Source organism: Lactuca serriola, chromosome 6, assembly GCF_051521515.1.
Source record: "Lactuca serriola cultivar US96UC23 chromosome 6, Lser_US96UC23_V15, whole genome shotgun sequence".
NCBI classification, from domain to species: Eukaryota; Viridiplantae; Streptophyta; class Magnoliopsida; order Asterales; family Asteraceae; genus Lactuca; species Lactuca serriola.
This window is the reverse complement of record NC_136413.1, coordinates 147,525,092-147,597,180: the sequence shown is the minus strand read 5'-3', so window position 1 is coordinate 147,597,180 and position 72,089 is coordinate 147,525,092. Positions and strand designations below refer to the sequence as shown.

Here is a 72,089-nt window from a genome sequence, read left to right as displayed (position 1 = left end):
GTTGTATGTGTTTGCGGTTTGTGTGTACGGCCGCACACCCTGTGTACGGCCGTACACAGGGTTTGCGGTTGTACACATGTGTATGGATGGAGGTCCATAAAAATTGAGGAGTGCATGTGGGAGTGTACGGTTAGAAGAGAGAAGGCTAAAGAAGAGAGAGAAAGTTAGAAAGAAGAAGTGTGTGTGAAAAGAGAATCTATTGTAAGGAGCATCATTCATATTGAATACATCATTAGATTCTTAATCTTCTTCTTCTCCTTCTCTTCTATATTGATCTGACATCATCCAATTGATTGGGATTCCGCACCATCAATTGGATCTGATTGATACACAAGAAATTTTGGGGACTTACAATTTGTGTATTAGGATGGCATAAGGACGAAGTTCTAGATCCCAAGGAATTAGGGTTTGGGCTAAACCCTTTAAGAAGAGGTATTAATGGGTAAAGTTAGAAACTTTACCCTTAAAAGGGCAATGTAAGGGTTTTTCTGAAGTGTGAAGCTTGGATCTGAAGTATAGGGGCTTAATCCATTAAGATAGCCTAAACATACAGGGGAACTCGACGAGTCTAGAAGGGACTCGACGAGTTGCGTCGGGTTATCCTGATTCTATGCTAGGTAGAACTCGACGAGTCTATAATGGGACTCGACAAGTTGACTTGGTTGATCACAAGTTTGAGTAGTAGATGAACTCGTAGAGTTAGGAGGTAAATCGACGAGTTGAGACGAGTGAGATTTGACCTTGACTTTGAATTTGACCAGGGGTAAAATAGTCATTTTACCCTAAGAAGGAATATCAGATTTTGATTAAGTATTATTGTGAAATTGATAGTGGGGGAGTCGTTGGAGCAGCTGTCGGGGATTCCTCACACGATATTTCACAGGTAGCATACGAGGTGAGCATCTGCCAGTAGAAACGGGTCTAAGGCACCAAGGTCGGCCCGTTTAGTTAGTAGTAGTTCCGAACCATGGTCCGATGTCGAGTGGGGCCCGATGTAGGTTTATATGCTTTTCTGGAATTTGATCTGATGTCCGGGCGATCCCGAGGAATGTTTGTAGGCTTGATGTCATTATGATTTTGCATGTGTTTGTACTTGTATGTTTCTGGACTTCGGTCCGATGCCAAGGCGATCCCGAGGAATGTTAGTATGTTTCCGGATTACATTCCGATGCCGGGTGGGGAATGAGGAATTTTTAAATGTTAATGATATATGCTTAGGTTATGTGTACAATTTGATTGTGTTCATATGCATTCTGAGATGTGCTCGATACTAGGCGAGGCCCGATGCCGAATAGGGTTAGATTCCAGGCGGGGTCCGATAACGGGTGGGGCCCGATACTGAGCCTAACTCAATGTAGCAAGGGCGGGGTCCAACATATGCTTATGTCATATATATGTATAGTATGTGGTAGTTGGGGAAACTCACTAAGCTTCGTGCTTATAGTTTTCAGCCTTGGTTTCAGGTACTTCCACTAGCAAGGGGAAGAGCATAGGATGATTGCATGGCACACACCACAGATTTTAGCCTCGGAGGATTCACTCTGATATTTCGCATATGATTTTGAGGCATTGATAGATGATATGAGATTTTTGAGATCCAGGATTTATGACATTTTGATACTTGTGGTTTTGTTATTATGATGTTTGACAAATATGGTTTACCTTAAATGATTTAAAACGAAATTTTTGAACCATAAATTTGGGACGTTTCATGTTGGTATCAGATCCTTGGTTTGAGGGATTTGGGCATACTCTCGGGTGTGTCTGAACTCAAACTAAGGAATTGGTATAGAAATTTTCAAAAGAAAAACCATTTTTAGAAAAATGACTTTAAGAAAAAGAAAAGAATTTTAGAAAACTGAAAGGAACTTTGAAAAAGAGAAAAGGGTATGGTGAATGCAATTAGCCGAGCTCAAGTAAGTACTCCTAAATTACCCATACAAGTTGATGTTATGATATGTTTATGAGAACTACATACTAGATTAGGGTTAAGGATCTAGGAAGGATGTCGTATGTACCTGCTATATGTGTATCAGCTTTATGAAGTGCATGTAGTACAGATTAGTCAATATGATGGCCTGATTAGTATATGCTTGATTATGTTACTCAATGCCCGAATGTTGCTTACTTTGTGCTTTTAGGAGTCCTAGTTATCTTTTACTAACTAGTAAACGAATATGTTAAGTTACATATTGCAAGGATTAAATAATTTCAAAAGGTTAGGTCTTTCTCTATTTTGCAGCTCTTGTTTGACTCCAACCGTTGTAGGGTGGGATCTCTCATTCGAAGAATTATGTAGTCTTAGTGATATGTAATGGTATTTGCGAGCTAGTTAGGGGAGATAGCAGGGACTTCTTATCCAGCTGATGGCGGAGAGTCGGATGGTGATTACCCTAGGGCAAGCCTAGGATGAGAGTATCACGTAAAGCAGTAGTAGTAGAAGGGACTTGGTGGAGTCAAGGCATTTCTTGAGGAAAGTACAGATTGATGTGTACTACTGAAAGCATAGGATCCGTACTCGAGTCAAGGAAGGCTAAGATGAATCCAAGGAACTTGTAGAATGTGATATCCCTCAGGTTATGAGGAGTATACTAATTTTTGTTATGGTGTAGTTTTCAGTATGGTGACGCTACACACTAGGCCTGTTGGCACTTCAGGAACTGGTGAGGGATCAGGCTCGGGCTCTGGAGTCGGGCAGCTGGATGAGCAGACGAGGGAGTTCATCTCATCTGAGGTTACGTGCAGTATTTTGGATCATATTCATGTGATCTTCGGCACGATCAAGGAAGGTATTATGGAGCTTTTAGATGAGAGGCTAAGTGCTTTCCGCACTGAGGTGGCAGCCATGATGGGGTCTTGCACACTGACTTTCTGGGAGTTCATGGCCTGTAGAGCTCCCGACTATCATAGGGCTCGAGACCCCATTGCTAGCAGCAGATGGTTGGCTGATGTCGCCAACGCGTTCTGTACGACCAGATGTCCTGAGGGGGGACAAGGTCTGACTTGCATCCTGTCTTCTGAAAGACAGTGCACGTGATTGGTGGGAGGAGAGCAGACGAGACATTGGGGGATGATACGATTCTAGATGCTATGACCTGGAGTGATTTCTCGGACAGGTTCAGGGCCAAGTTTGCACCTGTGATTGAGGTGCAACAGCTTGCGAGGGAGTTCCAGGATCTTGAGCAGACGACAGAGACAGTGGTGGGAATCACCGCCAAGTTTAGGGAGAGGGCCCTTCTTGTTCCGCAGTACATGGCGGATGTGGAGATTAAAAAGCCCCGGTACCATGATATGTTGCAGAGTGATATTCGCCAGTTTGTGAGCCGCTCCAGCTGCAAGACACTGGAGGACATGATTACTAGGGCTTGAGAGAGGGAGTTGGATTTGGAGATGGAAAGGAAGAGATAACCATATGGGGTTCAGACAGGAAGTTCGAGCAAGAAGCCCAAGTTATCAGACTACAGTTCGAGGAACCAGCAGGGCAGCAGCCGGTGTGGCAAGTACGGCAAGATGCACGAGGGGGAATGCAGGGCGGGGAGTTCGGGCTGCTTCAAGTGCATCAAAACTGGTCACATGAGAAGGGATTGCATAGCTACCATCACCACCATAGTAGTTTCAGATATGATTTGCTTTAAGTGCAATCAGAGGGGCCACAAGAAGGCCCAGTGTCCGAATCTATCAGCCGCAAGACAGGTGGTGGAACCCGCTCCTGCCACGTTGAGGATTACAGATGGTCGTTAGGGCGGGGCAGAGGCGCCTACTGCTTGACGCAGGGCTTTCCAGCTTACTGCAGAGGAGGCACGTGCGGCTCCCGATGTTGTGACACGTATGTATTCTCTCCATATCTATTTAATTATAGTGATTATTGCTTATGTTTACTTGTTTGCTTAAAGGATTGTTCTTAGTGAATGGTATGTCAGCTTTGGTACTGTTTGATTCAGGTGCAACCTGATCTTTTGTGTCTCTCGCGCTCAAAAAGCAATTCGTAGGTGCTCCAGGGGAGTTGGATTGCGCACTAGATGTGGAGATAGCAGATGAAAGGACCGTTAGGGTTGCGAGGGTTCATAGAGGATGTACACTACGGTTATTCGATGAGCAGTTTTCAGTGGAACTGGTTCCTATTCCCCTGCGTTGGAATAAGGTTATAGTGGGTATGGATTGGTTGAGCCCCAATGGGGCAGTGATTGACTGCGAGCAGCAGCTAGTGAGGGTTCGGATTCCTAGTGGGGGAGGGCTAGTGATCTAGGGTGAGAGGCCACAACACGAAACGGTTCTCTGTTCAGCAGCGAGGGTGAGGCGTCGCCTTCAACAAGGTTGTGAAGGATGTGTCACATATGTTATGGATACCTAGGATTAGAGCAAGACGACAATGGATGATGTACTAGTCGTGCGAGGGTACACAGATGTATTCCTGAAGGATTTGCCTGGGATACCTCCGGAGAGATAGGTTGAGTTTAAGATTGACCTAGTCCTTGGTGCGACTCCAATAGCCAAGGCACCATATCGATTGGCTCCTGCCAAGATACAGGAGTTCTCTCTGCGGCTACAAGAACTGCTAGACAAAGGGATTTATCAGGCCGGGTAGTTTGCCATGGGGAGCCCCGATCTTTTTTCTGAAGAAGAAGGACGGGTTACATCGCATGTGTATAGACTACCAAGAGTTGAATAAGGTAACAGTGAAGAACTTTTACCCCCTCCCGATTATTGATGATTTGTTTGATTAGCTATAGGGTGCATCTTGGTTCTCCAAGATTGATCTGAGATCAGGTTACCACTAGATGCGAGTCAGGGACGAGGATGCACGAAAGACGGCTTTTAGGACTCGCTATGGTCATTATGATTTTGTGGTGATGCCATTTGGGCTCACCAATGCTCCAGCCGCGTTCATGGACCTAATGAACTGCGTTTGCAAACCGATGCTAGATTGGTCTATAATAGTCTTCATTAATGAGATCTTGGTTTACTCCAAGACTCAGGAGCACCTGAGGGAGGTGCTGGAGACACTGAGGAGGGAGAGAATTTTTGCAAAGTTCTCCAAGTGTGATTTATGGTTACGCGAGGTGCAGTTTCTTGGGCATCTTGTCAACCAGAATAGTAATTTGGTCAATCTGGCCAAGATAGAGACCGTGATGTAGTGGGAGGTTCCGAGGTCTCCAACTGAGATTTGGAGTTTTCTCGGTCTAGTGGGTTATTACCGGAGATTCATCCAGGATTTATCCAAGATCGCCGTCCCTCTGACCCGACTGACCAAGAAGTCGGTAACATTCCGCTCGGGGCCTGAGCAGTAGGCAGCCTTCGAGACCCTCATACAACGGTTATGCAAGGCACCGATTCTGACTTTTCCAGAGGGAGTTGATGACTTTGTAGTTTACTATGATGCTTCGATCACAGGCATGGGAGCAGTTTTAATGCAGCAGGGTCATGTGATAGCTTATGCTTCGAGGCAGCTAAATCCTCACAAGGCTAACTATCCGACACACAATTTAGAGCTGGGGGCTGTGGTGTTCGCCCTCAAGATTTGGCGGCATTACCTCTACAGGGTCCATTGTACCATTTACATAGATCACAAGAGTCTGAGGTACCTCATGCATCAGCTGAATCTGAACATGAGGCAGTGTCGGTGGTTAGATGTGATGAAGGACTACGATTGTGAGATCCTTTACCACCTGGGCAAGGCCAACGTGGCGGCCGATGCCCTGAGCCGCAAGGCGGTAGCAGCCCCGATTCGAGACATCTGTCTGAGGATGTCAATGATTACTCCATTGTTGAAGCAGATCCTAGAGGTGCAAGTTGAGGGCCTGAAAGAGGAGTGTCGGAAGTGCGAACGGATCGTAGGCTAGGTGGCCTCCTTTGATTACGACAGTCGGGGCTGTTGACCCTGCATGGGAAGGTCTGGGTACCGTACTGCGGCGGAGCACGAAAGATTATGATGGATGATGCCCACAAGTCCAGGTTCTCCATCCATTCCGGGGCGAAGAAGATGTACAGAGATCTTCGTCCTGATTACTGGTGGCCCTGCATGAAGCTAGATGTAGCTTGGTACGTAGAGAGATGTCTGACCTACAGGAAGGTCAAGGTAGAGCACCAGAGGCCCCATGGCAAGATGCATCCATTAGATATCCCTGTGTTGAAATGGGAGGATATCGTTATGGATTTCATCACTAAGCTTCCAAGGACCACACGTGGGATTGATTCAATATGGGTCATCATGGATCGGTTGACCAAGAGTGCTCATTTTATCCCGATCCAGGAGCATATATCGGCCAAGAAGCTGGCCGAGATTTATATGTGGGAGATAGTGGCACGACATGGAGTTCCTGTCTCGGTGGTGTCAGACTGAGATGCTCGTTTCACTTCCAGATTCTGGAAGCGGTTTCATGACGAGATGGGTACTCGTCTCCACTTCAGCACCGCTTTCCACCCCCATACGTAAGAACAGAGCGAGAGGACGATACAGACTCTCGAGGACATGTTGTGGGCATTTGTTTTGGATTTCGGTGGCATTTGGGATAAGTGTCTTCCGTTAGCAGAATTTTCATATAACAACAGTTACCACGCCAGCATAGACCGGACTTCCTTCAAGATGCTCTATGGGAGGAAGTGTAGGACCCCAATCTATTGGGGTGAGGTCGATCAAAGATTCATGGGGAGTACTGAGGTAGTACTCAAGACTACAGAGTGGATCCAGTAGGTGCGAAGCAGGTTCCAGACTGCCCAGAGTCGGAAGAAGAGCTACGCCGACAAGCGATATTCAGACTTGGAGTTTTAGGTGGGTGATAAGGTCCTCCTGAAGGTGTCACCTTGGAAATGTGTCATCTGATTCCAAAAGTAGGGCAAACCAGGTCCCAAGTACATTGGTCCTTTTAGGGTTATATCCTGGTGGGCAAGGTGGCGTACCGATTGGATTTTCCAGCAGAGCTCAGCCAGATCCACAATACTTTCCATGTTTCCAAGTTACGGAAGAGCTTAGTGGACGATTCAGCAACTGTGCCCTTGGAGGATATTCGAGTTGACAGCACCCTGAACTACATTAAGATACCGGTGGCGATTTTGGATCACAAGATGAAAACCTTGAGGAACAAGGTTTTTCAGTTAGTAAAGGTGTAGTGGTAGCACCGCAAGGGTTCTGAGTAGACATGGGATCCCAAGGAGGAGATGAGGGAGCACTACTCGGAGTTGTTTTCAGACGCAACTGACTTCGAGGATGAAGTCAAAGACAAATGGGGGAGAATTGTGACGCCTGGTGCCTGGTATGCATTTAACTATTTAATGTAATTATTTTGAAAAAGGAAATCAACAACTTGGTGGATCTAACTCATCGAGTACAAGACAAATTATACGTGGGGTTTAAAGCCACCTACTTGACGAGTCAAGAGCCCTCGAATCAACGAGTTGATCGGCCAAAGTGAAACCATAATTTTGGGTTTTTGCACCCTATTTAAGCTCCTAAACCCCCACCCCTTGGCCTCATTTCCAACCTCCCTGTCCCAAACCCTAATCCACGAAACCCTAGAGTGTTATTTGATAGTGTGAGCCATTTTTAGTGACCTTTGTGTACTTTTGAAGCTTGTGGAAGAAGAAGAAGAAGATAGAGGATTAAAGAAGGGAAGAGTAGATCCAGAAACTACATGCCAATTACTACATTTTCTAGTAATCAAGTTTCTATCTTGGCTATTAGTCCATTAGATCTCTTTATGTCCATCTTTATGAGGGTTTTTGATCTAAGATTTATAGATTTTGGAGAATGAACAACCCAAGTGGGTATTCTTTCAGATCTAAGACCTAGAGGGGATGATATGACATAAAGGTGCAAACTTTATGCCATTGGAGCCCCATGCAAGCCTTAAAGTATCATATTGGCCTTTTTAGCCCCAAAAGGTCATGCATGTGGAAAACGTGGGAACTTTACATGTCTATTTGGTGTTAGGAGTGTATATTTGAGGTTGTAAACTTTATTAAGGTATAAGGATGGCATAAGGACCAAGTTCTAGATCCCAAGGAATTAGGGTTTGGGCTAAACCCTTTAAGAAGAGGTACTAATGGGTAAAGTTAGAAACTTTACCCTTAAAAGGTCATTGTAAGGTTTTTTCTGAAGTGTGAAGCTTGGATCTGAAGTGTAGGGGATTAATCCATTAAGATAGCCCAAACAGACAAGGGAACTCGGTGAGTCTAGAAAGGGACTCGACAAGTTGAGTCAGGTTATCCCGATTCTATGCCAAGTAGAACTCGATGAGTTTATAAAGGGACTCAATGAGTTGACTCGGTTGATCATGAGTCTGAGTAGTATAGGAACTCGTAGAGTTAGGAGGTAACTCGACGAGTTGAGTCGACTGAGATTTGACCTTGACTTTGACTTTGACTAGTGGTAAAATGGTCATTTCACCCTAAGAAGGAATATCATATTTTGATTAAGTATTATTGTGAAATTAATAGCCGGGGAGTCGTTCGAGCAGCCGTCAGGGATTCCTTACACGAGATTTTACAGCTAGCATACGAGGTGAGTTTTCGCCAGTAGGAACGATTCTATGGCACCAAGGCCGATCCATTTAGTTAGTCGTAGTTCCGGACCACGGTCCGTTGCTGGGGGGGGGGGGGGGGCGATGTACGTTTATATGCTTTTTTGGATTTCGATATGATGTTGGGGAGGTCCCAGGGAATGTTTGCATGGTTGATGTCTTTGTGATTCTTGCATGTGTTTGTACTTATATGTTACCGGACTTCGATCCGATGTCATGGCAATCCCGAGGAATGTTAGTATGTTTCCGGATTATAGTCTAATGTCGAGCGGGGCCGGAGGAATGTTTAAATGTTAATGATATTTGCTTATGTTATGTGTATTATTTTATTGTGTTCATATGTATTCCGAGATGTTCTTGATACCGAGCGGGGCCCGATGCCGAATAGGGTTCGATGTCGGGCCGGGTCTGATGCTGGGAAAGCCGATGCCGAGCCTAACTCGATGTGGCAGGGGCGGGGCCCAACATTTGTTTATGTGATATATGTATCATATGTGGTAGTTGGGGAGACTCACTAAGCTTCATGCTTGTAGTTTTCAGTTTTGGTTTCAGGTACTTCCACTAGCAAAGGGAAGAGCTCGGGATGACTGCATGGCACACACCACAACGTTTAGCCTGGGAGGATTCACTCTGATATTTGGGAAATGATTTTGATGCATTGATAGATGATATGAGATTTTTTAGATACACGATTTATGGTATTTTGATACTTGTGGTTTTGTTATTATGATGTTTGAAAAATATGGTTTTCCTTAAATTATTTAAAACGAAAATTTTGGACTGTAAATTTGGGATGTTTCAGAAACCACCTTTCTGCACCTTGCTTAGGTGAAACTATGTTACAATGTTAAATCGATTGATATTTCTGAAATGGTGAAAAATATATCCACGTCCACACATGAGTTACCTAGAACAACGATAATTGAGTTAATCAATAAGTCGCTATAATCAACATATGATGAACAGGATGAAGTTGCAGGTAACTTTATACTTATAGGTTGTTTTTTCTTGTATTATTATTTATAAATTAACATATATTGCAGGGAGAATTTTTGTTGGGGTGACCCCTTATTGAGAATAAGGTTCAAAAGCATGTGAACGAGTCTTATAATTAGGTGGCAAGATGTATGTATGGGGCTACATTTGAAGTCGATGACAATTTCGACACCAGGAAAGTACAACTTAAACGTAGGGTATGCAGTTGTGGGAAATGAAAAAAAAAAGTGGTATACCATGTGGGCACGCTATAGCATCTCTAAGAACCTGTATGTCTGAAGCCATTAACGAAATGGTTGATTATAAGTTGATTGTTGTCGTGTATTGAGTTTCATTCAGATCAGAGACGGTGAATCCTATACCATCACATGTGCACTGGGAAATACCAAATGAAAGGGTGGTCCTGTTACCTCCCAAATAGTAGTAGTTATTCACGTACCCCGTTTGCATTTTATGTCATATTATGTAGTAGGTATTCATGTACGCTGTTGCATTTTATGTCCTATTATGTATTAGTTATGGGTTAATGTTTTAATGAAATGACTATGGATGTGTTTTCTTAATTCATTTTTAATCGTCATTAAGGAAACAAAATACATTAAAAGTGTGGGACATTCATTAAGGAGTCACAAAACGCACATACAAAAACAAACAACATAACTAACGAAAACAAACAATGTAACTAACATGCATGTTAAAAGTAAGGGACGTTCTTTAAAAGATTCCATGCATCCGCATGCGTAAACTCCCTACCATCAGATTCGAAACGGTATAGTTCCATAGCCACCTGTATGATAATGTCCTCATCCACATTCGCATGTTCATTATCCAGCTAAATACGTTGAAAATGCTTGACCCTTTTTTCGAATGGAGAAACTTCTCTTTGACATATCTTCTTCTTCGATATTGAGTGTGCCCCATTTGATGGAGAAACAAATGAAAGACACGAGACCAAAATGATCTAGTGTGAACTTCTGGCGGACCTGGTGGAAAATCCTCCTCTACAGTTACGATCCAAGCTTCAACCAAGGCGACCTCCTCTTCGTTGCTCCATCTAAGTGGTACAGATGATTCCATAGTTGCAATGGAAAATTGTAATGTGATATAATTAAAATTCATATGAACAATTATTTATAGCAGCCCCTTATTGTACCTAAAATGATGTTGTCTAGGCAAACAATCTTCTTTTCCCAGTGCAATGGCTTGTCAACTCAAACAGTCATCTCTTCTGTTGTCAACTCAAACAACAGTGTATTGTGGTGTCATTCAATGCAATGGCTTGTCAACTCGAACAATAATCTCTTGTGTTCCCAGTTAGTACATTGCGTTCTTCAGTTAAGTTGGACTATGAATTGCAGACAAAATAAAAATTTTGACTGCGATTTTGTGTATACACTACTATAAATTTACTTTCAGTTAAAACAAACATTTTACTGAACAATATTTTAGTTATTCATATATTATATATTTTTGAAAATTTACTCTCTTTGTTTCACTAAAAATGACTTCAATACCATGGGGCAATGAGGACTACTTGGTTCTTACTCGTGCATATATTCATGTGTACGAGACCAGCAAGTTAAACGATCCAATGTTTTGGACTCATCTAACCAATATCTTCAACGCTGAAAACCGAATGACTACAACAAACCATCATGACGAACTAGATATCTTAGCGAAATGGTATGAAATGAAAACTGAAGTTCTATTATTCAACGATCTTTATACCAAAATTGACGACACCTGTTTAAATGCTACTGAGGAGGTCATCTTGGAAGCTGCTAAGGAGGAATACAAATCATTAAGTGGCGAGTTGAAATTCCAGTTTGAAGCCCCTTGGCATATTTTGAAATATGTCCAGTTTATTTAATATTTATTTATATGTTTGTACTAGGTTATTTCATGTATTACGTCTCTATTAGATGCACCTCCTTTGTTAAATGATAATTATAAATACTCGTTGCATTATTTTTAACGATACATTACAATACATTACTAACATCATAAAACATTACAAATATTCGAAGTCTCTACCTTAAAATTAAAACATTACTAACAACAACGCATTAAACTTAAAGCATTAAACTAACAACAATTCCATGAAACATTAAACTTAAAACATTACTACCAACAAAGCATTAAACTTAAAACAATTACATGTGTTATTTTTAATGGAAATAGAGCCGTCTACATGAAATACTGATTATTTTTAACAGCCTTCCAAATGTCCTCATATTCGAAGTCTCTGCCTTCACACTTTAAGATGTAAAAATCTTTAACAACTTCTAAGAACTCTACGACATCTGCATAACGAATTTTCATAATTTTTGCATAATTACATGCTCGATTGAACCATGTGACTTCTTCCTTTACATCCATCCATTTACTGACAATATCTGATTGTTGTCGGTGTTGTCCTTCTCCCATTTCACTGTTGAACAAAGCTGTTATGTGGGTCTATTTATCCACATACTAGGCAATGCGGGGGGAGCCAGTAACGTTACACCCTCCTTAGCACTATGCCAACATCGTGTTAGAACCAACACCTCGTTTGTCGTCCATGGTCGTTCAAAATTGGAACTAGGTACTTCATTCGGAGAGGACGTTGCATTCGATGACATTTCTGAATATGGGAGTTGATTTCGTTTAGATGATATGGGTGTTCGTTTCATAAAGCTTAAACATATATTTATAATAATAAAAGAGGAGTTAACAACTCTGACTACGAAATGGTTACATTTGAACTATGATTTGCAGGTTATTGCAATGACTTATCATGTCAAATAGTCATTTATGTGTTGTCATTTCGAAGTTTGACTATGATTTACAGGTTACTACAATGACTTGTCATTAATGTGTAGTCATTTCAAAGTTTGACTATCATTTTTACAACTCTGACTACGTAATGGTTGCATTTGGACTATGATTTGCAGATTACTAGTATGTATAAATACGACTTATAGCACCAATTTATTATTACAAATACTAAATAAAATCTTGACTTTGTTACGAGTTCCTCCCAAAAGTTTGATATTTGCTCATGCAACGAAGTAGATGGTTACTATTGTGATCTAGTCGACCCTTTTTTTACACCCTCTTCAGCAGGCCCATATATGTCGGATGAAATTTTTGAAGAACTGAAAAAGGCTGAAGAACAACAAAAACAGGATAAAGAGTCATCCCGACTTCTTATTCAACGTTGTAATGTTATTGCATCGGAATGCAAATAAGCTCAAGAATGGATAGACCTCAATAAAAAGAAAATCAGAGAGCATGAAGAATTGATAAAAAAAGACTAAGAAGAAAATCAAAATGACTGAAAAACGGCTTGCTAACAAGGACACGGAGATGATATAGCTTAAGGCGCAAAAGGATCGTTTGGAAGATAAAATGAGAATTAAGGATGACTATAAAACAATCGAGAAAGAGAAGTACCCATTGCAGTTCCCTGAGTTTAATAATTAGTTAAAAAATTATTGTAACATTATCATGAGTTGGGTTTGCTATTTTTTTAGATTGACATGTTTGTTTACCATTAGTTTCCAAGTAACAAAATCATAACAACATCTTAGAATATAATGTTGGATTAGTGTCTAAGCCCATAACTATATTTGATATGTACTTGACCCAGTTGTGCATGGTCCTTTTGGGTTGTCTTCACCAAAGCAACTTGATAGGATGATTTGTAAAGAAAGAGGTTATTATGGTTTATTAATACATTATAAGAGTAATATATTAAAGGATAAATCATATTGATTAATTAATGTTGTTGAAATAATTAATTAAGAATTAATTATTGTGACTAAAAGAGATTAATTGATTAAAGGGGACTGGAACTGTCAATTATAAGACAATTGATTTTGGGCTGAGAATCCATAAGGATTAGGGCATGGATGAATTTTAGGGTGGATTCCATCTTGAATTCGTCCAAGGGGGGCTTATTCTGGAAGGTTCTTTGGACTGCTTAAGGCCTAATCTATCCAATTAGGTTTTGACTGAAACCCTAGCAGCACAAGTATATAAGGACCCCTAGGGCTAGCAAAATTGGCCACTTAATCCCTTGGAAGTTTGGAGCCGATTTTTAGCCTCTCATCCTCTCTCCTAAACATCATCCTCTTGCCTTGGTGTTTGTAAGCCATTATAGGTGTTACACTTGTGACACCAAGCTTCTTGAAGATAAAAGCTCTTGAAATTATTGAAAGGTATCATCTAAACTAGTTATATTTTAGATCTCGTTTTTAATAGTATGCTAGATTAGGGTTTCAAGTCTTGGATGAATTGCATGTACAGAAGAGAAACTAGATCCAAGCTTTAGGGTTTTGTATGAGCACATAGGATTGTTCTTTTGTATAAAACCTATAAGTGGTATCAGAGCCTTGATTGGTTTATGTTGTCTTTGATGCCTTGTATGTCATTCATGCTTGAAAATTCGAATTTTGGTCATCTACCTGACAGACTCGTCGAGTCCCAAAGTGGGCTCGTCGAGTTAGATGAACTCGACAAGTCCATAAGGGGACTCAGCGAGTCGAGCTATCAGACAGAGGGATTTTCTGGATTTTATGTGTATTTTGCTGTGAGATAATTACCAGATCGTTTTTAATTGATAAAATACAAATTTTATTGGTATTGTATGATTATCCTTGCCAAAATAAAAGATAATGTCAAATTAATTGAATAATTATTTCCTTATATGATAATTGTTAATTATTTTAATTATTTGGTCAATTATCGTGCATGAAATTGGATTAGGTCGAAGTTAGATAATCATCAAAATTAATTCCTTAATTATTTATTTGAATTTTGATCTAGATAGTTTTGAAATGTTTCAAAACTTGCCCTCAAGTTTTGGAATTTAAAATTTTAATTAAAAGTTTAATTTTCAAATAATTAAATTCCAAACCCTAGAATTTTACAAGTTTAAAATTCACCCTATACTATTATAATATTATAAGAATAATTATTATATGTCTAACATAAATGCTAGTATTACCATTAGTAGGCCTTATTCACGAAACCGATCTATAAGAGGGTATAAGGTTATGGCCTATAAAATAGCCGTTTAATGAGTGTCCACTCTCACCCACCGTTTCCTTGATTGGTGGAGGGTCGTTAGCCGAACGTGTAGGATAAGGCAACTCTTTCCTCATTAAAAGTATAATAGTTGATAAAGTAACTAAATGCTTTTACAGAATTCCCAATCTTAGTTACTTTAGGAAAAATGTGAATTTGATGCTCTTCCATGAAATTACACTTTGTACCCTTGCTAAGATGTTAGTGGAGCGTGTGTGGATAACCGACACACTAATTTGACTCTAAGAAAATGGGGCAAAGGGTGAATCAATGTTTGTCATCGATCGATGGAGCGTGTGTCATTAACCGGCACATTGATTAGGTGATTGTAACATTGAGGGCACCATGTATATTTGCATGGTTATTCACACCCTGTTTGTGATCCTCGATATCCCAGTCACAAAATTGAGGGGCATATTGAGATTTAAACATGCCATTGAAAAGTTCAATGAATCTCAAAAAAATCTAGAAGTTTTTAATACATTTAAAACTTAATCGTTTATGTTTTTCTTGGTGGAAATTAGTGAATCGTCATTCACTTACCTTTAAATTATTTTTTGTTTAGATTACGACATCCCTTTTCTAAATTGCAAATAATGTTATTGGATCCTAGCCCTAGTTTCTCATTTGGGTGTTTAATTGGGGATTCTTATCTAATCAACTTTGTCTCTTTTCTCTTTCAGATGTCGAAACTCGAACAACAACAACGCTTCAGGCTCAAACTCTTCCGGCTCATTCTCACTCATGAGCTTGTGTGGGACGGTGATCTTCGACGGAAACAATTTCAATGATTGGATCCGCAACATAAGGATGGTCACTCGCTACAAGGAAAAGGAATATGTCCTCGACAAGGAGCTGAAATAGGTGGATATGAACACTGTTACTCTCGAAGAGATCGCTGCCTTTGAGGCCCATAAGCATGATGCCACGAAAGTCCATTGCATCATGCTAGCGACCATGACTGTTAAACTCCAAAATTCCTACGAGGACTTCTATCCCTATGAAATGCATCAGGATTTACTTGACAGGTACCACCAGAGTGCCAGGCAGGAGAGGTACGAGATCATCACTTCGATGATCACGACCAAGATGATGGATGGAGAGTCTGTCACTGCTCATCTGCAGAAGATGCAAAGGTATGTTGACCGCCTGCAAAAGTTAAATGTTAACTTCGACGAGGAGATGGCGATTGATATCATTCTTCACTCCTTGGCTCCTTTCTACAACCAGTTCCGCATGACATATCACATGAATAAGGATGATGTCACGTTGAGCAAGCTTCAAGGACTGTTGAGGACTGCTGAGAGCAACCTCAAAGACAAATTTGTTGCACAGACTCCTACTCCAACTGATGCCCCAGTCTTGTCTATTAACCAAGGGAAGGGTAAGAAGAGGAAGGCTCCTTCCAAAATCCACCATAAGGGAAAGTCCCATGATGGCAGCTCTTCTAGTGGAACCAAGGCTGGTCCCGCTGCACCCACCTCTAACCCAAAGGATGCAGAGTGCTACTACTGTCATGAGAAGGGGCATTGGAAACGAAGCTGCCTGAAGTACATGCAAGATATCAAGGATGGAAAGATCAAGCCGTCCTTCACAAGTATTTACACTATTCAATCTAATGATTCATCACATGCTATTTCTTGGGTTCTTGATACAAGGTGTGGTTTTCACATTTGTTCTGATTTGCAGGGCCTAAGAAGAGATAGGGATGTGGAGCATGGGATGATAAACTTGATCATGGGGAATAGAAGATCGTCGCCTGTCACCAAGATTGGAGTTTACTCTTTAGTTCTTAGTAATGGATTAGGACTAGATTTGAATAATTGTTGTTATTCACCATAAATAGCAAGAAACATTATTCCTTTTCATGGTTTGTATAGACAAGAATTTATATATTTATTTGATAATGAAAAGGGTTCTATTAATGCTTATCTTAATGTTGTTTTCTATTTTGAAGCATTGCCTTGTAATGGAATATATGAAACTGTGATGGTTGTAGACAACTTAGGAAATGATGTGTTTCAAATCGATTCATCCAACAGTATGGACAAAGCATGCTTGTGGCATTGTCGTCTTGGACATGTCAACAAGAAACGCATAGCCCAACTCCAAAAGGATGGAGTTTTGGAGTCATTCGACCTTAGCAAATGATGGGGGTATGCCTTAGAGACTGTCGCCCATATCCTTAACATAGTCCCTGCAAAGAAGGTTGCCAAAGCATCTCACGAGATGTGGACAGGGAAAGCTCCCTCATTGGCACATATCAAGGTTTGGGGTTGCAAAGCTTTTGTAAGACGAAAGACTCACGACAAGCTCGAACCTCATAGTGAGAGATGTATTTTCATCAGCTACCCGCAGAAGTCCTTTGGATATCTCTTCTATAGACCGAGTGACAATGTTGTCTTTGTTGCGAGGAGAGGGATTTTCCGAGAGCGGGAACTCATAAGCCAAGGGGACAGTGGGAGGGAAGTCGATCTTGAAGATCTTCAAGAATCGAACGATGAAGGAACCTCTAACACTAACACTCAACTTGAGGAGGAAACTCCTGTTGAACCAATTGACGAGTCCTTACCTCTTAGAAGTTTCCAAAGAGTTAGGGTTCAACCCCAGTTTTATGGTTTTCATATTACTACTAAAGGGGATACATTTATTAGTGATAGTACAATAGTAAATTTAGACGAACCCAATAGCTACAAGGAAGCCATGGCAGGCCCAGAGTCCGCAAAATGAAAAGAGGCTATGGACAACGAGATTCAGTCCATGTACGACAACCATGTCTGGAATTTGGTTGACAATGTGCAAAGTCGTAAGACGGTCAGGTGCAAATGGATCTTCAAGAAGAAGACCGACATGGATGGGAAGGTACACACTTATAAGGCGCGATTGGTTGCGAAGGGCTTTACTCAAACTCCTGGAATTGACTATGATGAGACATTCTCACCAGTTGCGAAGATAAAATCTATTAGGGTGATGCTAGCTATAGTTGTGTTTCATGATTATGAAATATGGCAGATAGACGTCAAAACCGCTTTCCTTAATGGGAAGTTGGTTGAGGATGTTTACATGAATCAGCTAGAGGGTTTTGTCGATGCAAAGCCTCCTAATAGAGTGTGTAAGCTTGAGAAATCCATTTATGGATTGAAACAAGCGTCTCATAGATGGAATCTTTGTTTTGACGAGAAAGTCAAAGAGTTTGGCTTCCTGCAAAACGATGCTGAATCATGTGTATATGTAAAATCCAGTGGGAGTATAGTTAGCTTCCACCTATTGTATGTCGATGACATGCTACTCATAGGAAACGACATCCCGACCCTGCAGGAAGTCAAGTCCTGGCTTGGGAGGTGTTTCGTTATGAAGGACCTCAGAGAGGCTGTCTATATTTTGGGAATAAGGATAGTGAGAAACAGGAGTAAAAGAATAATAGGACTTAGTCAGCATACTTACTTGGACAAGGTACTAAAATGTTTTAGTATGGAGAATTCCAAGAAAGGGGAGTTACCTATCCAAAGTAATGCCAAGTTGAGTAAGACTCAAAATACGAGTATCGAAGTCGAGATAGCAGAGATGAGTCGAGTACCTTACGCTTCCGCAATTGGCTCGATCATGTATGCTATGACTTGCACTCGCCTTGATGTGGCCTTCGCTTTGTGCATGGTCAGCAGTCAATAATATTCTTAAGTACCTTCGGAGGACCAAGGAATGGTTTCTAGTCCTCGGTGGGAGTGATGACTTAAAGGTGCGAGGGTATAGTGATGCTAGTTTTCAGACCGACCGTGACAACTATCGTTCTCAGTCAGGCTGGGTCTTTACCCTGAAAGGAGGAGCAGTGACTTGGAAAAGTTCCAAGCAGGAGACCGTAGTTGATTCAACATGCAGATCATAGTACACAGTGGCGAGTGAAGCGTCAAAGGAGTCAATATGGTTGAAGAACTTCATCGGAGACCTTGGAGTTGTGCCAGCCGTAAAGGTGCCTATGGAGATTTTATGCTATAATGAAGGAGCAATTGCCTTGACCAAGAAACCGATGGATCATGGAAGATCTCGACATATCGACAGGAAATATTGTTTTATTTGACATTGGATAGAAGAGGGACTCCTTGTAGTGAAGAGGGTATCATAAGAGGATAACCCAGTAGATCCCCTCACGAAGAGCCTGAGTAGGGTTAAGCACTTGCAGCACGCTAGGAGCATTGGGCTGAAGGACGATATTAGTTTATATTAGATAGCTTTGAACCATGTAATAGATAAATTGTAATTGACATTTGATGATTAAATAAAGGAGTATTATTTATGAGTAAAGTTACTGTCCTATGTTAATTATTTACCTATTGTTTCATTTTGCTTGTTTTGACTTCCTGAATAATAAGATTATTTGAACATTCCACAGTCGCTCATACTTTGGAAGTAGGTATGAAAGAAGATTGTCATGAATTGGTTTGTAGACTGCCTAAAGTGTATTAGACATAGAAAAAGTTTGCTGCAGAGTTCATGAGTGCTTATAAATAAGATTTGAGCATTGGATTAGACCCACACTTATTGGTATCACTTCATGGAATTTATCACGAGTGATTGCAAGACGATAATATCATATGGTCTTGAAACCTAGATATATGGTTTATTATTTGTGTATAATTTGATGAGTGAGTGGTAAATGAATATAATTCGAAGTTTATTTGTTCCTTTTATCCTAAGAGGGTAAAAGTGATATTTGGGCCCCTCAATGATTTGGTTTGACTTATGTGTCGGGCCCGATCAGGACTGAATTTATGTGTTCAATTAAGTTCTATGTCAGACAAATCAGAGATCGAGAAACAAACTGCTGGACAATAAGTATGGCTATGTTCCATGTAATCGTCAGCACGATATCTAAAACAGAGGACTATATGATCCCTTATCTAAAGGACAAGTTCCTGATAAGATCAGAGTTCGACAGCGTCTTTGAGAGCTACGATTTCTAATCGGATCTTGAAGTTGTACTTATAGTAACTAGACTTTTCCAAGTGGGAGACTGTTGGATTAGTGTCTAAGCCCGTAACTATATTTGGTATGTACTTGACCCAGTTGTGCATGGTCCTTTTAGGTTGTCTTCACCAAAGCAACTTGACAGGATGATTTATAAAGAAAGAGGTTATTATGGTTTACTAATATATTACAAGAGTAATATATTAACGGAAATCATATTCATTAACTAATGTTGGTTAAATAATTAATTAAGAATTAATTATTGTGACTAAAAGAGATTAATTGATCAAAGGGGACTGGAACTGTCAATTATAAGATAATTGATTTTGGGCTGAGAATCCATAAGGATTAGGGCATGGATGAATTTTAAGGTGGAGTCCATCTTGAATTCGTCCAAGGGGGGCTTATTCTAGAAGGTTCTCTAGACTGCTTAAGGCCTAAGCTATCCAATTAGGGTTTTGACTGAAACCCTAGCAGCACAAGTATATAAGGACCCCTAGGACTAGCAAAATTGGCCACTTGATCCCTTAGAAGCTTGGAGCTGATTTTTAGCCTCTCATCCTCTCTCCTAAACATCATCCTCTTGCCTTGGTGTTTGTAAGCCATTAGAGGTGTTACACTTGTGACACTAAGCTTCTTAAAGATCAAACACTCTTGCAATTATTGAAAGGTATCACCTAAACTAGTTATATTGTAGATCTCATTTTTAATAGTATGATAGATTAGGGTTTCAAGTCTTGGATTAATTGCATGTAAAATAGAGAAACCTAGATCCAAGCTTTAGGGTTTTGTATGAGCATATTGGATTGTTCTTTTGTATAAAACCCTTAATATAAAAACTTCATTTGTTGTTATAATCTAACAACATCTTATAAGATTTAATAAAAACATTACAATACATAATAAGTTAACAAATCTTCAATTTAAGGTTGTTTTATATCAAAATCGGCGTCATAGGTTTGTGAGCAACTCGTAGAAGCACCAATATTAAATGTCGTTTCTATAGTAGAAATTCTCGTGCGACGTGCTCCACTACCAGATGCCCTTCCAGAACAGTTGTTTCTTGTATGTCCTGTTTGACCACATGCAGAACACTCTTTTCTAATTGGACCTTTTCCTTAGGATGGAATGCGGTCTGTGTTTCTTGTCCTGCCTGACTAACGTTTATCCATTATAGGTGGCTTAACAATCATCAAATCATCGGGGATCTCCCATTCGGATGGATTTGGCAAAGGGTTTATTGATTCTTAATACGTTTTCCTCAGTGTTTTGATATAGTAAGCATTTAATGCAATCTTCGAGTAGCCTTGGTAATTATTGACTGTTAACGCTCTTATGACATGACCACAAGGTATGCCATCAAGTTGTCAATGTCGACACGTACATGACATTTGTTGGAAATCAACAATCATGTTTTGTGCCCCTTTTTTGACCTCGCATTTCTTACTTGAGATCATGCGAACATCCTAATTACTAAAAGATTTTTTGTTTTCTTTTACAATATCATTGGCCCAATGGATGAGTGTTGTTGTTGCTTTCACTTAAAAATAGAAAAAATTACACATTTAAGATCAATAACATTTAGCAAAAACATTAATATTAAAACTTAATACCTGCAAAGTTACGTCTTTGAAACCACCACTGTTGCATTGTTGCACAAAAAAAATTGATCAACATAAGTATTGGCACCTTACGTGCATGTCTAGATAATGCATTTATAGACTCCGCACTATTGGACGACATAAGATTGTATCGGTTCCTTCAAAAATATGCCCTAGACCAAGTTTCAGGATTCATACTTTTTAAGTATTCCCATACCGGGTCTTTTGTCTTTTTCATAAGTTCCATGGCAGCATCAAAACCATCAGTTGTATATGCCCTACAAGCATCCCAAAAAATTCCTTTAATTGTCTTACTATTCCCGTATCTAGCTACTATGTTGAAATACAAATGACACTATTTATGGCGTGATGAGCGTAAGGAAAAATGTTGGCAACGGATGTCGCTATAGATGGAGACCTATCAGATATAATTGTAAGCTCCTCCATATTGCCTATGCAATCATGTAGTTTTTGAAAAAACCATGTCCAAGAATCTGTACACTCATTTTTGCATATACCATATGTAACTGGTAATATTTGGTTCTGTTTGTCCTTAGTAACTGCAAGTAACATGGTACCTTTGAAGTCGCCCTTTAGGTGGGCTCCATCCACTATAAGGGTCAGTTTACAAAAATTAACAAAAGCACGTACCTACATTAAATTGTATATCTATTCAAATACACCAAAATAAAAATAAAAAATAATAATAAAATATAATAATACTAACCGAGCAATCAAGTGTGACATACAAAAACTCAAACCGATCATCACCATCTGTTTGAGTATGTGTCACTGTACCCGGATTATGTTTGACCAAATTGTGGAAATAAGTCGGAAGTTTGGTAAAAGAATCTTCTTTCATACCCCTTAACAACAACAATGCATATTGCTTCGCACGCCAAGCCGGATGGTATGAGATATTGATTTTCAATGGAGCATTTATATCATTAATAATATGTTTTCCCCAATATACTCTACTATAATCTTCAGCCAAAACATCAACAAGATATTCATCCAAAACATATTTGTGTTGCTTGTCGATGATTAGGTTGCCAAATTGTTGAAGAACAAGTGTGTACATCAACAAATTTATTCACTTGGAAAAGTCCACCAAAATTTTAATTCCTTTTGATCTTAGTAACCAAGAACAATTTTTCACAACACACACAACCTCGTACCTTGATTTGGTGGATCTACTTGTCCTCATCTGAAAAGCTTCACGAAGACATTTTTTCTCATTAGCCCATTTTAGAAGGTCTTTTTTCTTAAATATACTGAGACATTCAATCTTTTGAAGATTGATGTCTACCATCTGTGTTGGGATATCTTCATTAATATCAACTGGACATGCTGGTATAGGGGGCATACCGTAAAAAAAGGTTATCGGGAAACTTAGCTTTAACTTCATCACCCAACTCATCTCCATCAGAATTGCTTTCTAAGTCGGTTATATCTAAAGCTACATCAGCAACATCAACATAATCCCTGTAAACATGCACATTTTCATCTTTTTGAATCATAACTTTTTTCTTTTTACTTTTATCTACTACAGGCCTATTCATAACTTTAACTTCTTGTTCGGGAGCATCAACACAACGACCACCTACGTCATTAAGATATGTACCAACATCATAATCACCAACATACTTGTAATTCTCATGATCCACATAGTAAATACATGAATACCTAACATTAGCATTTTCAGCAACACTATGAAATTGAGGTACACTAGGAGTATTGAAAGTCCCTATTGGATTGTTGCTCCCTTTATCGCTGCATAAATTAGCAACTGACTCATTTCCACTCTGGCCACCCTCCGAACCGCATTGCCTTCATCAACCACCACAAACACTTTCACAACCCTTCATCCACTACATTTGATTACATTAATCCACATTCTAACATCCATGTCTTCAACCATTGCTATATAATGATTGAATTCAGGATGATGGAAATGAAGACTAATTTTATATATGTCTAACAAACTGGTTTTGATTCTCACTAAAGATACAAATTCACTGTAACATCCGGATTCCCAGGTATGACATTTTGTTCCTTTATTTTTGGGTTTTGTGGGGGAACTCGGCGAGTTGGCGTCTAGACTCGCCGAGTATGGCCGCAGATTTGTACGTGTGTTCACAGCTAGGCTCGGCGAGTTCATGAGTGGACTCGGCGAGTCCATGCTATTTAATGAAACCCTAATTCTCAGGGTTTGAGACCTATTTAAAGGCCCTTATGGCCGTCCATTGCAGCCACCACACCCCAGAGAGAGTCCTAGATCGCTTGTGAGGAGAAGAGAGGCCATTGTTGATCTTTTCTTGGTGAAATTTGAAGGAGAAGGTGACCAAGGCAAAAGAAGGCTGAAGGAAGTGCAAATCTAGTGTCTTCAGAGATCAAAGGCTTCATATTAAGGTATTCCTTCGGACCTTCTGCAGTTTTGGGTGTTGATTCATAGAGTTAGGGTTTTAAAACCTTTTGAAGAAGATTATGTAGAGCATTTAGTCCCCTCTCGGGTTTGTGCTTTGGATCTGGACTCAAAGAGGTCCAGAGACTTTAACCCATGGAGCTTTATGAGTCATTTTGGGGTTATTGGACTTAGGTTGCCATTTTTGGGACTAAATCACCCTTTGATGCCATTATGTTAATATATAAGCATCAAGTTTCAAGCTTTACGTGACTTTCGTGCTTGGGGAGGCTAGATCTATGGATTAGGGGCATAGATCTGACCCAAGGAGGCCAATAGAGTTGGTGCATGGCTTGAACTTGCCGAGTTGTTCTTGAGACTCGACGAGTAGGGTGAGGGTTTCACGCAAATAGCTCTGTGAGTAGACTTGCTGAGTTGGGGGATAACTCAGTGAGTCAGAAGGGGATCAGAGGACTGGGGTTCAAGGCGGTACTCATCGAGTTGTTCTTGAGACTCGGCGAGTTGATTCGGGGTGGCCCCGCGATTCATGCCAGTTGGAACTCGTCGAGTCCAGGGAAGTGCTCGACGTGCCAAGAGAGGGTCTAAGAGAGTCAGTGGACACGTGTAGACTCGCCGAGTCGCCTTTGTGCACTCGCCGAGTCGGGTCAAGTTGACCGTTGACCTTGTTGACTTTTAGGGTTGAGTACAGTTGTATTTATGAGAGTATTACTTTGTGTGATTAGGTGGAGGCTAGATCATACTTCTTCCGAGTCAGATATTTCCGAGACATCGAGGTGAGTCTTCTCACTATACGTTACCTAGAGTGGTACTATGTGATGACCAGAGGGTCTTACGTGTTATGTATAAGATTATGTGCTATGTGATATTTGTATGTTGTATGATGATGTAGACCGGACCAGAGGGTCCAACGAGCTATGACCGGACCTAAGGGTCCAACGAGCTATGGGACTGGAGGGTCCCGCTGAGACACATTGACCAGAGGGTCGTATTATAGCCTTGAGTGGCGTATGTGATGTATGTGGTATTTTGGGGAACTCACTAAGCATTTATGCTTACAGCTGTTGTGTTATGTGTTTCAGGTACTAGTGATGAGCGCGGGAAGGCGCCAGCATGATTCGCACACACACGCATTGGAGTTTTTGTAGACATTCTGGGGAAAAGTTTTTTGATAATTGTTGGATAAGGTGTCTATGTCCATAACTATTTCGGGTGTGTACTTGACCCGACCCGGCATGGTCCATTTGGGTTGCATGGCACCATGCAATTGGATAGACTAAATGAGAGAAATAACACTTGGAGATTATTAATATATTGTAAGTTCTAATATATTAATAATATTATTTGATTAGTTTGATCAATAATTAATTTAGAATTAATTAAGTGGTCAAAAGAGAACTAATTAAATATATGGGTTGATTATGTAAATCATCCATATCTTGTATAGTGGGCTAAGAGGCTCCATGGATTCTCAAGTTGGGTTCTACCCATAGGATGCTCCATGGATGCTCCATGGGAGTTACAAACCCATGGGTCATGGAAATGAAGAGTCATGACACATTAGGGTTTACATGGTGTAACCCTAGATGTGTCAACACTATATAAGAATCATATTCTCCACCAAAATCGGCTACACTAAGAAACTAGAGGGCTTGGCCGATTTTAAGAAGTGTGTATTATCTCAAGAGTCTTTCCAAGAGCATTTGGTGTTGAGTGAAGCATTTGAGGCATCACACTTGGGGTGCTAGGCTCACAAGGTTTCAAGGAACACAAGCAACAACAAGGTAAGTTATTCTATCTATTATTCAAGTTAAAATTGTTCCCCATGTATGCTAGATAGGAATATAGCCTTGGAATTCAACTTAGTATGATAATTAGACAAACATAGATCCAAGGTTATTAGGGTTGCATGTACACTTAGGAAGTGTTAGAATGCTCAAAACCCATCAGTGGTATCAGAGCCTAGGCTTGTTTGTTTGTTATTTGTGCTTAAAAGTTGAAGAAAGTCGAAAATCTTGCTGTCTGACTGATGGACTCGGCGAGTCCATGGGGAGGACTCGTCGAGTTCACTTGTATCTTCAACCTACTCGGCGAGTAGGTTTATGCACTCGGCGAGTAGGGTCGACAGAGTGCAGAATTTCGACTTCAGTTGCTGGAAATGGATTAGAAACATTACCCTAAATTGTTTTGGTACTTGAAAACTTGTTTTAGAAGGTGTAATGTCTTTTCTAACTCATTTACAACAACTAGTTATCAAAATTACAAAGATTAAATGTGATTTTGATTCTTGAAGGTGTTCATATTCATCTTCTTGTTCTTATGATGTTTAGATGATCATAGGAATTATTTGTAACCTATGTGGTAGATTAATTCATGATCATAATGTGTTTTAATGGAGTCCATAACTTGTCCTCAAGTTATGGAAAACCAAAAGTCTCTTGGATTAAAAAACCATTAAAAGAACACAAGAGTTAGGAAAAATGAAAAGTCCTCATTTTATTACTCTATTAAACTCATAAGTTACAAGAAATGAAAAGTTTTGAAAGTTTACAAAACTTGCCCTCAAGTTTTGGAACAAGTAAAGTTAAGTTAAAACTTTAGTTCCAACCCCTAGAATTTTAAAAGTTAAAATTCAACCCTTATACTTATATTATTATGATTTAATAATTATATATATATATATATATATATATATATATATATATATATATATATGTATAAGAACAAAGTCGTCTTACCGCTAGTACGCCTCATTCACGAAGCCGGTCTATAAGGTGGGTATAAGGTTGTTGCCTATAAAATGGTGACTTAATGGGTGTCCACACTCACCCACCGCTTGCTTGACCGGTGGAGGGTCGTTAGCCAAACAGGTAAGACAAGGACTTATCAATTCTCATTAAAAGTATGATGAATATTATAAAGTAACTAAATGTTTTATTAAATTCCCAATCTTAGTTACTTTATGGAAAATGTGAATAAGGTGCTATTCCATGAAATTACACTTTACACTTTGATTAAGTCGTTGGTGGAGCGTGTGTGGTTAACCGGCACACTAACTTGGACTTAACAAGGTAGGTAAAGGGTGACTTAAGGTTTATTATAGTATCGATGGAGCGTGTGTGGTTTACCGACACATCGATTGAGTGATAAACTTTAAGGGTACTAAGTGATTTGCATGGTTACTTCACACCTCGTTTTGTGATCCTCGGTATCCCAGTCACAAAACTTGGAGGGCACACTCGAGATTGAAACATGCCTTTGAAAAGTTCATTGAATCTCAAAGAATCTAGGAATTTCTAAGAACCATTCAAAAACCTAATACTAAAATATTGCGGTTTTCGTGGTGGAAATTGGTGAATCGTCATTCACCTACCTTTCAAATATGATATAGCTTAGATTACGGCATACCTCTTCTAAGTTATATTATATTGTGATTGGATCCTAGCCTTAATACTACATTTGGGTGTTTTATTAAGGACTCTCTTATATCTAAACTAATCTTGTTCTCTTTTCTTCAGATGTCCTTCAACAATGCTTCTTGCTCTAATCCTAATGGCTCCTTTACCCTTATGAACTTGTGTGGGAAAGTCACCTTTGATGGATCCAACTTCAATGAGTGGATCAGAAACATCAAGATGATTACCCGCTACAAGGACAAAGAATATGTCCTTGACAAGGAGCTTAAGGAGATTGATGAGACCACTGCAACTCCTCAGGAGATCGCTGACTTTCGGGCACATGAAAGGGATGCTACGAAAGTGGCTTGCATCATGATGGCCACGATGACAGCGGAACTCCAAAAGTCTTATGAGGATTTCTACCCTTATGAAATGCACCAAGATTTGATGGAAAGATACCATCAAAGTGCAAGACAAGAGAGGTATGAAATCATCTGCTCCATGATAACAACCATGATGAAGGACGGGGAATCCGTCACGAGCCACATGCAGAAAATGCAAAGGTATGTGGATCGTTTGCTGAAGCTTAATGTGAACTTCCCGGAGGATCTTGCAATAGATATCATTTTGCATTCCTTACCATCGTGTTATGATCAATTCCGCATGACATATCACATGAACAAGGAAGAAGTCACCCTCAGCAAACTTCAGGGACTTCTCAAGACCGCAGAATCAGGTCTTAAGGGGAAGTCGGTTGCTATCACTCCTACTCCAAACTCAACTCCGGTTTTGGCAATCGGGAAAAGTCGAGGGAGGAAGAGAAAGAGATCTTCGAAGGGTACCAAGGCTCGGACCTTTGATGGCTCTTCTTCAAGTGGAACTAAGAAAGGTTTCATTACTCCTTCTTCTGACCCAAAAGAGGCTGAATGCTTCTATTGCCATGAAAAGGCTCATTGGAAGCGGAACTGCCCAAAGTACCAGCAGGATGTGAAGGATGGGAAAGTTAAACCCAACCATGCAGGTATTTACACTATCATTTCTAATAACTCACCCCATTCTAATTCTTGGGTCCTTGATACCGGTTGTGGTATTCATATTTTTTGTGACTTGCAGGGACTAAGAAGAAGTGAGGATGTGGAGCAAGGAAGAATAAACTTGATCATGGGGAATAGGAAAGCTTTACCTGTTACCAAGATTGGAGTTTATACTTTATCGCTAAGTAGTGGGTTTAGTTTAGATTTGAATAAATGTTGTTACTCGCCAGGAATGGCAAGAAATATTATTTCCTTTCATGCTTTGTACAAACAAGGGTTTACCTTTTCATTTAATAATGAAGTTGGTTCTATTGATGCTTTCTTTAATAATGTTCTTTATTTTAAAGCATTACCTTGTGATGGTGTGTATGAAGCTGTGTCTGTTGTAGATAACTTAGGAAATAATGTTTTGTGTATTGATTCTACTACTAATAATAACTTGGATAAAGCATCATTATGGCATTGTCGCCTTGGACATATAAGCAAGAAACGCATAGGCCAACTCCAAAAGGATGGAGTCTTGGAGTCGTTTGACCTAAAGTCAGATGATAGTTGCGAATCATGCTTACTTGGAAAAATGACAAAGTCACCCTTCACAGGCTCGTGTGAAAGGGGTGAAGGTTTGTTGGACCTTATACACACGGATGTGTGTGGACCATTCAAATATGCCACAAGGGATGTTAATCGTTATTATTTGACTTTTACTGATGATTACAGTAGATATGGATATGTCTACTTGATCAAGCATAAGTCAGAGACTTTCGAAAGGTTTAAGGAATTTAAACAGGAAGTTGAGAATCAATTGGGCAGGAACATTAACATGCTTCGATCCGATCGAAGAGGTGAGTATCTTAGTTCAGAGTTCCTTGACTATCTAAGGGAATGTGGGATAGTCTCACAATTGACACCTCCCAGGACACCACAGTTGAATGGTGTGGCTGAGAGGCGTAATCGAACCTTGTTAGATATGGTTCGTTCCATGATGAGTCGAGCTTCGCTACCAATCTCATTCTGGGGGTATGCCTTAGAGACTGCCGCCCATATCCTTAATCTAGTCCCTACAAAGAAAGTTGCCAAAACTCCTCACGAGATGTGGACTGGTAAAGTACCTAAACTAGACCACATCAAGATTTGGGGTTGCGAGGCTTTCGTGAGACGCGAGACTCATGATAAGCTCGAACCTCGAAGCGAGAGGTGTATTTTCATCGGTTACCCACAGCAATCCTTTGGTTACCTCTTCTACAGACCCAGTGACAATGTGGTCTTTGTAGCAAGAAGAGGAGTCTTTCGAGAAAGAGAGTTTATAAGCCAAGGAGACAGTGGGAGGCAAATTGATCTTGAAGAAATTCAAGAATCAAGTGGTGAAGGAGCTTCAAACTCTAGCCCTCAACTTGAGGAGGAAACTCCTGTTGAGCCAATTGACAAACCTGTACCTCTGAGGCGTTCCACGAGAGTTAGGAGTGCACCTGAGCATTACTATGGATTCCATATTACTGCAGAAGGTGAGACACTTATTAGTGATGGGACACTAGTAAGTCAAGATGACCCTAACAGCTACGAGGAAGCCATGGCAGGCCCCGAGTCTGCTAAATGGAAAGAGGCTATGGATAGCGAGATACAATCCATGTATGACAATCAAGTTTGGAACTTGGTTGAAAATGTACTAGGTCGTAAGACAGTAGGGTGCAAATGGGTCTTCAAGAAGAAGACCGACATGGATGGTAAAGTACACACTTATAAGGCTAGACTGGTTGCAAAGGGCTTCTCTCAAATTCCTGGAGTGGATTATGATGAGACCTTTTCTCCGGTAGCCAAGATTAAGTCTATTCGGGTTCTGTTAGCCATAGCTGCATTTCATGACTATGAAATATGGCAGATGGATGTCAAAACCGCTTTCCTTAATGGAAAGTTGGCTGAAGATGTTTACATGAGTCAGCCAGAAGGTTTTGTCAGCAGTAAGTACCCTAATAGAGTGTGTAAGCTTGAGAAATCCATCTATGGATTAAAGCAAGCACCTCGCAGATGGAATCTTTGCTTTGATGAGAAGGTCAAGGAATTTGGCTTTACTAGGAGTGAAGATGAATCTTGTGTGTATGTCAAGGCTAGTGGGAGTATAGTTAGCTTTTTGGTATTGTATGTGGATGACATACTACTCATAGGAAACGACATTCCAACCCTGCAGGAAGTAAAGTCCTGGCTTGGGAAGTGTTTCGTTATGAAGGACCTTGGTGAAGCTGCCTATATTTTAGGGATAAGGATCTTGAGAGATCGGAGTAAAAGACTAATTGGACTTAGTCAGAGTACCTACTTGGATAAGGTGCTGAAGAGATTCAGCATGCAGGATTCCAAGAAAGGAGAGTTACCCATCCAGAGTAACACCAGATTGAGTAAGACACAAAGCCCTAGCACTGAGGCTGAGATAGCAGAAATGAGTCGAACACCTTATGCTTCGGCTGTAGGATCGATCATGTATGCTATGACGTGTACTCGACCCGATGTAGCCTTTGCCCTGAGTATGGTTAGCAGGTATCAGGCGAACCCTGGCAAGGCACACTGGACTGTGGTAAAGAATATCCTCAAGTACCTGCGAAGGACTAAGGACTGGGTCCTTACCTTCGGTGGGAGTGATGACTTGAGAGTTGTAGGGTATAGTGATGCTAGCTTCCAGACTGATAGGGATAATTTCCGCTCTCAGTCGGGCTGGGTCTTTACCCTAAACGGAGGAGCAATTTCTTGGAAGAGTTCCAAGCAAGAGACAGTGCCAGATTCTACTTGTGAATCAGAGTATATTGCAGCTAGCGAGGCAGCAAAGGAGGCGATATGGCTGAAGAACTTCATTGGAGACCTTGGAGATGTACCAGCTATTAAAGAGCCAATGGAAATTTTCTGTGATAGTGAAAGTGTTGTTGCCTTAGCCAAGGAACCAAGGGATCACGGGAGATCCAGACACATCGACAGAAAATACCATTTCATCAGACATCGGATCGAAGAAGGACTCCTCGTGGCAAAGAGGGTATCATCAGATGAGAATCCGGCAGATCCCCTCACAAAGGGACTGACTCGGGTTAAGCATCTTCAGCATGCTCGGAGCATAGGGCTGAAGGATGATATTAGATTTAGTAGTTAGATAACCTCGAAATTTGTAAAGTGTAATTGACATTTGATAATGAATAAAAATGTTTTATTTATGAGTAAGGTGTTGCTATCTCTTGTCGATCGTTTACTATATTTCTTTTGCATGTTTTGACTTCCAGAATAATTTTTGTTTGGTATAACATATTATTCAAACCTCCACAGTCAGTCATATGTCGGAAGTAGGTATGAATCAAGACTGTCATGTTTGGTTGTAGAGGTCTTGGGCAAGGCTACAACAATCATGAGTGCTCATAAGTTCTGAGCATTGGACTCAACCCACGCTCACTGGAATCACTTCATGGAATTCTATCTCGAGTAATCGTGAGACGGTAATATCGTATAAGTCTTCAAACCTAGAGATATGATTTGTTACTTACAAGTTGGTTATACATTGATTGTATGAAAACGCATTGGTAACTCGATGTTATAAATCGTGCTCTTGTGTATAATTCAATGAGTGGTAGAACAAACATATGAGTCGAAGTTTATCTGTTCCTTCTTGGATTAGAAGCTGATATCTGGGCCCCTCGATGATTTTGTTTTGACCCATGTACCGGGCCCGGTCAGAACTAAGTTGATGTGTTCAATTAAGTTCTTTGTCAAACAAATCGGAAATCGGGAAACAAATGTTGGACAATACGCAAGACAATGTTCCATGTATTTGTCCGGCTGATATCTAGAACGGAGGATTATATGATCACTTATCTTAAATGGCGTACCATCATCTTCTCAGTTCCGAGAAACCTTGAAAAGAGCTACGATTGCCGATCGGTTCCTGAAGTACTAGAGATATAGTTATTAGACTTATCCAAGTGGGAGACTGTTGGATAAGGTGTCTAAGTCCATAACTATTTCAAGTGTGTACTTGACCCGACCCGGCATGGTCCATTTGGGTTGCATGGCACCATGCAATTGGATAGACTAAATGAGAGAAATAACACTTGGAGATTATTAATATATTATAAGTTCTAATATATTAATAATATTATTTGATCAGTTTGATCAATAATTAATTTAGAATTAATTAAGTGGTCAAAAGAGAACTAATTAAATATATGGGTTGATTATGTAAATCATCCATATCTTGTATAGTGGGCTAAGAGGCTCCATGGATTCTCAAGTTGGGTTCTACCCATAGGATGCTCCATGGGAGTTACAAACCCATGGGTCATGGAAATGAAGAGTCATGACACATTAGGGTTTACATGCTGTAACCCTAGATGTGTCAACACTATATAAGAATCATATTCTCCACCAAAATCGGCTACACTAAGAAACTAGAGGGCTTGGCCGATTTTAAGAAGTGTGTATTATCTCAAGAGTCTTTCCAAGAGCATTTGGTGTTGTGTGAAGCATTTGAGGCATCACACTTGGGGTGCTAGGCTCACAAGGTTTCAAGGAACACAAGCAACAACAAGGTAAGTTATTCTATCTATTATTCAAGTTAAAATTGTTCCCCATGTATGCTAGATAGGAATATAGCCTTGGAATTCAACTTAGCATCATAATTAGACAAACATAGATCCAAGGTTATTAGGGTTGCATGTACACTTAGGAAGTGTTAGAATGCTCAAAACCCATCAATAATAACATTTGATACAATGTGTTTGACATTATTTATGAATGAATGAATGTTTTAAAATGAAAAATTATATTGAAAATTTTACGCTGTTACAAGTTGGTATCAGAGCCTTGGTTTGAGGGATTCGGATGCATCTTCGGGCGTATCTGAACTCAAACTGAGGATTTGAGGAAAAATTTTGATAATGAAGTAAAACTTTTGAAAAGAGTAAAAAAGAGTTTTGAGACAAACAGAGCAGAGCCGTGTGTACGATCAGCCAGCGCCCGAACGGTGAATCCCCAAAAGTACCCTTACTTTATGTGTTATGCGATATGTTATGTTATGCATGCTAGAGTAGCCTAGGTATACCTATTAGGACTAGAGTGGCCTGATTTGTGATGCCTTAGCCTAGGAGATTTCTGTTGCTGAGATGTTTTGAGAGTAGAGTACTTGTAATCCAAGATCCAAGGAGGAGGACTTGGAGTGAATACTGATGCGGTGTGGTCAGTAATATTGGGCCCGTACTACTGGAGACACCGGATTAGTGGGCATTCCAAGTAAGAATCTTTTGGACAACGGAGGACAAGTAGGGTTGCATCATCGAGTATGTGTATGCTCGATTGAGTCTCTGATAATTTTTGTTGTATTTCAGAAGCATCATGGTTGGGACTCGACACACACCTGAGAGCAGTGGTGTCAGCGACGAGGAGATCTGTCGATTGATTCATGAGGAGGTTGCTACTGCCATTCGGGCTGAGATTCCCGAGATGTTTGGGGACATCAAGACCACATTGATTGAGACTTTTGATGAGCGGTACGCAGCATTGACTGAGTCTGCTGCAGCTGCAGCTACTGCTGCTGTTGCTGCTGCCAGACCTTAGGGAGGTGACTCGTTGTTGTTCCGGGAGTTCAGCAACATGAAGCCACCAGAGTTCGACGGGACGCAGGACCCGATTGCCGCTATGAGGTGGATCTCTGACATCGAGGGATGTTTCTATACGTGCTCTTGTCCAGAGCACTTGAGGGTTCAGTTCGCCTTGAACCATCTCCGCCTGGGAGCGAATGATTGGTGGAAGTTCGTGATGGCGAACTTCACTTTGGCTGAGATTTCTGAGGTGACCTGGGAGAGGTTCACCGCTATGTTCAGAGAGGAGTATGTTCCCCCGGTGGAGAGGGAACGGTTGATTCAGGAGTTCTTGACCCTCAAGCAGGGTACTGATTCTGTGGCAATCATCACCAGGAAGTTTCATGAGAGGGCGATGTTTTGCCCTGAGCAGGTGTCGTTTGAGCAGGCTCGTATGAGTCGTTATCTGAGTGTGCTGAGGAGAGATATTCGGGAGTTCGTGGCGAACTCGACTTATCGGACATTTGCTGAGCTCCAGGCAAATGCCCGGAAGAGGGAGATCGAGTTGGAGACTCAGGCCAGGGAGGAGGCCAAGTCTCAGAGGATGGATCGGCGGCCGGCTCAGTCTCAGCTGGAAGCCAAGCGAGCTAATCCCGCTGATTCGAGGTCTGGAGGCGCGAAGGGCCGCACTTGTGGGAAGTGCGGTAAGATTCACGAGGGGTCATGCAGGGCTGGGTATGCTACAAGTGTGGGAAGGAGGGGCATATCGCAAGGGATTGCCCCAAGGGATTCTTGGTTTGCTTTCATTGCAACCAGACCGGCCATCGGAAGGCCGAGTGTCTACAGCTTCTTCAGGGATCAACACAGGGATCTGTGCCTGCTGCTAGGACTACCGAGATTCGGCCGGTGAAGGTTGAGGCCCCGAAGGCTCGTGGGAGGGCATTTCAGTTGACCGCGGAGGAGGTCCGCGAAGCGCCCGATGTTGTGGATGGTATGTATTCTCTTTTCATCTTTTGTTTGAGTTGAGTTTTTATGCTTATATGATGATATGCGTAGGTACTTTTCTTGTGAGTTTTGTGCCTGCGTTGGTATTATTTGACTCGGGTGCGAGTCGGTCGTTTGTTTCCATAGCATTTAGTCTGCATATTAGTGTCCGTCAAGAGGCGTTGGATCATCCTTTGCGAGTTTCCATAGCTGATGAGCGAGCGGTGTATGCTTCGGATGTGATTCGAGGATGTGTCCTTGAGATCTTCGGTGTGGAGTTCCCGATAGATCTGGTTCCGATCGCGATGGGGGACGTATGTGTTATAGTGGGTATGGATTGGTTGAGCCGATATGGAGCTGTGATAGACTGTGAGCATCAATTAGTGACGATTCGAGACCCTAGTGGGGGAGTTCTTACAGTGCACGACGAGGGTACACGTACGGGGTCAACTTTTTGTTCGGCCGCCAGAGCGAGGCAGAGTCTACAGCAGGGCTATAGAGGATTTGTGGCATATGTGATGGATGCGAGGGTTGTTTCAGAGAGTCTGAAGTCAGTGGATAAGGTTCCGATAGTGCGCAAGTTTCTAGATGTGTTTCCAGAGGAATTGCCGGGTGTGCCTCCGGAGAGGCAGGTAGAGTTCGGTATTGAGTTTGTTCCAGGATATGCGCCTATCGCTAAGGCGCCGTATCGCCTTGCACCTCCGGAGATGCAGGAGTTATCCTCGCAGCTTCAGGAGCTGCTGGGGAAGCGGTTTATTAGACCGAGCAGTTCGCCATGGGGGGCGCCTATCCTTTTTGTCAAGAAGAAGGATGGCTCGCTTCGGATGTGCATTGATTATCGTGAGCCGAATAAGCTAACGGTCAAGAACCGTTACCCATTGCCGAGGATCGATGATTTGTTTGATCAGTTGCAGGGAGCATCGTGGTTCTCCAAGATCGATTTGAGGTCTAGGTATCATCAAGTGATGGTGCGGGAAGAGGACGTCCAGAAGACAGCATTCCGGACTCGTTATGGGCATTACGAGTTCGTGGTGATGCCTTTCAGACTCACCAACGCACTGGCGGTGTTCATGGATCTCATGAACTAGGTGTGCAGACCGATGTTGGATCGCTCAGTGATCGTGTTCATCGACGACATTTTGGTGTATTCGAGATCCAGAGAGCAGCATGAGGAACATTTGAGGGAGATCCTCGGAGTTCTGAGATCGGAGAGACTTTATGCCAAGTTCTCCAAATGTGAGTTTTGGCTACGAGAGGTTCAGTTTCTGGGACACCTCATTAACCAGAATGGGATATTGGTCGATTCGGCCAAGATTGAGGGGTTCATGAGATGGGAGGTGCCGAGGTCACCCACCGAGATCAGGAGTTTTCTGGGTTTGGCCGGCTATTATCGGAGATTTATTAAGGATTTCTCCAAGATCGATGTGCCACTCACCAAGTTGACCCGGAAGGGTGTTGCATTTTCTTGGGGTCCGGAGCAGCTGACCTCGTTTGAGACACCTTGCCAGAAATTATGCGAAGCACCAGTGTTAGCTCTTTCGAAAGGGATGGAAGATTTTGTGGTTTATTGTGATGCATCGATATCCGGATTGGGATCGGTGCTTATGTAGAGGGGGCATGTGATTGCTTATGCATCGAGGCAACTTAAGCCTCATGAGTCGAGATATCCCACTCATGATTTGGAGTTGGGAGCAGTAGTGATCGCTCTCAAGATCTAGCGACATTATCTGTATGGGGTTCGGTGTACGATATACACGGACCACAAGAGCTTGAAGTATTTGATGGATCAGCCCAACCTGAATATGAGCCAGAGGAGGTGGTTGGACGTGGTTAAGGATTATGATTGTGAGATCCTGTACCACCCATGCAAGGCTAATGTGGTAGCCGATGTATTGAGTCGTAGGGCGGAGGGCGCCCCTATTCGAGATGTTTGTTTGAGATTGCCAGTGATGACCTCGGTGTTGGATACCATTCGTGGGGCCCAGGCTGAGGCTGTGAAGCCATAGAGTCAGAAGAGGGAGCGAGTTGTCGGGCTGGTATCGGAATTTATTAACGACAGCCGGGGGCTTATGACATTTCAGGGCCGGATTTAGGTATCGTTTGTGGGCGGAACACGTACCATTTTGATGGAAGTGGCTCATCGATCGAAATTCTCGATCCATCCCGGGGCCACTAAGATGTTTTTGGACCTGAAGATGGATTATTGGTGGCCCTGTTTGAAGAGGGATGTCGCATGGTTTGTAGAAAAGTGCTTGACCTGTCGCAGGGTGAAGGCCGAGCACCAGCGTCCACATGGTAAGTTGTAACCATTGGAGATTCCCAAATGGAAATGGGAACAGATTACCATGGATTTCATCACCAAGTTGCCAAGAACCACTATTTGTTGGGGAGAAGTACGGCAGCGTGTGATGGGCAGCACCGAGATTATGCTTCAGACGACAGAGCAGATCCAACAGGTCAGGCAGAGGTTGTTGACCGCTCAAAGTCGTTAGAAGAGTTATGTGGACGGACGCCGATCCGAGCTCGAGTTTCAGGTCGGCTACCTCGTGCTCCTGAAGGTCTCTCCTTGGAAAGGAGTGATCCGATTTAGGAAGAGGGGCAAGTTGGGGCCCCGATATATTGGACCTTTCAGGGTGATCGCGAGAGTAGGCAGAGTAGCCTATCGTTTGGAGTTGCCAGCAGAGTTGGGTCAGATTCATGACACTTTCCACGTGTCGCAGTTGCGAAAGTGTATAGCCGATGAGTCGGCAGTGGTGCCATTAGAAGATATTCAGGTGGATGCGAGCTTGAATTATGCCGAGAGACCGGTGGCGATCAGGGATCGGAAGATCAAGGTATTGAGAAACAAGGAAGTGCCGCTGGTGCAGGTCCAGTGGCAGCATAGGAAAGGGTCAGAGTTGACTTGGGAACCAGAGCGTGAGATGCGGGAGCAGCATCCGGAGTTGTTTACAGAGTGAGACTTTGAGGGCGAAGTCTGATTCTAGTGGGGGAGAATTGTAACACCCGGATTCCCAGGTATGACATTTTGTTCCTTTATTTTTGGGTTTTGTGGGGGAACTCGGCGAGTTGGTGTCTAGACTCGCCGAGTATGGTCGCGGATTTGTACGCGAGTTCACAGCTGGACTCGGCGAGTCCACGATGTTTAATGAAACCCTAATTCCCAGGGTTTGAGACCTATTTAAAGGCCCTTATGGACGTCCATTGCGGCTACCACACCACAGAGAGAGTCCTAGATCGCTTATGAGCAGAAGAGAGGCCATTGTTGATCTTTTGTTGGTGAAATTTGAAGGAGAAGGTGACCAAGGCAAAAGAAGGCTGAAGGAAGTGCAAATCTAGTGTCTTCAGAGATCAAAGGCTTCATATTAGGTTATTCCTTCGGACCTTTTCCAGTTTTGGGTGTTGATTCATAGAGTTAGGGTTTTAAACCCTTTAGAAGAAGATTATGTAGAGCATTTAGTCCCCTCTCGGGTTTGTGCTTTGGATCTGGACTCAAAGAGGTCCAGAGACTTTAACCCATGGAGCTTTATGAGTCATTTTGGGGTTATTGGACTTAGGTTGCCATTTTTGGGACTAAATCACCCTTTGATGCCATTATGTTAATATATAAGCATCAAGTTTCAGGCTTTACATGACTTTCGTGCTTGGGGAGGCCAGATCTATGGATTAGGGGCACAGATCTGACCCAAGGAGGCCAATAGAGTTGGTGCATGGCTTGAACTCACCGAGTTGTTCTTGAGACTTGGCGAGTAGGGTGAGGGTTTCACGCGAATAGCTCTGTGAGTAGACTTGCTGAGTTGGGGGATAACTCAGTGAGTCAGAAGGGGATTAGAGGACTGGGGTTCAAGGAGGTACTCGCCAAGTTGTTCTTGAGACTCGGCGAGTTGAGTCGAGGTGGCCCCGCGATTCATGCTAGGTGGAACTCATCGAGTCTAGGGAAGTGCTCGACGCACCAAGAGAGGGTCTAAGAGAGTTAGTGGACACGTGTAGACTCGCCGAGTCGGGTCAAGTTGACCGTTGACCGTGTTGACTTTTAGGGTTGAGTACAGTTGTATTTATGAGAGTATTACTTTGTGTGATTAGGCGGAGGCTAGATCATACTTCTTCCGAGTCAGATATTTCCGAGACATCGAGGTGAGTCTTCTCACTATACATTACCTAGAGTGGTACTATGTGATGACCAGAGGGTCTTACGTGTTATGTATGAGATTATGTGCTATGTGATATTTGTATGTTGTATGATGATGTAGACCGGACCAGAGGGTCCAACGAGCTATGAACGGACCTAAGGGTCCAACAAGCTATAGGACTGGAGGGTCCCGCTGAGACACATTGACCAGAGGGTCGTATTATAGCCTTGAGTGGCGTATGTGCTGTATGTGGTATTTTGGGAAACTCACTAAGCATTTATGCTTACAGTTGTTGTGTTATGTGTTTCAGGTACTAGTGATGAGCGCGGGAAGGCGCCGGCATGATTCGCACACACACGCATTGGAGTTTTTGTAGACATTCTGGGGAAAAGTTTTGTGATAATAACATTTGATACAATGTGTTTGACATTATTTATGAATGAATGAATGTTTTAAAATGAAAAATTATATTGAAAATTTTACGCTGTTACATTCACTATAACTAATATACTCAAAAAATATCAAAGCAAATTCAGAAATACCTTCCTATGGACATACGTATTCGAGATTTGTTTCAATAACTTGCCATCTACCACTAGTTACAAGGCAAACCAAATATTCAATCATTTTTTAGAGAGGTTTTAAACAAATTTTCCAAAGAAATAACAACTAAACTGATAATTTTTTGTAAAAGTTTTTATATAATAAAGTTATTTCGCAGTTTATGAATCTCTTTAAATTTTACAAAATCGATTTTTTTCTAAGACATTTATGATAACTTTAGATATATGTGTAAAGTTCTATTTTGTGAAAATGAAATCATCATTTCATACATTCACAACTATTCAAATCAACTTGAAATGCAATTTATCTCAGTTACATTTGAAACGAGATACTTAAAAAGTTTGTATAATAGAAACTATTGGTATCTTGTTTCATAGATCGCAAAAACTTCTTTTACAAAATACACAATAAAATCATGATAGATTTTTTCTTTTTCCTTTTAGTTATTTAAATGATTAACCCATGCAATGCGAATAAAATAGCAGCCAACTAATAATATACTCAAAATCGACAACCTTAACCAGCAGGCAGAGTTCCGATTACAGTGCACCAACCAAACAGCTGAATCCAACTAAGTTTCTCTTTCTTACGTCATCCATGATCTTCAAATAGTGACAGGGGGTACTTTGGTCAGGTCATCCCAGCAGCCTATCCCTATCTTATGCAACAAGTTTAGGATTTTTGCAAAAAGGTCATCACCATTTCCAAAATTAACAATTAAACCCTTCTTTACTTTTCAAGTCATTATTTGATATTTTGAGTTAGTTATCTCTACTTTGAATAACTTTTAAAAATCCTAAATTTTTTTATGATGTCCTAACTTATTTTATCTCCTAGTTTATTGAGTTGGATCTCAATAATTTTAGATTATTTTGAAAAAAAGTTGCAAATGATGACAAATTAAAAATACTCGAAGCTAGAAGTGAATTCAGAGTTTGTAGATTAAGTGAGGGGAGAGCAATGATTGATAATCAAACATGTTAGTTTTTCTTAAAAACAAATATAACCTATTATTAAATTATTCATAATTATACATATGTTTTAAATCAACCTTGAGTTTTCAATCTCAAAAATGAAGAAAACATCAGATATTGTTGATATTACTGAACTAAAAGTCATTTGATAACAGTTGAAAACTAACAGTTAATTGAAAAAATAGTCGGTGTCCTATAAAGTAACAGAGAAAATATAACGCTTGATAAAAGTTAGTTGATAAAATAATTGAAAGATATAAAATAATATAAATACATTTAAAAAAACACTTATTTTTATAGTTAATTACAAATACTTAAGAAAAAACCTTATGAAGGGATTTTCTGCAGGATCACTCGGATGGGAACATTGTTACTATTTTTTTAGCTAGATGTTTTTTTACAGAAGCACTTCTATTCTATATGGTAGGGGCTACGGACTATCTTACTCATCATTATCCTATTTGTATAAGAGTGGTGTAACGTTGTTAAAAAATGCTCATGAAAAGCTTGTATTTAGACTATGTTTGAAAAATTAACTCTTATAAATTAGTTTATTGAATGAGAGTGAGTCCAATCCATCTTCCTTCCCTGGATATGTTGTGTCCTCTACCTTCGCTTCGTCCTCCGCCTTTACTACACAAAGATTTTGATCCCTGATATAGTGAGTCATGAAAGCGCCTACCTTATGTTTAGACGTATTGGTTTCAGTGAAAAGCCAAATAGAGAGTTTTGCGTGTGCTGCTTTAATAAGAGTAAGGAAAAAGTTTGAAAAACGTACTTGCTTTAAAAATTAAGTTATTTCAAATTAGCTTATAAATTACTTCATAAACTATTTTATGGTTTAACCAAACGTTAAATTACAATAAAGTATCTTATTTTTAATAAACAAGGTCTAAGAATTTTTTAAAAAGCTAACTTTTAATATAACTTATTTGTTTAGTTTGTAAAACATAACAAATTAAATAGCTTAAAAAATAAGTTAACTTAGTGCACAAAACACATCTACAGTAATATGGATCAATTTAGATAAAAAAAAAAAAAAAAAAAAAAAAACTATATTCTTTATGTTTGTTTTAGGGGTTTCATGCCATGAGCACAAGTTCAATCAAATTCGGCTCTTTTGTTTCTTCCACAAAAATAATACACAATCTTTTATAAATTCATTTTTAAAATCAATTATGATGTATATGAGCATAAATCACATTACCCTTATGTCCTATACACGGGTAATAGCTTTTTAAGTTTGAAATCACCATCGATATGGTTGACTAAAATATCGCCATCTCTAAGTCTCAAGCATAAGGTTAACACAATATTGTATGAGTTCTTTCTATCTTAAATGTATATAGTTCAATATTTTATGAATACGAGTATATCCATATAGAATATTGCATGTTTGTATTAACAGTAATAAACAAATAAATAAAGTCTCTGTTTCAATTCTATGCATATTTACTATGTGAATTTGTCGTGAATATCTTGGTAAGCCTCCCCTCAAGTATAAAACCAAGTTAATGTGTGAACAAAAAAGTCAAAGGTCAAATTATCTGGAATGTTCTTCCATCCCACAACGATTTTATAATAAAGAATCAAGAAATTCAATCACAATTTCTCATCTTAAACAAGTGGAAAAACAAAGACTTTAATTCCACACCGATGTTTGAATAATGGGAGGCTTTGTCGTTCCTTCAAACATATTGTAAATTTACATATTTGCCCTTAAAGATACCTGTTCCAAGTCATACGTGATGGCTATCCTCTTCGTATATAATTGATGCTCTGTTGACACAACTTGGCACAAACAATCATAGCAAATCACCACTAAAACCTTCAATTTTCCAATTTTAGTGTCACTTTTTTCTTGTGTTCTTGAAAGAAAATATAAAAAGTAAAGGATGACTTGGTTAATCGGATTCAAAGGGCCATCAGGATTCTCAGCTAAACACACAGCTGAAGATGTTACCGAAGGAGTTGATGGCAAGGGCTTAACTGCCATTGTTACAGGTTTCTTTCTCTCTATTTCTCTAAGCTTTTGTTTTTTACACTTTCTGGAAGTTTTAGATCGTTTTTCTTCAAGATTTCATATGGGTTTTTTGATTTGTCCATTAGAACACTCGTCAAGATATAAACTTTCGAAATCTTGAGTTTTTGAACTGTTTTCGTGGGTTTTAATCGACTTTGTTTGTATATGGGTGGGTTTATCTAACTGATTCTCAAAGATTGTACAAGTTGACTAATTTACAAGAATCAAAGCCATCAACTTTTACACCCTTTTCTTTGATTGATTCTTGACTCAAGAAATTACGTTTGTATCTGTGTGGAGAGGTGATTAGAACAGATAAAAGGAACAACAATCATAAAATCTGGATCTGGGCTCTGTTAGTAGGGTCCAGTGGCTAAAAGACAACAAACAATTAACAACTCTTCATTTTGTCCATTTGCAAGAAAGTTTTCAAATAATCAGATATTTGAGAGATATTTTACACGTATTTATTATCTACATATATTTTTCTATATTGGGATATGACCTAATAAATAGTCGAACTTCGTGGAATTAATTAGCGACAATATGGCCACTTCCAAAAGTTAACTTTGAAAGAAGACTTCAATGATCAATCTTGCTTATCTTTCTAGACAAGAATCGTAAAACTCATGTCCTAAAAAAACTAGATAATTATGCACCTCTTTGTGGGTTTAAGCCAAAATCTATTAGATAATTGTCTATATATAAACATTATAAATTTGTTATTTTAAAATATTTCTTTTTTCATTACAGGACCAACAAGTGGTATTGGTCTAGAAAGTGCTCGTGTGCTAGCTTTGAGGGGCGTACATGTAATTATGGCAGCAAGGAATGTGGAATCCGCTACAAAATGCAAGGAAAACATTATAAAAGGTTGCGCTAGTGCTACCATAGATGTTATGCAACTTGATGTTAGTTCACTTGAATCTGTAAGAATGTTTGCAAATGAGTACATTTCCAAGGGTCTACCCCTCAACATCCTCATGTAAGAAACACTTTATCATTTATCTCGTATTAATTAGAAGTTAGAACATCCTACTTTCATTTTTTTAATATTACACTACGATTTTTTTTTTAAATAGTAAGAAGTCTAATGGGTTGTTTGTTGTTATTGTTTGTAGTTGTAATGCAGGAGTGATGACTCCTCCATTTGGCCTTTCTAAAGATGGAATTGAGACTCAATTTGCAACAAACTATCTCGGTATGTATTGACTAATATTATGTTGTTTTTGTTAGGAAAAAAAAAACATTTTCCTTATGTAAGACTGTTTTTTTGTATGATCTTAGGGCATTTTCATTTGACCAATTTGTTGTTGGACACGATGAAAAGTACTGCTCAGAAATGTGGAATTGAAGGAAGGATAGTCATAGTTACATCAAAACTTCATGGTATGACTTACAAAGAGGGAATCCGGTTTGACAAGCTAAATGATGAAAAAAGGTACAAGTCATTACGTGTTATTCTCAATAAATGATGTTTCAAGATATTTTAAAAAGGATATTCTTTTCTAGATTTGCTTATTTTTACTAGCTATTTTCAAGAATTTATATGGCTGTGATACTAAAATTCACCTTACATTCGTGTTCAACTTTTCAGCTATAGTAGTCTCTCTGCTTATGGGCAATCAAAACTTGCTAACATTTTGCATGCTAAAGAGCTAGCAAGGCGCCTCAAGGTAATTCATAAAATAAATCATATTGCATATGTACTCAAGAAATACACTTTTAGTACAATGTTGTGACAAGTGGTATGTTTGTTGCTGAGTATAGGAAGAAGGGGCAAATGTAACTGCCAATGCATTGCATCCTGGAGTTATTGCAACCAATCTTTCACGTCACTCAACCTTTTCAGGTAAAAAACTTTTTGATTTAGATTGTTCGAAAATAAGACGTTTTTCTTGTTTATGATAATGTGATATTAACTTTACCTTGATATTTTCCCGACAGCTTGCTTTTATGGAGTCTTCGGTATCTTTCAAAAGAATATCCCACAGGTTTGTTCTTGTGTTTATTTGCATCTTTCACCATTTCTAGTTTGTGGGTCTCGTGATATGATGTTAAACTAAGATAATGTCCTGTTTTTTCTCAACGGATAAATGATGTTCAAAAAATATTCAAGGAAATGATGACCTATTTAGGTAAATGAAAGGAACAAATGAATGTGAGCAAATTTATAGAAAAAAATAGATACGGAGAAAGTCTCTAGCTCTTCACTAACTTTTTTATATATTAAGTCGTTAATTTTGCATTAAGTGAAAATAAAGCAACACCTAAGACTCACAAATATTATAGTGATTGACATTGTTATTTGATTTGGGTTTTAGGGAGCTTCAACAACGTGCTATGTGGCATTGAACCCAAAGGTGAAAGGGGTGAGTGGCGAGTATTTTGCAGGTAATAATGTGGATAAACCCAGCAGTCAGGCTTGTGATGCTGAGCTAGCCAAGAAACTATGGGAATGTGGTATGGAGTTGACGAGTTCTAAGTGATTCATGAGAGTTTAAAAGTCGATGTTGTGTTTGTAACATAATTTGCATTTTAATTCTTTTGTATGAGTTTTCCTTGTGAATATGTTGTACGATTGTACGATTGTTGTTTTTTTCTTCATGTTTTTACAACGAGGTGTGGTGTGAGATTTTATTTATTTAATTAGTTGTGATATTGTATTTGAATTGTATACAAAATTGTCGGTTTTTTTCCTTCAATCTCGGTGATAGTGATTACGATTTAAGTATGAGGAACAAGTTAATGATGCCATGATTGATCGAATCATCGTCGAGCTCATTGGCAACCGTTTCTTTCTTTCATTATTTGCTTGTAACTTTAGATCTGGACTCCCTTTGGCCTTTAGATCCATAAAGTTATCAGCCTTGCCTAGTATGAGCCTTCCCCCGAGTGTGAGACTTCATTGCAAGCTTATTTTTGTCATTTAAGGGCCTTAAAGCTTTGCATGCACGTAAAGTTTGCAACTTTACGTGATAAGCAGGCTTTGGAAGGTTGGATCTGTAATCTGGAGCCTTTGCATGGCTTAAAAAGCATCTGTATGGATGAAGGATTGAAATGACTCGACGAGTCGTATAGTCGACTCGGCGAGTCATATGAAGATGGTCCAGGACTCGACGAGTTGGATGAACAATTCGGCAAGTACGATGAAGATTGTCAAAGACTCGGAGAGTGAGTAGAGTGACTCGGCGAGTCGGTTAGGATTTTTTCCAACCGTTGGATGCGTGTGAACTTGTTGAGTTGCAAGGGGGAAAACTCAACGAGTGGCCATGAAGCTTTGACCGCTAGCCTTTGGAACTCGACGAGTCATTCCGGTGACTCAGCGAGCGGACGAGTATTACAAGGAACTTAGCGAGTAGCTGAGAGTAATCGACGAGTTGAGGTTAACATGGACTGTTGACTTTAACTTTGACCATGGGTTAACCAGTTGACTTTTAGAGGACATTTTAGAAAGATTGGAAATTTACAAGTATGGTTTACAATGAATATAGGTGGTGGAGTTCGTGGCAGTAATCCAAAAGCTTAAGTTTATCTACGAGTCGACAGTACGATGTGAGTTATCCTCACTATATCAACAGGGTCTAAGGCACCAAGGCTAGCCCTTTATGGATTGTATCTAGTTATGGCATGATATGTTTATTGATTACATCCTAGTAGTTAGGATGGTGATATGCTTATGCGTAGTAACCTGATTAGGTCAATGTTCTGGTTATAGGATGATGTTATGTTAATGACCGGTTAGGTCAATACCCCGGTTATTGGGGATGTTGCTATGATTAGTGATCTGATAGATCGGTTTGACTGTTATATGATATGAGCTAGCATATGATATTTATGTGCACATGTTTGTTTGATGATTGGGGGTTGGGTTGAGGCAGTCCTGCTTTGTACTGTAGGCCAACATACCCGGTGAGCGGTCCGGATAGGCTGTAGGCCCTGCGAGGTGGTCCAGTCATGCCGAAGGCTCGGGAGTGGTCCAAATAGGCTGTAGGTGATGGGTTTTGGTCATAAGACATCCTATGTGCTCATACAAACCCTAAAGCTCGGATCTAGGTTTCTCTATTGTACATACTTTGAATCCAAGACTTTGAACCCTAATTCTAGCATATGGAAATCAGAATTCACATGTAAATAGGTTTAAGAACATACCTTAATTGTTATATAGCAATAACAATCCAATTCCTCCTTGAATTGACTTTGGAAAGCTGAGAGTCACAAGTGTCACTCCTCTAATGGCTTACAAACACCATAAGCAAGTGGAGAAGGTATAAAGAGAGAGGAGAAGGGTAGGAATTCGTCCTTAGATGCTCTAGAGATCAAGTACACGAATTCATGAGCCTTGGGGTCTTTATATAGGTGTAAAGATAGAGTTTCAGTCATTATCCTTATCTAGTTGCTTATCCACCAAGCAACCCATAAGATAATCCTTGAATCCTTATCATAGTCGAATTCTAAGTGATTATCACTTCAAATTCGTCCACCATATATATAAGATAATTCTTACCTTATTTTGTAACTATCACATAATTACAATTCAGCCCCTCTAGTTTAATTAATTACACTTGATCACAAAATTAATTCTTAATTAATTATTGACCAATATTAATTAAACAAATATGATTTCTCCTTCAATATATTATTCTTATAATATATTAATAAATCATAATAACCTCTCTCTCTTTATTTATTTCTCCAATCAAGTTGCTTTGGTGAAGGCAACCCAAAAGGACCATGCACCATCGGGTCACATACATACCAAAATAGTTATGGACTTAGACACTAATCCAACAGTCTCCCACTTGGATAAGTCTAACAACTATTCTGCGTATGACTTCGGATCCCGGTCTGCAATCGTAGCTTTCCAAAGCCGCTGTCAACTCTGATCATATCAAATACGCGTGTCCTTAGATAAGGGATCATATATTCCTCCATTCTAGATATCGTATAAGATATGATTTCAAATCATTCTCTTTGTACTATATCTCAATTTCCGATTTATGACGACTGACTAATTGAACAAATCAAATTAGCCCTAGCCCGGCCGAGCATTTACGTTTGTCATCACTAAACCATCGAGCGGCCCAAAGATATCACTTTTATCCTACTTTGAATAAAAGGAACGGATAAACTTTGATACAATGCTCGCTTGCACTCACACACCGAATCACACACAACAATATGTTTTATAACACCAAGTTACTGATGCGTTTACATATTATCAATGTGTAACCGATTTGCAAGATATAACTCACACATCTCGGTTTCAAGAATATAAGATGTTATCGTCTCACCAATCACTCGTGATACAATTCATGGAGTGATCCAAGTGAGCGTGGGTTTAATCCAATGCTCAAATCATATTCGTAAGCACTCATGAACGTTGCAGCAAACATTTGCTTATGTCTAATACTTTTCTAGACAATCCACACACCAATTCACGACAGTCTTCATTCATATCTACTTCCAACATATGAACAACTGTGGCCCGTTTGAATAATTCGATTATTCTTAATAAACTCAATTATTCTGGAAGTCAAAACATGCAAATGTGAAACACAAGAATAATACTAATCCCATATGGCCTCAACCCTTTGAGCATAAATAAAACACCTTTTATTTATCACCATATTGATTACTCATTATTTGTAGTTCCGAGTAATCAACTTCTTACTTGAATTACAACACTTGTCCCATGCTCCTAGCATGCACACAATGTTTACCTATGGTTCTTACTTTGTGAAATAGATCATATTGAACACATTTCCAATCATTCTCATTTCTCAACTCCAAATCCTTTTTCCATAAATTAAAGAATATCAAATTCTTGCTACTTATAGAATATGCTAGATTCTAACATTCTATGCAACTATCCTTTCGTAATGTCACTGCACCAAAGTCACAAAGACCATTGCCAATGATATTACAAAGTCCTCTATCGGAGATTGTCACAAGACAATTCCATAGACGTGATGTCTCTCACTCAAAGTACATTCTTTGAACATCCTTTTGCATAGAAGTTTCTAATCTAGTCATAGATTTTCAATATTCAATTCCCAATATGGACACACTTCCATATGTTCCATATGACAACTCATTCTTAATAGAATCTTATCTATTTGTAATGATGTCGATATGGTCCATCCAATATGGAAACATTTCCATATTTTCCAATACTATACTTCCAACTACTCACAAGCGACCAATCCTCGTCGAACTTGGATTGTCCTTTGATAGTTGTTTAATTATTTTAGTCAAAACCAATTCTAGTCCCTTTTCCCTCTAAATGCGCTCGACATTTGGAAAATTTTAGAATGGTCAAACATTAAAGTATTTGCAATCGATCCTATACCCGAAGCGTATGGGACACGACGCATAATGTTTTATTTGTTATGTTCTCAAAATTCGAATTGTGAAGAGGGATGCCGTAATCATAATTGAAATTTTAAGAACACACTATGTACCTTTAACTAAATTTATTAACATTTCTCAATCTAAACCTTTAGATTTGAAATGAAGCATAATATTCTCTCCCTTAATTATAGCAAAACAACTCTTCAACTATTGCGACTTTGCAAAGTATGACTCATGTTTTCTATAATTAATATTGCTAACCTTGCAATACTTTCCTTAATAATCATACAATCATAACATTTATGCTCCCACTATCATGATGATTATTATAAAACATAACACATATGCTCCCACTAGCTTCGACATGTATTCATAAACATCTTAACTTTCAGAAAACAATGCTTATTGAATTTCTTAAGTTCATGTTTTTAATACTTAGTGCTTTGATAATTCTTTATCAATGCTTCTTGAACTTATACACCTTTGCCTTCGATAGTTCATATGTTTGTCTAAACAATTAAAACTAATTGCCAAACTTCACAATTCAAATTATGGAAAGGGATATCGTAACCATAATCGAATTCGAGAATGCAATTTTACAATCACTATCTTCTTAAATCTTTCTTAGTGAAAGCATTTCCTCACAATCATTTTCATGAAGGAGGAAATCTTATGACACTTAGATTTCAGCGGTGTATGTGTTCCTATCCATGTGAATTTGTCAAAACCAAAGTTTACGACAAATTCAAACTCTTATGGATCGAACTTTCTTGATCTCGATTTCTTGCCTTTATGGTAGCACAGCTGCCCACCATGTCTTCCAAGTAGTTAAACAGCTCACCCTTTCCTATCAATGTACCTTTCATTGATTAAGGTGCTTTGCCTTTTATGCGTTCAAAATGAGAACTCATAGAACTCACATGCATAATTAACTCAATTGGATTGGCACAGAATCAAAATAATGTCAACACGATAGGTTGTAAACCTCAACTCGTGTGCTAGTGATGATCGATAAGGTTTATTTGATTTGTTCTTGGAACCTTTCAAGACCATTAAGACTCCCACTGACTCCTTGACATATAAGATTCTCTTGTCAATAAACATTTCTTGACAAACAAATATTCAAGAGTTAATGTAGTTTTTATCAAAACACTTCATAAATTGGTCCTAGTTGGTCTTTGTCTTATCCAAGACATCACAACTTTCCACATTTAATGAAAGTTACAAACCTTCTTAATACCTTTCACTCAATGTCACAATCTTAACTTTAAGATTTGTTATTGGAACGAAGTATGATTGACTTATTGATTTAACCATTTCTTCAATTCTTGATTCCTCTTCTTAGACATACAATTGTACTAAGACTCACTTAGAGGATCAATTGAGATATGGTTCTTAATCATTAAGACCTATCATAAAGCATAAAAGGTACTCTCCCTTCATCTTAGAATGGAGTAACTTTTATCTTTCTGCCTACTTGATTCTTCTTATTCGTTCTGCTATTGATTTAAACCCTTTAATCAATTCAGAATTACACCTAATCATGTAAGTATAATCATATTTACTAAATCTTTAGTAAATCATGACGAATATCATTTTTACTCTTATGGTGGATTTGATCAACACGCAACATTGTGTGTTCGATCTCTTAGTCCTTCACCTGACACCTTGTCAACGAATTAGTCTAATTTCCATATATGAAATTTCTCATTCATCGTGCAACCAAGTTGCATGATTCCAAATTTCTGTCCAATTGAAACTTGGGCGATGAGAAAACTCTCCCTATTTGGTAAATTTTCGACTTTTCCATAAACACCATAAATAAGAATCATATCCATTTGTTATAGAAATATGCAAACACCAATTTTCATAATGATTTCATTGCAAGGAAATAAACAAACAAATAAATAAGTCAAACGAAAATTTATTTTATTTATAAAGCAGCGGAAAAATTTGTCCTTACAATGCAAAATCCATTGAAAACTATGTAAAAAGAAAATTTCTAACAACTTTATCATAACTATCTAGGCTCAAAATCTAATCTTCAAGTCCATGCGATCAAGATCCATTCCTTGTGATTAGATTCATCTTGCTCTTTTCACCAAGCTTCCTTTCTTTTCACCGATCCTGCAAAACATTCAAATGCAATCTTATCACATTATATATTAAGAATCAATGAATAGGAACTTAATTGAGTTAGATAGTGGATTTTACCTGAAGCGCAGCCATACCCTTTGACTCTCCCATCTTCTGGACTCTTTAGGCTCTTTAGGCAGACGTGTATCCAACGCCCTTTCTTTTGGCAGCAAACGCAAGTCGGTTCTCCTAGAACGTCCTCGGAAGTATGGTCGGTTGACTCTCCTAACAAATACGCTCCATTGCTTCGCCAAATCATTTCTGATTCAGCAGCAATGAGCATGTAAGTTAGGTCAATGAGGTTGTCGTCATGATCCATCATATAATACTTTCTTTTGAACTCATTATATGATTCTGGAAGTGACTGCAAAACCCAATTCACAGCCAACTCATTCGGGAATGACACACCCAACATTATCAACCTATCAATGTGTGATTTCATTCCTAGAACGTGGGCACACACGGGTTTACCATCTTCATGTTTCATTTCCAATAGGGCTTTAGTGATATTGAACCTTTCAATTCTTCGATCTTGTGGGTTGGGGAGAACAATAGGAGGAGGAGGAGGAAGTGAAGCATGATTTCTCGTTCCTCGATTGAATCGTGGAATACCATCTTCATGTGGAATGCTTGTTCCACGGGATTTGGGAAGACCATAGTTGTCGAACTTTGACATCTACAAAACGGGAGAAAAAAAAACAAATTCAAGTTAGTTGATTGATTTGAGTCCTTAGTAAATCACCCAAATGAAATACTAAGGCTAGGACCCAACACAATATTCTACAACTCGGGAGAGGGATGCCGTAACCCAAATTGCAAAACATTTGAAGGTAAGTGAATGACGATTCACTAATTTCCACCATGAAAAACGAAAAGAAATTTAAGTTTTAAATCTATGAAAACTCCTAGATCCTTTGAGATTCATTGAACTTTCAATGGCATGTTTAAATCTCGATATGCCCCTCTAGTTTGTGACTGGGATGCCGAGGATCACAAAGCGGGTGTGAATAACCATGCAAACTTACATGGTGCCCTCACATGTTACAGTCACCTATTCGATGTGCCGGTAAACCACACACGCTCCACCGAACTATGACAAACATTGAGTCACCCTTTGCTACCATTGCTTAGAACCATTTAGTGTGCCGGTAAGCCACACACGCTCCACTAACGTCTTTGCAAGGGCACAAAGTGTAATTTCATGGAATTGCATCAATTCACTTTTGCCTAAGTAACTAAGATTGGGAATTTTATGAAACATTTAGTTACTTTAATAATTCATTATACTTATAATGGAAGGTTTCGTCCTATCCTACCCGTTCGGCTAACGACCCTCCACTAGTCAAGAGTGCGGTGGGTAAGAGTGGATACCCATTCAATCGCCATTTTATAGGCAATTTCCTTAAACACCCCTTATAGACCAGCTTCGAGAATGAGGCCTACTAATGGTAAGACTGACTTTTACTCATACATATATATAATGTTAGACTTTTAATGTTATATATAGTATAGGGTGTATTTTATACTTTCAAAATACTAGGTGGTCTAATTTAACAATTATACTTTTAATTCAATTAAATTGTAAACCTAAACTTTTATGGATTTATTAAACTTCTTTTAATTATACACCTTAATTAATTAATAAAACCATAAGGGTGTGATTTGAACTTTTTCAAAACTATGCAAGGGTTTTAGAATTTAACATTCCTAATTAAACTTTTAATCAACTTTTAAATTCCAAAACTTGAGGGAAAGTTTTGAAACATTTCAACACATTAGGGTTTAGAATTTAAATATACATCAAAATTAAACAATTAATCAAAATTTAAATTCCAAAACTTGAGGGCAAGTTTTGAAACCTTTTTCAAAACATTAGGGTTTCAACTATTTAAATTTTAAAACAACAAAACTTTTGGGGTTCAAATTTAAACTATAAAACCTAAAGGGCCAAATATGAAACTTTTCACAACAACAAGGATCAAATAACAAATAATTCAAATTAACATTTAATCACATAATTATCCATATTTGATGATTTCTTGCAAAATAATTTATCAATTTACTCAAAATAATTAATCAATTATCACATAAGGAAACAATTATCTTATTAATTGATAAATATCTTCAATTAGATCAAAATTATGGTCAAATATATCATATAATCGGATTAATATTGATCTAACATGATAAGGTAACTATCCATAAGAAAAAACAGCAAGAAATTACCGAAGTACCCTCCTTCTGACGAGTTGACTCGTCGAGTCAGTCTTGGACTCGTCGAGTCTGCATGGACTCGGCGAGTTCAGCCATGGACTCGGCGAGTCCAGCCTCCAGAATGCAAAAAATCGAATTTTTTCAGTTACAACAAGCATCAATACAATAGAAACCAATCTAGGCTCTGATACCACTGATGGGTTTTGGTCATAAGACATCCTATGTGCTCATACAAACCCTAAAGCTCGGATCTAGGTTTCTCTATTGTACATACTTTGAATCCAAGACTTTGAACCCTAATTCTAGCATATGGAAATCAGAATTCACATGTAAATAGGTTTAAGAACATACCTTAATTGTTATATAGCAATAACAATCCAATTCCTCCTTGAATTGACTTTGGAAAGCTGAGAGTCACAAGTGTCACTCCTCTAATGGCTTACAAACACCATAAGCAAGTGGAGAAGGTATAAAGAGAGAGGAGAAGGGTAGGAATTCGTCCTTAGATGCTCTAGAGATCAAGTACACGAATTCATGAGCCTTGGGGTCTTTATATAGGTGTAAAGATAGAGTTTCAGTCATTATCCTTATCTAGTTGCTTATCCACCAAGCAACCCATAAGATAATCCTTGAATCCTTATCATAGTCGAATTCTTAGTGATTATCACTTCAAATTCGTCCACCATATATATAAGATAATTCTTACCTTATTTTGTAACTATCACATAATTACAATTCAGCCCCTCTAGTTTAATTAATTACACTTGATCACAAAATTAATTCATAATTAATTATTGACCAATATTAATTAAACAAATGTGATTTCTCCTTCAATATATTATTCTTATAATATATTAATAAATCATAATAACCTCTCTCTCTTTATTTATTTCTCCAATCAAGTTGCTTTGGTGAAGGCAACCCAAAAGGACCATGCACCATCGGGTCAAGTACATACCAAAATAGTTATGGACTTAGACACTAATCCAACAGTAGGCCCTACGAGGTGGTCCAGTCAAGCTGAAGGCTTATTATGCATGTTGTTTTGTAATTGTTATATGATGTGGTTATATTTGTATGGCGTTGGTATTTTGGGGGATCTCACTAAGCTTTCGGGCTTACAGTTTTAGTTTATTGTTTCGGGTACATAAGGGGATTGCGGCAAGACGAAGGCATGATTGTACAACTCCTCAGGATTTGTTTATGTTTCTTAGAAAACTCCGATATTAGATATTTTGAAAACAAACTTTGTAATGATGAATGGTTTTAAATGTTTTGAAAAAGTTTTAATTTGGCATGAAACATAAACAAATATCTAATATCAGAGTTTTCCCATAAACATAAACAAATCCTGACGAGCTGTAACATCAGATCCCCTGATGTACCTGAAACAATAAACTGAAACTGTAAGCCCGAAAGCTTAATGAGATCCCCCAAAATACCAACGCCATACAAATATAACCACATCATATAACAATTACAGAACAACATGCATAATAAGCCTTCAACCTGACTGGACCGCCTCGCAGGGCCTACAAGTTACAACCTATCTGGACCGCTCCCGAACCTTAGGCATGACTGGACCGCCTCGTAGGGCCTACAGCCTATCCGGACCGCTCACCGGGTATGTTGGCCTACAGCACAAAGCAGGACCGCCTCAACCCAACCCCCAATCATCAAACAAATATGTGCACATAAATATCATATGCTAGCTCATATCATATAACAGTTAAACCGATCTATCAGATCACTAATCATAGCAGCATCCCCAATAACCGGGGTATTGACCTAACCGGTCACTAACATAGCATCATCCTATAACTAGAACATTAACCTAATCAGGTTACTACGCATAAGCATATCACCATCCTAACTACCAGGATGTAATCAATAAACATATCATGCCATAACTAGATACAATCCATAAAGGGTCGGCCCTGGTGCGTTAGACCCTGTTGATATAGTGAGGATAACTCACCTCGTATGTCGACTCGAAGATAAAATCAAGCTCTTGGATTACTGCCACGAACTCCACCACATATATTCATTGTAAACCATACTTGTAAATTTCCAATCTATCCAAAATGTCCTCCAAAAGTCAACTGGTTAACCCATGATCAAAGTCAAAGTTAATTGTCAAGGTCAACAGTCTCGTCGAATACCCTCAGCTACTCGCCGAGTTCCTTGTAATACTTAGGGATGAGCATCGGAAGCAGGTACCCACTTTTGGAACCGGAACCGCCTCGGAACTGCCGGTTCTGGAACCTGGACCATCTTCATATGACTCGCTGAGTCGACTATGCGACTCGTCGAGTCCCTTCAATCCTTCATCCATACAGATGCTTTTTAAGCCATGTAAAGGCTCCAGATTACAGATCCAACCTTCCAAGGCCTGCTTATCACGTAAAGTTGCAAACTTTACGTGCATGCAAAGCTCTAAGGCCCTTAAATGACAAAACTAAGCTTTCAATGAAGTCTCACACTTAGGGGAAGGCTCATACTAGGCAAGGGTGATAACTTTATGGATCTAGAGGCCAAAGGGAGTCCAGATCTGAAGTTACAACTTCAGATCTTAGCTCAAACATAAGAAGCCTTTCATAAAACCCATCAAAATAGATTTTTTGTGAACATGAGCCTAGGAAAATAGTCTAATACCTTCAAGAGAATGTTCACTGATGTAGATCTTGAATCCCACGAGTTCTTGCTTCTACTTGCTTGTTTTCCCCAAGTGTTTCCTCCTCCAAATTTCCTCCTCCAAGCTTGAACACACCAAAAGAACACACACTCGATTTAGGGTTTGAGAGGGACAAGAAGCAGTAAATGGGAGGCTGGGGGAGGCCAATGATCCTTGAAATAGGGTGGAATTCCCCGAAATTTAAGGTTTCATCTGCCAGCTCCTACTCGTCGAGTCTGCTCTTGGACTCGACGAGTAGATCACTAAAACACGTGGACCAACCCGCTACTACTCGACAAGTAGGGCGGCCAACTCATCGAGTAGACCCAAAAACCCAAAAAGATTCATACATAAATCAATACCTGAGAATCGGGGTGTTACAAAATTAGAAAAATCATTCAAATAAATACCTTCGATCTTCAAAAAAAATTGTTGGTGAGATCACGTGTAAACCCTATAGCAAATTAATGATATCAATAACTCAGGTATCTTATTGTATTTCGATCCTATAAATGTCTAGGCTTCACGGATCACAGAGCCAACTGTAGGATAATCGAAACGAAAACAACTTCAAATTTGAAATGAGTAAATTCATCAAATTTCAAATTTGTGCAAGGGTTTGTGTCTTCAATATCATGAATACCTAAATGTTCATCACTTTATATAATAGCTAGCAACTTATTAAAGGAAAAATCATGTCCAATAACGATTTTTTTTTCTTCAACATTTAACAGTCAAATCAGCCAAGGATACTGAGGTCATGTCCAGTAATGAATTTTTTCTTCAACATTTAACCGTCAAATCAACCAAGTATACCAAAATGTTATAGAGAGATTCATTGCCTTCGTTGGAAGGATATTCCCCCTTTGTCCTATAAAGAATTCAAAATACTGCCAAAGGCAATCCAAATATATCTCAACCAATGCAAAGCACACTCAGAAAAAATATCAAACACCCGATCTCATAAACAAGTGTAAAACACAATAATGAAACATATAGAAAACTAGGATACAAATAATCAATGACAATGTCTAATATTAAGAGTAATACATACCAAGATAAAGCAAATGTAATTGTCTAAGGTGAAAAAAGAATTTAACATGATTCCACAATAGGGTGATTGTGTACATCCATGGGGAGATACATACGACTTTTATATGTTGATCAACACAAATGGGGGTTAGCAACCATTTACAAGTGACCAGAATGGAGAACTAAGTCTTTATCTTCAAATAAATTGCTAGAGAGAAGGGAGGAAAACTAGACTTAAATTTACTAAAATCTCATATTTAAAGAAAACATATAAGATGCAAAATGACTACTTGCCGCCACCTCAAGTGGCCATTTCACTCAACAATCACCACTTAAAGTGGCGAGCAGGTGGAAACAAATTAGTTGTGTCAAAATACTTGGATCACAGATACTTCTAATGGCCAACAAATGATGATTTGTAGTGGTCCACGATCCTTATGATGTTTTCCTAATTATTGAATGCTTGTATATATGAAGCATTGTGTATCACCAAAAAACACTCCACCTTGATACCAATGTGCATACAACCCTAAAAACCAGATATGCCTTGAGTCTCATGTTGTTGTGTATAGATAACAAAGTGTATCATAAAAACTAAAAGAAAAGATGTTAATGCACCCACAACCCAAAAAAATTTAGATGTTCAAAGTAACCCTTCCCAAAAAAAGTCAAAGAAACATATGTCTAAAACTTAATAGAAAAAACTTTCAACCGAGCTTTAGCATGGCCAACACCCGAAATACATTTGCACTCTATCCCATAATGGTTGAATCTACACAAAAGACATACCTTAAGAAACCAAATCGACTACTATAAAAACAAGCCTAAATGCATAACAAGACATATATGCCTTAAATGACTTTTTGGCTAAATGTATTTCCAATAAATGCCTTACGGCTAATTACCTTTTGGTACCAAATGCTTGAAAAAAACTATATGACCTTCAAACTATTCTACATAACCACCCATATGAACTTTCTCCAGAGTTCAGTGATAGTAAAACTTTTCAACCTGCAAAGCAAACCTAAAAGATTTCCAAGATGTGTGCATGCTTTCGTTCTTGAACTGAGTGACAAACACCGGCAATAATAAATTACAATTGTCAAGTGAAATACCATATGAACCACTTTAGAACTTATAAGGACCTGAAAAAAATGTGTCAAATTTAATGCAATCAGTTTCCTAAGTTGAGAAACAACATCTCTAAAGATACACCATTATTCACCGATATGAGTTTGGACCTTAGTTGTCTACAAATGATCAATGTTGAATATCTATCAAAAGCAAACAAAGAATACCAAATGTGTGTAAAAGGTAAATAAGTGTCAACACCCTATAAACATTTAGGATAATAAGAAAAGATCCTTAATGCAACAAATAAAGCTATGAAAGCGTTAAATCTCTAATACATTATTGTCATGAAGATTGTCCAAATCACAATACGGCTTAAAAATTTACAAGCTCAAAGATTAACTCTAATACAAAACCCCTTCAAATGGTCTTTGCACCAAAATATTGCATAAACCCCATGGCTAGCAAAAGCAATACAAACCAAAGTGAAAACCTAAACGACAACCAGCATAGTAATGTATCATCCGTCATCCAAAATCTAAGAAGATCCAAAACATAGTTAAATTGAGGTGCTTTTAAATGATGGTAGCAAAAAATGGTCACTTTAAAGACAACATAAACAAAATCAAGTATGGTGAGTGAATACTTAACACCAAAATGTACTTATTTCACATCTCGAATTAATTATGGCAATGCACTTTGAGTTAGACGACATTTCCCTTCAAGACATCACCACTCTTCAAATATACCAACAATTAGCTCATGCAAACAACTTTAAGTGTCACATTTAATAAAATTAATAATATTTTAAAATATTTTTTATGGGTAGGAGGATAAGTACTAGGAACAAAAGGTATGAAATATTTAAATTTTCTTTAAAATATGATTAACATATAATGAAAACACTCTCTCTTTAATCCTTGTAGACACAAACACATATATTATTCTTCCATTTAAGCATGTACATTCAACCAAGGCCAACATTTACAAGCCACCATCATAACATATATTTACTTTTAATTATGCTTGATTATCAATGAAATGTCCTCTTATCTTTGATACTATAGATTTATCACATTATTCTAATGTACTTCCATCTAAGTAAGATACATATTTTCTTAACACATCTACTCCTACAACAAAATATATATCTAACACTCATTTATAGTATTTAAAACCACAAGTCCACAGAAAACTTGGAAGTTACACAAACTAACAAAATTATGCTTACTTAACTAGTTTCATAATCATAAATAACATCTTAATATATAGAATCATTGTTGGATTATTTTTTGGCAAGGAAAAACCTATTTTACATCATAAAACATTTGACAATTGTCTCAGGGAGTTAGGAGATGTTTGGTTTGCCTCTTATTAGGTCCAGAAAGAGGTAATTTAACTCGATCAACACTTAGAGCGTTTATTTCGCCAAAGTAAAAGGTAATCTCTTACTCGGTTAGCATCCTCTTACTCAATCAACTGAAAAATATTATTTTTTATCACTTTTTACACCTTTTTTACTTAAAATTGTTATTATTAGAAATTAAATATTATTTTTAATATATTATTCTGTTACATGTATGTTTATACATAATATAAATATTAAATATATTTTAACAGTTCTTATTATGTGTTTAATTTTTATTTTTAGCTTATAAACAAGATCAATGAAAATTATTTTATAATAAGAAGATAAAACCCATTTTTTATCTTATGATTTCATATAAGAAAAATATGTTAAATAAGTAAACAAGTATATAGACTTATTTATAAACTTACAAGCAGTTTATGGATAATGAGAAAATCTTATAAAATATAACGATTTATATATTAATTATGTCATCCAAAAAGGGCTAGCGGCGCAGCTTGTTGCCCGTTTGCCTTCAATCGATATGTATTGACTTCCAAAATGTTCAAATTTTAGATTTTGGATTATGCGCCATCACGTAATATTGTTATTAACCTTATAGATATTTCTAGGATGGTTCTAATACTAATTTTGCAATAGTGACTTAGTTATAAACTTATAAGAAGTTTTTGGATAAGGAGAAAATATTATGAAATATAACGATTTATATGTTAAATATGTGACATTACGTAATGGTTTTGACGTTCATAGTCTGTAATTATAATTATTCGGCGTTCAATGTTTTTTATCAATGCATTAGTTGGTATATTATATTATTTTAAACAGAAAGGTAAAATGATAATTTTCATCATTAAATACAACTAGTCACATCATAATCAAATAAGATGCAGCCAAAAGTAAAATTGGTCGGACTTTAGACCCAATCAAATCTGATCCAATAACAACTATTGTGAAATTGATAGCAATTTTAATCTATTAGCCGAAAAGTGATTATTTTTTAAAGAGGTTGGTTAAAAAGACACCTCATTTTACCATAGACATCATAATTTAATTTTAAAATATTTTTATTGGTGCAAATTGTATTATTTTCCGAAAAAAACTGATTACAGATAGTTAACTATAGGTTAACTTTAAATAGTCAATAAGTGTCTTATTAGCAACACCCTTTTTAAATTTTTTTTTTCTTTTATAGAGTATAGCAGATTTTTAGTACAATGGGTCAAACCTTAACCAGCAACTTGAGTCATTGCACCTATCAAACCTCAGCATCAATTAAAACTATTTATCTTACGTCATCCTTAACCTTTCAAATAATTATAGTGGGGCAGGTCATCCCACCAACCTATCATCGATCCTCTGCAACAAGTTTAGGGAAAATTTGCAAAATAGTCCTCATAGTTTGACATTTTAAGAATCAATACTTCACTTTTCAAGCCATCTAGTTAGACTTTTGAGTTATAATTATTTATCCTACGAATTTATTGTTGGGTTCAATCATAAAGTAACACAAATATGCAGGAAAGATTAGGGAAAGAGTTCACATACGTAGAGGGTGGTTCTGGACTTGAAAATAAAGACTTTTTATTATATCACACCACAACCAACATACAATATTGCAGACACTAAATATAGAAATACATGAACCGATGCAACATTTAGAAGGAAACATCATAACGCTTAAGGCGTGTTTGTTTCACATAATTCTTAAGGAATTAGAAGGAATTGGATATTAAAATCGGTGGGAGATTATGTTTGGGTTACCAAAGAAATGAAATTAGATTTCAATAACTACCATTTAATTCCTCGTTTGAAAAAATTATAATTTTTCCACTATGCATCATATCATGAATGTAGATTCAATTCTTTATCATTATTCTAAATTACACTTCCTATTATTTATGAGATTAAAAAAAATCATCAACGAAGACTTTTGCCTCTACTTTTGTTTTTCTTTTATTTTTTTTTTCTTTTTTGCCTATGATGAATTTTTTTGTGTTCCATCTTTTTACCACTTATGTTTGTTTTTTTGGAAAAGATGAGACAAAAGTCTTTAAATTATTTAAAATTCATGATAGTTATTTTTTTAATTCAAAATTTATAGAAGAGCTCAATAAAAAATATTGAAATTAAATAAAACTTTGTCGTGATTATTAAAAAATATAATCAGTTACAAAAATCATTAAGGGTATTTATGTCTTATTATAAAATTTAATTTTCAATTCCTTTATGAAATCAACAAACCAAACAGAAAATATATTTCATTTCATCTCAACCAAACGCATGCAGCTTCTAGTACATTTAGATTCCAATTCATTTAATAGATTCCATTCCTTCCAAAAACATTCTCTCAACCAAACACCCCCTTAGAAGAAACAGGTTACTACTTACCATACCCCCATAATTACTTTACAATTGTCACATTAAATTACCACATATATTTAAATATTAAGTCTAGCATATATATATATATATATATATATATATATATATATATATATATATATATATATATAGGCACACTCCTTTTACACACGGGGTGACAGTTTTTGTAAGCTTGAAATCATCATCCATGTCCTGATGTGTGAAATGAAAAGGTCAAAGCTCAAGTTATCAAGAATATTCTATACCTCCATAAAATTTCTTAACTAAAGAATGAAGAAATCTCATAACTTTTATTATCTTAGTAAGGTGGAAAAACAAAGACTTTCCAAACCGAAATTTAAATAGTGGAAGGACTTGTTGTGTATTTACATATTTACCCTTAGAGATACATGTTCCAAGTCATACGTGATGGCTAACCTCTTGGTATATAATTGATGCTCTGTTGACACAACTTGGCACAATCATATTCATAGCAAATCATCACTAAAGAAAACCCTTTAAAATTTCCAATTTTAGTGTCACCTTTTTTCTGTGTTCTTGAAAGAAAATATAAAAAGTAAAGGATGACTTGGCTAATCGGATTCAAAGGACCATCAGGATTCTCAGCTAAACACACAGCTGAAGATGTAACCGAAGGAGTTGATTGCAAGGGCTTAACTGCCATTGTTACAGGTCTATTTCTTTCTCTTTTCTCTCAAATATTTACAATTTCTGGAATTCTTAGATCATTACGCTTCAAGATTTGATCATCTGGGGTTTTTGTTTATTGTCCATTAGAACAGTAGTAAACGCATGAAGTTTGGAAATCTTGATTTTATCAAGTGTTTGATTGATTTTAAATGACTGAAGTTTGTACATGAGCGGTTTAATATAGTTGGTGCTCAAAGCTTGTAGAAGTTGACTTATTTGGTTCAATCAATGCAACTTATACATATCTGATTAAAACTTGAATCAAGATTAATTGTGTTTATATTTATCTGAAGAAGTTATTAGAACAAAAAAGAAATGGAGAAACAAATAAAAAAAATGTGGATTTGGGTTCTGTTTGATGGGGTCCAGTGCATAATAAAACTATAAAAAACTCATAATTCCTAAAAGACAGCATACATCTCTTCATTTTGTCCATTTGCAAAGTTTTCGAATAATTATCTTATTCTGTGATCATTGAAAGATATTTTAGACATATTATATGTTATATTTTCAATAAAGGATGACATGCACAAATCTCGAAATCCAAATATATTATATTTCAATGGGATAATCTAATAAAATGGTCAAACTTTTTGGATCCCATTAATTATCTTTATGACTAGTGGAATAGAATGGACTAAGCAAAAGAACATATTTAACAAACTTTAAAGAATCTTTTATGGAGATTTAGAGTCGTTTAAGACATAAAGCTAGATAGAGTCGTTTGAGACACAAAGCTCGAAAGTTTCACCTCAATGTTCGTGGGTTTTAGCTAAAATCTATATATAAACATCATAAATTTGTTATTTTAAAATATTTTCTTTTTCATGACAGGACCAACAAGTGGTATTGGTCTAGAAAGTGCTCGTGTGCTAGCTTTGAGGGGCGTACATGTAATTATGGCAGCAAGGAATGTGGAATCCGCTACAAAATGCAAGGAAAACATTATAAAAGGTTGCGCTAGTGCTACCATAGATGTTATGCAACTTGATGTTAGTTCACTAGAATCCGTAAGAAAATTTGCAAAGGAGTACATTTCCATGGGTCTACCCCTCAACATCCTCATGTAAGAAACAAACACACCATTGCAATCGTATTAATAATTAAGTTTATTGTTACGTGCAAGAAATAACAACGTACTTCCATTTATTTGATATTATAACATTATACTTTCGTTTCTTTGTATAAGGTATCGTAGTTTCAATATTTTTTCGTATTAAACCATTGCACTTTGAAAAATCACACAATTATAGCAGTGAAAAGTACTTTGTATTTGAATGACATTGCAATATACTGATAAGGGAAAATACATTGTTATTTCTTGCATTTGACATTATAGTGTACAAATCTAATAGATTTTTTGTTTGTTGTTGCTTGTAGTTGTAATGCAGGGGTGATGACTCCTCCATTTGGCCTTTCTAAAGATGGAATCGAGAGTCAGTTTGCAACAAACTATGTTGGTATGTATTGACTAATATTATGTTGTTTTTATTTGAAAAATAAAAGCATTTTACATATGTAAGACATGTTTTTTTTCTTATGATCTCAGGGCATTTTCTTTTGACAAATTTGTTGTTGGATACGATGAAAAATACTGCACAAAAATGCGGAAATGAAGGAAGGATAGTCATCGTTTCATCAAAACTTCATAGTATGAGTTACAAAGAGGGAATTGTGTTTGACAAGCTAAATGATGAAAAAAGGTACAATTTTTTTTCCAGTAGTAAGTATTGTCTAAATAAATGATGTTTCAAAATATCTGAAAAAATGATAGACAAATAAGTGGGAAAAGAAAAAGGGAAAAATAAGAGGTAAATCATAAGAACTTAATGGAGAGATTCTCTTAATTTTCAAAGAAACACTCATGTATAGCTTAATAAATTAAGCATTGTTCATGTGTATTAAGTAAAAGAAAGAGTCAACATTGAGATAAAAATAGGACCCATAAAGGAGATGTGGTCCATAAAAATGGATATTCTTTTCTATATTCGCTTATTTTTACCATTTTCAAGAATTTATGCGGTTGTGATACTAAAATTCACCTTACATACGTGTTTAACTTTTCAGCTATAGTAGTCTATCTGCTTATGGGCAATCAAAACTTGCTAACATTTTGCATGCTAAAGAGCTAGCTAGACGCCTCAAGGTACTTTCAAGATAAAGAATCTCACACTCATAATTATTGCATCTTGTTTATTATGTAATACTTAACCAGAATGTTGACACCATTTGTAACAAAAGTTCTCAAAGAAAAACCACACAACAGCTAAATTGTCTAAAACCCCCATCACAAATAATCATTTTTGTCAATACAAATCATTTTTGTAATGGATCCATATTTATTCAAGAAATACACTTTTAATACATGTTATGACAAGTGGTATGTTTATTGTTGAGTATAGGAAGAAGGGGCAAACATAACTGTGAATGCATTGCATCCTGGAGTTATTGCAACCAATCTTTCACGTCACTCAACCTTTTCAGGTAAAAGTTTTTCCATTTGGACTGTTAAAAAAATAAGATCATTTTATTATTCACGAGAATGTGATATTTAACTTTACCTTAGTATTTTCCTGACAGCTTGCTTTTATGGAGTCTTCGGTATCTTTCAAAAGAATATCCCACAGGTTTGTTCTTTTGTTTATTTCTATATTTCACCATTTCCAGTAGGTGGGTTTCATGATATGATGTTAAACTAAGATAATGTATTGGTTTTTCTCAATGAATAAATGATGTTCAAAAAATATTTAAGAAAAAGACAGCCTACTTAGGTAAATGTATGGAATAAATGAATGGTAGCAAATTTATAGAAAATAGATACCACAAAAGTATTTGTTCACTGACTTTATCTAAATCTATTAAGTCGTTCATTTTGTATTAAGTGAAAAAGAAGTAACACTTAAGAGTCTAAGATTCACAAAGTACAAATATTAGTGATTGACATTGTTAATATTTGATTTGGATTTTAGGGAGCTTCAACAACATGTTATGTGGCATTGAACCCAAAGGTGAAAGGGGTGAGTGGCGAGTATTTTGCAGACAATAATGTGGATAAACCCAGCAGTCAGGCTTGCGATGCTGAGCTGGCCAGGAAGCTATGGGAATGTGGTATGGAGTTGACCGGTTCAAAGTGATTCATGAGAGTTTAAGATTCAGTGAATACTATTGGCAACATAATTTGTGTTTTGATTATTTTGTATGATTTTTCCTCGTGAATATGGTGTATGATTGTTCGGTTGTTGTATCTTGTATTTATTTTTTACAACCAGGGTGTGGTGTGAATTTTTTATTTAATTAGTTGTAATATTGTATTTGAAATGTATAAAAAATAGTTGGGGAGTTTTATGTAAAAGTATAGTGAAAATCATATACTCCATATCTTATTGGATTGTGTACGGTATATTTCCTAAATTTGTATTTTGAACCTATTGGGTCTCACGTACAAAGCCAACTACATGATAAATATCTGGCATTCACCCTAGCCAATTGTCATGAGATCAAAATAGTTATATGAGCGCGCATCCCACACCATCTAACTCATATGTGAGCATAACTTTCGGTATTTGTGTAAATCTCAATTAACTCAAATATTTGATGACACTAAAATTACAGGCAAAAAAATAAAACAATTTACATTTTAAGCTTTGTTTATTTTATCACATTGACCTTAAATTGTAACTTGCATAACAAAAAGTAGAATAATTCATTTGAAAATGTATACAAACATGAATTGAATCTTATTTATTTTTGTATGATCATAATTTTTCAGAAACTTTCATACATTTAGAACTAAATGTTTTAGGTGTAATAGTTTGACTTGTGAGGCCGGACGGAGTGGGAGCGGAGAAGGGTCGCAGGGAGGTTCCCGCCTGGCGGAACACCGCACGTCGGTGCGGGGAAGGGTGGTGCGGGAATGGATGAGGGGACGATAACCCGCGTTCTCTCTCTTCTTGTGAATGGCTGAAATTTCTTTTTTCTTTTTTCTTTTTTTTTTGGAGTTGCAGGTTTTAAACACGAAGAAGACGAAAGTTTCTGGAAATAGCATATTTAGCCCCTATGTTTTGGTTTTATGGCAGAATACACTCAACTTTGAATTCTCTTCATAAAAATAGTTTTCGAAAATTACAAAATAGACCCTATATTTTTTATTTTCCACTAATTTAAATATTAGGTTTAATGTAATTTTTATTTTAATTAATTAAATGCTTTTTATTTTTAATTAAAATTTTTGGTTGTTTTTAATTTAAAAATTATAAATCATAAATATCAATTAATTTTATTAAAAAAAAAGAGTGAGGGAAGGGCTTCCCACTCATTCCTTGGGTTTTAGGTGAGGGAAAGAAAGGTATGGCCCACAAAAAGTGAGGGAAACTTCCCTCCCACTCATTCCGGTCTGAAGCATGATATCTGCTCTTTGACCTCATTGCAATAGCATTTGAGGTGTGGACCGTGGGGCTAGCAAGGTCTATAGTACTTTGGAGTAAGGTATGCGGTGTTCTATAGCAAGGTCTGTGGTGCACAGACCATAAGGAAATTTTCAGATAATGACGTCGTTTTTAGGCCCATACCCACAAACATTGTAGGTAAAATCATAGTGTAAATAGATCTCTTTTTTACCTTTGTAACGATATTCAGAAAGTGTGTGTATTACGGAAGACGAGAACGTTAGTACGATCATTTTGATCGTGTAAACCACATTAAATCAATGTTTTCTTAAAATTTTCTTTGCATCTTTACCGTGTGTTGTGTTTATCGATTATTTATCCCAACAGTTGGTATCAAATGTATGATTAAGAAGGAAAGCTTAAGATCTATAATTTGAAGGTAGCGATTTTAGCTTTTGGAAAATACAGATCGAATATTGTCTCGATCAGAAGAAGTTACACAAACCCTTGTCTTAGGTGAAACTTGAAGAGATGAAGTATAAGGATTTGGACCAGTTTAAACATCCCTCGTATGGTCTAATATTAAATTGATTATCTTTTGAAAACATTTTATCGTTTAAAATAATAATTGTGGTAATTTGTTCCAAATAGTTAAACAATTAATATCTTTAAATTGGCCGAGTCAAATGATGGTGCAATGAATAAAATCAAAAGGACTCATTAAAGTACATAATCTACATACAATAAATTCTGAAAATACAATCTCTTTTAAATATCCAAAATTTAATACTTCAATAGTCTTCACTAATCCTTCAACTTGAGTACATGTCAAAATAATAATGTAAGGATTGATGAGCCTAGTGAGTAAACCTGAAGTTGGAATTTCAATGGTTCAATTATATACGACTTTTTCTTTTTTACTTAATGCAAATAGAATGTTATAGTGAGTTAAGTTAGAAAATAAGTGTCCTTAACATCAATTCATGATTTTATATTTAGTTTTTTGGAATTACCCTTATTTCTTCTGATTTAATACGGGGTGTACATTTTAATGCATATTTATTTAGTTATTAACTAGTCTATGAGTAAATATGATACAAATTTTATTCTACTGTGGTACACTTTCACTTATGTAAAAAAAGACAATATCAATCTTTGGACATCCCTTAGGTAATACATCGATCTCTCATTTGCAATTTTCACTCGAGTTTTCAATATCATCAAGACATTGATAAAAACATGTCCACTTAAACTCATTAGCATGTACGAGACTATCGAGTTTATGAAGGTCAATTTTTGTTACCCAAATAGTCCAAAAATATTTGTGTTGTTTTAGGGTGAAAATCGGCGTCAGACACATTGTGGGTGTAGTCGGGATTTCCGGTTCCGAGAAAAGCACTATACTTTCTCCAATTTAAGACTTTACAATATATTTCTAGGAAGATTCTTCTAGATGGAGAAGATTTGAGAAATTTCAGTCTATGATGGTTAAGAAACCAGCTAGGGTTTGTCCAGCAACAACTCGTAATCTTCTTGAAGACAATTAAACAAAATATAACCTACCGAATCAAAGAGGCGGCAAACATCACAAACGCACATCATTTCATAAGTCGTTCACTGAACAAATACGACACTCAGGTAAGTCCCAACAGCATGGAGTTAACACTGGGGCAGAAACTGATAACTATGGTTGCACGTGTGGTGCTGAAAAAACACATCAATTTTGTTGCTTGTGGCTCTTAATATGTTTTTGATCTCAAGTAAAACTACGATATTGGTCGTGAGAAAAGCGGATATTGGGTACCTTTCACCATTTTGTATGACATAGGTTGTGACTAGACAGGTTAATATTTAAAAGTGATTACATGACATTTTAAACATTTTAAACCAGTTATATTAAGTTAGGGTGACCAAATAAACATGTCAAAACCAATTTGCTCTCTTACAATGATACTAAGATTTTTTTTTTTTTGATCATTTCGTGAAACTTAAAGGACCATTCTTTTATAATAATGAGATTAACCCTTGTTTTATATATCGTCTAAATAAAATGTTTTATATTGTAAAAATATTCATTAAAAAATGGGCTTTGGATTTATCAAATACTATCAAACAAAAAAATTGTGTTTTTCAACCTTCGATTTAGAATTCAGTTTGTTGGTGTGATCTTTAGGAAGAGCAAACATGTGGATTTTTGGGAGAAAAGGGGCATCTGGGTTTTCGGCTTCTTCAACAGCTGAAGATGTCACTGAAGGTATCAATGGAACTGGTCTGACTGCTATTATTACAGGTAATCTTCAATGCTTCTGAACTTCTCTTTCTCGTATGCAATTCGTACTCCTATTGCAAGATATATCACATGGGTTCTTCTTAATTTTTGGTTTTATGAATCATAATTTGGAATTGAATACGAATTTTAATGAATAAGTGGTGGGTCTTGAGTTTATGACTCAATCAAGAAAACTAATTAACAAATTAGGGTTTGATTGCTGGATCATGGATTCATTCTCATGTTTACAATTTACTCTTTTTGGAATCATAAGGAAAAGTCAACTTCTATTTCTGAAATTCCAAAAATAGTAATTGCTAATTCAAAATGAACCCAAAACGTTTCTGGTTTTGTATCCTGCTCTTATAAGTTGATTTAATCGTCAATTACTCGAAGCAAAACAATTTCGCAGAGAAATTAGACCTTCCCATTAACTTCAAACTTTCTACAATCCATTCCCCATTTATGATGTCATACAAGAATTCACTTTTTTATTTGTTAAATCTTTTTCTGTATTTTTAGGTGCTACAAGTGGAATCGGCATGGAGACAACACGAGTCCTCGCCTTACATGAGGTACATGTAATTATGGCAGTAAGAAATACCGAAAGTGGTAGAAGCATTAAAGAAAATATACTTAAAAAAATTCCTAATGCTAAAGTTGATGTAATGGAGTTAGATCTTAGCTCTTTGGCATCTGTAAGGAATTTTGCAGCTGAATTCATTTCCTCGGGTCTTCCCTTGAATCTTCTCATGTAAGGAACCAATTATTTTATCTTTTTAAGATCTGGTTTTGAGGTAGTGTTTGGTATGATGGAATCAGGAAGGGAATGGAATCGGTCATTCCATTGGAACCAGGAAGAAATAGTTAAGTTGTAAAAAAACTAATTATTGTTCCGTTTTTTGGAAGTAACAACGCAGGGGTTATGGCACCACCATTCATGCTTTCAAAAGACAAGATCGAGCTACAATTTGCAACTAATCATTTAGGTATTTTGAAATCATAATTCATAGCATATGCTTTTTATTTTCATGAAATTTTAATTCCTAAAGTAGAATTACATCACGTGATATATGTGTCATTTGTTAGGTCATTTCCTTTTGACACAACTTTTACTCGAGACAATGAAACGCACTTCACATGAACAAAAAAAAGAAGGTAGAATAGTCAATGTATCATCAGAAGCTCATCGATTTGCATACAAAGGCATATACTTTGATAATCTCAACGATGAATCAAGGTACATAAACAACACAAAAAAAAAGAAGGTAGAATAGCTTAAATTTCTTTACCCATAATCGCAACGTATGATGCAGTTATAGCCCCATATATGCATATGGACAATCAAAACTAGCCAACATCTTGCATGCTAAAGAGCTAACAAGACACTTCAAGGTATTTCATTGATTAGACATAATCCCAACGTACTTACATGTCTTCATTTTGTGGGGTCCCACAAGCTATCAATTATGACAATTTTTATTACAACAAACCAGGAAAATGGAGTGAATTTAACTGCAAATGCTCTTCATCCCGGATCTATTGCAACGAATCTTCTACGTTACCACAACATTGTAGATGGTAAAGTTAAAACTAAATTTTTTTTTTTTAACTTTCATTTTTAAATATTCTTCATCGAATTTTCATTCAAAATTTACATTGTTCTTGATTCAGGCATGGTTGATTGGGTTGGCAAATACTTTCTCAAAAACATCCCACAGGTTTGATAAATCTTTACGGCCACATTTGTTACAGAACAAAACAAGTTGTACTGTATTTGACATGCTTTTGAGTTCCAGTAATGTCATGTCCTGTATACTGTCATGTCATGTCAGGTCAGGTCAGGAAAGGTAATTTTGTTTCTAATCATGTGATATATATAGGGGGCAGCAACCACGTGCTATGTAGCATTGCATCCACAAGTGAAAGGGGTGAGTGGTGAATATTTCATGGATAGTAACATAGCCCAGCCCAATTCGTATGGTAAAGATGAAAAATTGGGTAAAGAGTTGTGGGATATCAGTTTGACCATGGTGGCTCCATAGAAGACTTTAATCAAGACTGTAAATTTTTGTTAAATCTATGTTGGAACTTGGAAAGGATATTTGAAAGGGGAATTCGACTGATATTCATAATGTATGTCATAACACGTAAATTTTGTCTGATCTTAGTGTGTGTTGTAGGAAGGATTGCTAATAGTTTTTACACTTCAAATTAGAATGGGTAATTTTGGCTGATTTATGTGAAAATGGTTACGAAAAGATTTAGTCGTGACTTTTTTTATTAGTTTTCCCAATCATCATATATAATATATAGAGTATATTACAAGAAGTCCCTGTGTTTTACCCAAAAACGCAAGTTTCGTCTTTTTTTTTTTTTTTTTTGAAAAAATCTCAATTTCGTCTCTAAAGGCTGTGTTTGGCGCGCCACAGCTAGCTGATAAGCTAGCTTATTTTTCGAGCTTTTTTATGTTGTCGTGTTTGGTAAGCCAAAAAGTAGCTGATAAGCTAGCTTTTTGAAAAGCTATTTAGACTAACTTTTTAAGAGTTTTTTTAAAATTTTCCAAATACACCCCTTAATTAATTATAGAAACACATATTCTTACATGTCTTTTTATGTAATTTTATATATTTCAGCTAGCTTTTCAGCTAGTTTTACCAAACGTTATTTTTTATCAGCTAGCTTTTTATTTAACAACTAGCTTTTCAGCCATAAGCTAGCTTTTCAGCTAGTCCGCCAAACATAGCCTAAATTTGACTTTTGTTAGGTATTGGTCCCGACTAATTCGAAAAGACTTCTTTATCCTTGTACTATTAATTTTTTTATTTTTATTTTTATTTTTTTTATCTTTATCTTATTGTTTGTTGAGTAAACAAAAATTTTGGTTCCTAATTTTTCTGGATAAGGTCTAGTCCAAAACAATATTTTTTTTATTTGGTCTCGTAAATTAGAAAAATATCTGTTATATTCTATTAAATTCATTTTTGTCTTTTTTTAAAAATATTTTTTTTTAATAATTTACAACTATATAATAAATATGGGTCCCAACCCATGCCACAACACAAAGTATGCCCACTTTATGCCCTGTGATTTGCATGTATCTGAAAGTCTGTAAAATTGAAGAAATGTCGTAGATTTCAACTCTTTCTTCATTTCTGGTAAAACAAAAAAGTCCGAGTACGAAGTTTAGGCACCCCTAATGGTGGGATTTGATCTAATCTCTAGGGTTATCAATATGTTTTGGAAATATAGGAATTATTTGGAAACCAATCAAATTATAAAAACAGGGATCTTGATTTTAT

The 72,089-nt window shown here is 37.6% G+C and overlaps 3 protein-coding genes across 4 annotated transcripts; all 3 read left to right on the top strand.

The window, feature by feature from the left end:
- Positions 1 to 41,812: 41,812 nt before the first annotated feature.
- Positions 41,813 to 44,916, top strand: LOC145057050 (short-chain dehydrogenase TIC 32, chloroplastic-like). The gene is made up of 8 exons (XM_079004814.1): positions 41,813 to 42,192; positions 42,965 to 43,196; positions 43,333 to 43,412; positions 43,499 to 43,652; positions 43,809 to 43,887; positions 43,982 to 44,063; positions 44,159 to 44,205; positions 44,536 to 44,916. Exons 1-8 carry the CDS (start codon positions 42,084 to 42,086, stop codon positions 44,698 to 44,700), a joined length of 948 nt encoding a protein of 315 aa, XP_078860940.1. The 5' UTR covers positions 41,813 to 42,083; the 3' UTR covers positions 44,701 to 44,916.
- Positions 44,917 to 61,899: 16,983 nt separating this feature from the next.
- On the top strand, positions 61,900 to 65,516 carry LOC145057049 (short-chain dehydrogenase TIC 32, chloroplastic-like). 2 transcript variants are annotated; one of them, XR_013685962.1, is made up of 8 exons: positions 61,900 to 62,115; positions 62,968 to 63,199; positions 63,514 to 63,593; positions 63,683 to 63,836; positions 64,201 to 64,279; positions 64,536 to 64,617; positions 64,700 to 64,760; positions 65,103 to 65,177. XR_013685962.1 is itself a non-coding variant. In XM_079004813.1 (8 exons), the coding sequence occupies exons 1-8, from the start codon at positions 62,007 to 62,009 to the stop codon at positions 65,265 to 65,267; spliced, it is 948 nt and encodes a 315-aa protein (XP_078860939.1). In that variant the 5' UTR covers positions 61,901 to 62,006; the 3' UTR covers positions 65,268 to 65,516. The 2 variants fall into 2 exon arrangements, 1 of the variants encoding a protein (XP_078860939.1); XM_079004813.1 differs by having other exon boundaries at positions 61,901 to 62,115; positions 64,714 to 64,760; positions 65,103 to 65,516.
- Positions 65,517 to 68,596: 3,080 nt separating this feature from the next.
- On the top strand, positions 68,597 to 71,048 carry LOC145057047 (short-chain dehydrogenase TIC 32, chloroplastic-like). The gene is made up of 8 exons (XM_079004812.1): positions 68,597 to 68,808; positions 69,310 to 69,541; positions 69,697 to 69,776; positions 69,877 to 70,027; positions 70,104 to 70,182; positions 70,284 to 70,368; positions 70,462 to 70,508; positions 70,671 to 71,048. The coding sequence occupies exons 1-8, from the start codon at positions 68,703 to 68,705 to the stop codon at positions 70,830 to 70,832; spliced, it is 942 nt and encodes a 313-aa protein (XP_078860938.1). The 5' UTR covers positions 68,597 to 68,702; the 3' UTR covers positions 70,833 to 71,048.
- The last annotated feature ends 1,041 nt before the right edge of the window (positions 71,049 to 72,089 follow it).

What these genes read in the sequence shown, in the direction of transcription:
- LOC145057050 (XM_079004814.1), top strand. Translation starts at nt 42,084, where the DNA reads ATGACTTGGTTAATCGGATTCAAAGGGCCATCAGGATTCTCAGCTAAA. An exon ending in CTACCCCTCAACATCCTCAT is followed by an intron (nt 43,197 to 43,332) that starts GTAAGAAACACT and finishes TATTGTTTGTAG; the next exon opens with TTGTAATGCAGGAGTGATGA. An exon ending in TTCAAAAGAATATCCCACAG is followed by an intron (nt 44,206 to 44,535) that starts GTTTGTTCTTGT and finishes TTTGGGTTTTAG; the next exon opens with GGAGCTTCAACAACGTGCTA.
- LOC145057049 (XM_079004813.1), top strand. Translation starts at nt 62,007, where the DNA reads ATGACTTGGCTAATCGGATTCAAAGGACCATCAGGATTCTCAGCTAAA. An exon ending in AAGCTAAATGATGAAAAAAG is followed by an intron (nt 63,837 to 64,200) that starts GTACAATTTTTT and finishes TTAACTTTTCAG; the next exon opens with CTATAGTAGTCTATCTGCTT. An exon ending in TTCAAAAGAATATCCCACAG is followed by an intron (nt 64,761 to 65,102) that starts GTTTGTTCTTTT and finishes TTTGGATTTTAG; the next exon opens with GGAGCTTCAACAACATGTTA.
- LOC145057047 (XM_079004812.1), top strand. Translation starts at nt 68,703, where the DNA reads ATGTGGATTTTTGGGAGAAAAGGGGCATCTGGGTTTTCGGCTTCTTCA. An exon ending in CTTCCCTTGAATCTTCTCAT is followed by an intron (nt 69,542 to 69,696) that starts GTAAGGAACCAA and finishes GTTTTTTGGAAG; the next exon opens with TAACAACGCAGGGGTTATGG. An exon ending in AGCTAACAAGACACTTCAAG is followed by an intron (nt 70,183 to 70,283) that starts GTATTTCATTGA and finishes ACAACAAACCAG; the next exon opens with GAAAATGGAGTGAATTTAAC.